The 72,089-nt window shown below is 35.6% G+C and overlaps 7 protein-coding genes across 7 annotated transcripts; 3 read left to right on the top strand and 4 right to left on the bottom strand.

Moving 5' to 3' along the window:
- Positions 1-4,753: 4,753 nt before the first annotated feature.
- Positions 4,754-5,838, bottom strand: LOC143610240 (uncharacterized; the record flags this gene model as incomplete). Its single annotated transcript, XM_077084772.1, has 2 exons — positions 5,203-5,838; positions 4,754-4,885 (listed from the first exon to the last, which is right to left on the bottom strand). Coding segments are annotated over exons 1-2 (768 nt in total), but the record flags the coding sequence as incomplete, so codon positions are not given.
- A 285-nt stretch (positions 5,839-6,123) lies between these two features.
- LOC143610239 (uncharacterized) lies at positions 6,124-7,077 on the bottom strand. The gene is made up of 2 exons (XM_077084771.1): positions 6,492-7,077; positions 6,124-6,440 (listed from the first exon to the last, which is right to left on the bottom strand). The coding sequence occupies exons 1-2, from the start codon at positions 7,075-7,077 to the stop codon at positions 6,124-6,126; spliced, it is 903 nt and encodes a 300-aa protein (XP_076940886.1).
- Positions 7,078-17,476: 10,399 nt separating this feature from the next.
- LOC143610238 (helicase-like transcription factor CHR28) lies at positions 17,477-25,767 on the top strand. Its single transcript, XM_077084770.1, has 10 exons — positions 17,477-17,632; positions 18,400-18,480; positions 18,677-19,294; positions 19,383-19,460; positions 20,447-21,200; positions 21,297-21,427; positions 22,352-22,576; positions 23,559-24,014; positions 24,543-24,752; positions 25,517-25,767. Exons 1-10 carry the CDS (start codon positions 17,477-17,479, stop codon positions 25,619-25,621), a joined length of 2,814 nt encoding a protein of 937 aa, XP_076940885.1. The 3' UTR covers positions 25,622-25,767.
- A 666-nt stretch (positions 25,768-26,433) lies between these two features.
- LOC143610242 (NAC transcription factor 56-like) lies at positions 26,434-27,933 on the bottom strand. The gene is made up of 3 exons (XM_077084773.1): positions 27,431-27,933; positions 27,026-27,330; positions 26,434-26,952 (listed from the first exon to the last, which is right to left on the bottom strand). The coding sequence occupies exons 1-3, from the start codon at positions 27,612-27,614 to the stop codon at positions 26,458-26,460; spliced, it is 984 nt and encodes a 327-aa protein (XP_076940888.1). The 5' UTR covers positions 27,615-27,933; the 3' UTR covers positions 26,434-26,457.
- Positions 27,934-31,378: 3,445 nt separating this feature from the next.
- LOC143610237 (F-box protein At4g00755-like) lies at positions 31,379-33,485 on the bottom strand. The gene is made up of 5 exons (XM_077084769.1): positions 33,350-33,485; positions 32,873-33,253; positions 31,808-31,968; positions 31,614-31,735; positions 31,379-31,544 (listed from the first exon to the last, which is right to left on the bottom strand). The coding sequence occupies exons 1-5, from the start codon at positions 33,483-33,485 to the stop codon at positions 31,379-31,381; spliced, it is 966 nt and encodes a 321-aa protein (XP_076940884.1).
- Positions 33,486-55,470: 21,985 nt separating this feature from the next.
- LOC143610234 (lysine-specific demethylase JMJ25-like) lies at positions 55,471-59,296 on the top strand. The gene is made up of 13 exons (XM_077084767.1): positions 55,471-55,527; positions 55,643-55,764; positions 55,880-55,976; positions 56,066-56,207; positions 56,292-56,355; positions 56,425-57,157; positions 57,252-57,581; positions 57,738-58,382; positions 58,457-58,529; positions 58,606-58,691; positions 58,784-58,903; positions 58,988-59,055; positions 59,150-59,296. The coding sequence occupies exons 1-13, from the start codon at positions 55,510-55,512 to the stop codon at positions 59,229-59,231; spliced, it is 2,580 nt and encodes an 859-aa protein (XP_076940882.1). The 5' UTR covers positions 55,471-55,509; the 3' UTR covers positions 59,232-59,296.
- Positions 59,297-63,925: 4,629 nt separating this feature from the next.
- On the top strand, positions 63,926-71,260 carry LOC143610228 (sugar carrier protein C-like). The gene is made up of 4 exons (XM_077084762.1): positions 63,926-64,097; positions 64,476-64,798; positions 69,439-70,065; positions 70,758-71,260. The coding sequence occupies exons 1-4, from the start codon at positions 63,962-63,964 to the stop codon at positions 71,238-71,240; spliced, it is 1,569 nt and encodes a 522-aa protein (XP_076940877.1). The 5' UTR covers positions 63,926-63,961; the 3' UTR covers positions 71,241-71,260.
- The last annotated feature ends 829 nt before the right edge of the window (positions 71,261-72,089 follow it).

Below are 72,089 nucleotides of genomic sequence, written 5' to 3'. Positions count from 1 at the left end.
GAGCTGTGGCGTAGAGTGATCGCCGGGAGCGCGCATGCGATCCGCTGTGGCGTAGAGTGATCGTCGGGAGCGCGCATGCGACCCGCTGTGGCGTAGAGTGATCGCCGGGAGCGCGCATGCGGCCCGCTGTGGCGTGTAGTGATCGCCGGGAGCGGCATGCTACCCGCTGTGGCGTAGAGTGATCGCCGGGGAGCGCGCATGCGACCCGCTGTGGCGTAGAGTGATCGCCGGGGAGCGCGCATGCGGAATCCGAAGTTGATCCACAGGGAGCGATTTTGATCCGCGGTGGCGCGCACGATCTAGGGATTTTGAATATCCACATCAGGTAGATTTTATGTAAAACCAACAGATCTAATAGGATTTATAGATCTATGAATATGAAGTGTGACTGTTGCTCAAACGAACCCAGATCTGAAAAAATCATAACTAAATTTGGTATATTTCACTTAGAAAAAACACAGATCTAAGGGTTTTCCCCAAAAGTTCGGTGGTATTTCTTCCTGTGTATTTCCAGATCTGGAAGTATTTTTTAGATCTACGGATTTTTGGATTTCCATAGAACATATCTGAAAGAAGAAACCGTAGACCCGAGATATTGATGAACAGATCGGAGGGCCGAGACGAGAAGCGAAGCGTGGTTCATTGCCGTCCCACGGATGGCGCCAAATGTCGAAGCACGAGATGAATCTGACCTGATCCATGACGATGTTTCCACGGATTTCGAGATGAACGAACCACGTCTTGATCTTCTTCTCCGGCTGGTTGGGATCTGCAATGACTTTTTGGGGGTGTGGAGGTGACCGCTAAGAAGTCTCCAGGATCTCTTGTTCACAGACACAAAAATATGGTGGTGGCTCTTATTGAGAATAACCAACCCCTAATAAGGAGGTGGAGACCTCCTTATATAGGGAGCCTCATGGCCACCATCATGGTACCCTAATGGGCCTAGCCCAGTTAGGGTTACCTCCACAAAACCCCATCAGCCCAATAACATTGTATTAGTCCATATAATAAAATAAGCCAAACATAATAAATTTAGGGTCGTAAAACCGGGTTTAGTACCATACCCCTACACCAAATTATTAGCAAATCAGAACATACATGAAAAACCCTAAGCATGAATCCTAAAAACTGATAAAACTTATGCTTTTAATTTTGTTAAACTAAAATCACAATTAATGCTACCTGAGGAAAATGTGACGCTCAAAAGCTGCTACCATCCTTATTGGATTGAGCCTCGCCGGATTTAGTTTCAATTAACCTATATACAGAGCAATTGCAGGCAGCGGCAAATCTATTATAGGCAAAGTCGATGGATTGTACTTTCTGTTACCTACAATTAAATAGGTCGGGAATTGAAGGTCGTCAAAGTTGAACGGATAGTTGTAACATCGCTGACGGTAAAGGAGCAATTAAGGGAGCAACTGAAGGACCAAGCCAAGTAAAGTGAAAATTAAAGTCGCCTGAGGTTGATTGTAACGTTGCCGGATAGTTACCTTAATTTATGCTACCTAAGCCAAAAGTTGCCGGAGCCCTTAATGACCATTGCGTCTGAAGGTGTGAGAAGGTTGAAGATGAAAGGTTGCCTGTATCTTTTATAAAGTAATATAGAGAGTCATATAATACCTCAGGCGAGTACCATATATTTATTCGTGTTGCGTCTTGTTTTGGGTTAACCAATACCTGAGTTGCAGGTACCGAATCAATATCGTAATTAGGGGTGCCAATCGTGCTGGGTTGACGGGTTGACGGGTTGAGATTCTTCAACCTAACCCAGCCCATATATTTATTCGTGTTGCGTCTTGTTTTGGGTTAACCAATTTTACATTCATATACAAATATGATTAATATTACGTGACTTAGTAATAAATTAAGCACTTAATTACTCTTATTCATATAAAACATTTTAATAATTTGTGATAATCTAATTGTTGTTGTGTATTTATTTCTCATTCCTAATTAACAAACTTAAGTTTACATATTTAGCTAAAGATAAGAGATGATAGGGCATCCGTATGGGTAAGGTATGTGGCTTCCAAATTCCAAACCACATGGTGACACCGCCACCACCCCGTGTGGGTATAGTGTATGCTTCACTCTGTGACAAATGCTTGCTACATAAAATTGATCCCATGGTAACGATTGGAGAATTAAAATGAATTAATAATTAATTATTACACGTGCGGGTATGTGCTTCTAGTAATTTTGTAGTTTGTTGGTACTTAAAGGTAGAAATGATGTGATAGTGTAAGATTAGCCGGTGCATGGCCGCATGAGCAGTACCCATGACTCCATGAGTGTCTCCTCCCTCATAAGAATAAATGAATGAAAAGAATGAGATAATAGACAGGTATAGCTAATAAAATAAAAGTGTTAGAAGTAAAAAGTTAATAAAAGTAGTTTAAAAAGAAATTAGTTTTATTTAAATTTAAATGTTAACTGATAAATTAAAATTAAAATTCTAAGTATTTAACTTTGAAGTTTAAACTTCTTAACTCTAAAATCAAAATATTAATTTCTCTAAAATTCTTAAATGGGTTAACAAAGTAACCCATTTTTTAATGGGTCGAGTTTGGATTGACCTGTTTAAGAAAAACAAGTCGTGTCAGCCGACTCAAAACTTATATTTTTTCGTTTCGGGTCGTGTCGGATATTGACACCCCTAACCATAACTAATTGAACCAATGCCTAATGAATTTCTACCGCGTCCCTCGCCTCACTGCAACATGTTGGTTTAAAACCATAACAGCTACTTGTAATTAATCACTTAGTTTTGATTATTTGGCATTATAATATTGTAATAAATGACAGTATAATTATTTTTTATTTATAAACAAACAAAACCAACATTTAATATTATTATTAATTGATTGAAGAAACGTGACTTCCGTGTGGAATCAAAGTAACTGCATACCTGTACTCCAGTTCTTTTTGTAAACATGCGTTCATGTATGGTTTTCAATATGCTAAATACGAAGAGATTCGTATGAGCAAATTATGTTTTATCATATTTTATTTACTATGATAGAGCCCGTGTGATACACGGATTGTTAAAAAGTAAAATAAAAAAAATAATATACGTATTAACATATCTTATGGATTAATTCATAAGATATAAATAATTTACTAAAATACATAGATTATTAGATTAGTAAGAATAATTTGTATTTGCATTTTAAAAGTAATAATTTTTTTTTTGCTAGTAAATTTATCATTAAAATCAAAACGATTACAATAAAGTGGCAGGCAAACAGGCAACAAGCTGCGCCGCAACCCCCTTTTAAATAGCAAAACCAATTCTACTAAAAACAAAGCGTTGGGTCGTAGGAGACGACAAAGTACCATGAACGACACGCTGAACCCTGTTTAGAAAATTCACGGCCTCCGAGGCCAGAAACACATGTTGATTTTCTAAACAGGCTTTCTCGTGTTTGGCAACTTTGCCCGATTCGGCCTTCAACGCTGCCTGACCCACAACAAATCCGCGGTCCCTGAGCCCGACAAGAGGAGACACTCCTGTAAGGTCCACACAAGCGTGTTTCCCCCCTGCCCATCCAAACACAAGAATATCAGCTGGTCGTAACGTGGACCTCCCTTTGAGCGGATCTGGAATAAAGTTAACTGGGGCCTCCTTTTTTGCAGAAATCCCTGTCCGTTTAAGAACATCGCACAGGACATCCCTAACCAAATCATGCCTATATTTAAAATGGAAGGTTGTGAATTTATACCAATTAAGAAAAAGAAAAGACTAACATCAATTAATCCTAGTTGAATTGGTAAGCCATAAATATTTTAAAAGTAAGGTATTGAGTTTAGTTCCCACCAACAACATATTTTTCATTTTATCATTCATGAAGTAAAAATTGTAAAAATGGAGTGGAAAAATTATGTTGCTTTAATATATAGGTTGACTAGGTTAGTGACCCGTGTGGTACACGGGTCGGAGAAAATAAATTTGAATTTGAAGAATATTTAAAAAAATTGATAAAATAATTAAAACATTACATGATTAGCCATTTACCATTACTCATAACGTGTGTTACAGATCACCATGCACACACCGGAACAACATAACAGTCAGAAAAACCAAAACATTCATCCAATTGTTATGTCTCTCTCTCTCTCTATATATATATATGCGAAAGAAAAAGAAAGATCTATGTTTTATAATAATAATAATAATAATAATAATAATAATAATAATAATTAGAGGGTTTAAATGGTAAGTTAAAGAAAAGAAAAGGAAGTTTGTTGTTATTTGAATGGGGATAGAGAGAAAGGATGCGAGAGCGATTGGATGATCATCTGTAACAAAACCAAAATGCATGGTGGCTAAACAATTCTTCTTCCCTTGAATGAAGAATTTGGGGTTTTGAACGTGATGATGTTGATCCTCCGGAAAAGATATAAACACTACTACTTGAAATTGGGTTGACCAAACAAATTAACCTCATTATACACAACGAATTTGAAAATCCCAAATCAGTAAATGTATTGGAATTAACATCAAAATGAAGTATTGTTTTGTCACCTACAATCCAAGGCTGACATTATTTCATTTATACAATTTGACAGATTATGTAATGAATTAAGTGTAAACAAAATATTTAACTATGTAAGTTTAAATAGGATACCAACATATGAACTACAATGTTCCATAAAATAAAATGCAAAAGAAATTCAACATATAAGTCGAATTACAATCAACAAATGCAACTTCAATTTAATATAGATTTCACAACTCTCTAAATACCTCCTTGTATACCACATTTGTAGTTGTATTGGTAACATTACCGTTCTTGTCAAAGATTAGCAGTTTAAGCCCGTCTCTACTTTTTACTCGAGATAATGCTACGTATAGTTGACCATGCGAAAAAACTGGCTCCTTCAGAAACAAACCCACTTTAGATAGCGACTGTCCTTGACTCTTATTTATCGTCATTGCGAAACATACGGCCAGTGGAAATTGTCTTCGTTGAAACTTAAAAAGGATTTTTTTTGTCAGTAGGTGTGAGTGACGTCCTATGTATATAAACCGGCCCCCAATGTTACTTTCAGATATAATTTTAGCTGTTATAACACGATTTCCTAGTGACGTTACTTGAAGATTGGTTCCATTACATAACCCTCCTTTTTGATCAAGATTTCTTAATAGCATAACCGGAACCCCAACCTTTAGCACCAATTTATGATTTGGCAAACCAGATAATTTAGCCCATTTAGAATATCAGACGAGTACAATGATTCATCAAAATTTTCATTAAGATACTCCTCTTGGCATATACTATCTGAACTTAGATATTTCTTTTCATTAGCTGGAAAAATCGATAGCAACCGATCATTGATCTCTTGAACAACTTCATTAGTAGGTGCAAGTAGTACTCTGTCTTCAAAGAAATTTGGTTCCTTGTAATTTGATAGAATAGAAGAGTAGACAAAGTTAATAAGATCAGAAACAAGATCCAACGAAACTTTAATGAGAAGATCATCAGGAATTACAATACTTGCTTCCCCGTCATTGTTTCCACCAACTTTTCCTTCACCTAAATCCAACAGCCATTGAGCAAATAACTTAGTTTGTTCCATATTAGAGGGATCACCTACTACATGCAACCTCATGTTTTTAGTTAGTCTTAGGATTTTGCATTCTGACCATAAGTAAGACGAACTTAAAGAAGAATTAAATATGTCACTTCTGCTACCGTTTTGAACAACTGGTAAAATTTGCTTGAAATCACCTCCAAAAACAATTACTTTGCCACCAAACGGCAATGTATTACATTTTAGCACGTCTTTCAAAGTCCTATCTAGTACTTCAAATACATGTTTATGAACCATTGATACCTCATCTCATATTATCAATTTGGTTTCACTTACAAGTTGGGCATCATCAGTGCCTGGCTTTATAGTACATGAAGAGTCTTCATTTAGGTTTATCGGAATATGAAATCTAGAGTGTGCCGTCCTACCTCCTGTCAATAACAAAGATGCAATTCCACTAGAAGCAACATTTAACACAATCTGACCTTTGGATCTTATGCTTGCAGATAATGTCTTCCATAGAAACGTTTTACCAGTTCCACCATAGCCATAAACAAAAAAAAAAACGCCTCCTTTATTTATTTAAACTGCTTCTGTGATTTCAAGGAAAATGCACCTTTGTTCTTCAGTCAATGAAACAAAAAGATTATCATACTCGTTTTGAAGATCTTGCGGTTCATAATTAAGCTCTTTGTTGATCAAAAGATTGTTAGAGGTAGATACAGCATGATCATCAGGGAAAGGCATGGTTTCAAAGTTTCTTAGTGTCGAACCATTCTGAAGTAATAGCTTTTCAATCTCATACAATGTCAAGTTCTTTATTTTATCTTCGGTAATTGATAAATTTGTAGAAGAAAAACAGAAAAGTACAACTTTAGTGTTACATCTATCTATATATCCTTTTATATAAAATTCTAAAGAAATTAAATTGTTTAATAAACTTAACTAACCTGTAGAATTTAAAGCACGCTGCTGATTGTAAAGAATACCATCTGACAAAATTTCCCCACTTTTTTCCCAAACAAAATCGGGTCTAGATAGACAGTGAGACGTTAACATCGTGGCAAATAAATTTCTTAAATAACCACCGGAACAAGAATTACTTGCTTCTTTAATTGCTTCAATATACTCCATATCATCATCTAATAGACCACGCTCATAGCATGCATCTCTAAACGTAGGGAATACTACACCATTTACAGTGCAGATGTCCTCAAATGATGTTGGACCTTTTACTTTGTTTAGTATAATTCTTAGAAAATACGCTTCACCAAGTGCTGGAGACACTGAATGAATTCTACCAATGGAGAACCCAACTTTTCTTCGTTCCCAACATTTTCCATGTTTTTTCCACACAAATTTAGAGGGAAATTCAATATAATTAAGATCTTTTGCCTCATCATAAATTCGATTACACTCCATCCAAGACTTGAACATTGTTGAAGCCACTGAATGGTTTTTAAGGATATCTTCAACATCATCATCCGGACCATAAAAAACTTGTTGCTTATCAGGAAGATGGAACGGAAGTCTCATAATTGAAGGTTATCTATAATGAATATCAAATGAAAAAATCCTCCGGGCTACTTCATATGCTGAAAGATATCTACAATCATAGTACTCTTTTATTTCATCCACTCCTTCATCTAAATCATCTTCTTTACTATTTTGTACAACAGAAACAGTTGTTCTGTCCGGACCCTTGTTAATATATTTAAATAAATACTTAATTGATCCACTTTGATTGCACCACTCCACGTTAATATGTCCCTGATATTTTCTTAAAAGCTTATGGTTATACAGAACAACACTTCGGTTATCTAAGTGAACATCAGACTTGACAACAAAGTTTCCCGAATCTCTTCTTTTGTATATAGGAAAACCCTTTGTGTCAACACAAGTTTCATCACGGAACTTCTTTGGAAATTTTTTGAGCACTTCTTATTGACCATACAGGAACATTTTATATTTTCAGCACCACATGGACCATGGATCATAAAATCGCTTACAAGTGAATACAGTTCAGGGTCTTGACTCTTGTCTAGAATCTCAATGGAAATAAGCGGGTCAATATGTTCAACTGTTGGAACCTTGTTGTCGGGATGCATAAATAAGCATATATGTGCATGAGGCAACCCTCTTTTTTGGAACTCCACCATGTAAACAACTACATATAATTTAGGAAACGTTAATTATGCTTACTGTTAAATAAACATAATATAACATTATATATATATATATATATATATATATATATTAATGGCAATAAAAATATTTTAATAAAAACCTATATCGTATCTGCTTGAACTTTTCCGAGCAATGCCTTTTCTTTCAAGTCTTTAATCAATGCATCTAACTTGATTTTAAACAATCTGCATAATATATCAGGCTTGTCTTCGCCCTTAAGTGTCGTATCTTTAAGAAACCTTTTAACTTCGGGCCAATTTGGATTACATGTAAAAGTTATGAAAAAATCAGGGTATCCAAACCACTTACATAGAGACATGGCATCTAAATAGCTCTGCGTCATGTATCGAGCCCCACCGGTAAAAGATGACGGTAATATAACACGTTGTCCAACTTTTGAAGCATCTTTATTTCCTTTGTTTTTAATATTGCTTAAATTCTCAAACGTCTCACATCTAAGAGCCTTCTGCTCTCTTCGAATGTAATAGAGCCGTTCACTTTCGATCATCGTATAATCATCAACTAATTGCTGTTGAAACAACCTCCTTGAATTAAGAGTCGTAGAAAACTCATTTACTCTGTCTTGAATTCGGTAAGCAAAAAATTCTCTCATAGTTGTTTTTTTTCTTTTGGCTTCTGAATCTCGAGCAACACCTCGGTGAAGAATGTCGACTGTGTAATTATCTTCACCATATGGATATATCAATGGATATTGAAGGGCGAGGTTTAGAACCTGTTGCTGGTAGAAGACTTCCAATGCTATGATAATTTTAAAGACAGTTTTAAAACAATTGAACAAAAGTGGTTTCTGGTATTTAGGTGAATATTCGCATATATTATTCATCGAAATCGGTTTAAAAAGGTTATATAAAAAATATAACCAAAACCATAATTGGATAAATGTTTATTTATATACCTATTGATTGGAGAGAACTTTTTATCTTTGCATTTATCATTGCTGCATTTTGATCGCTCTTTCAAACCCCTTTGGACATGTGCTGCAAGATAAGTAGTACCACTGTTCGGTTGGCGATACATACTTAATGGTGTCAAGAATGATGACTGATCTAACCTGTAAGAATAGACAAATGATATTGTGATATGTACTATTAGCTTTTTAAATACAACTGAATCTGTTTAATACTAATAACAGCAAATCGTTTTCATATAGACTTCTGCAATGTTATTGAATTCAGTCTTGATAAGGAAATCATCTTCAAGAGAGCAATTGACAGATGCGCCAATAGATTTCTAACTGGAACCCGCTAGTCCACTTGTTTGCTCAATCAGCCTAAATATATAATTACAACAGTTGTAGTATTATAGTAATATAAAGTTATAACATGTATTGAAAACATTAAAGTTAAACATAATATGCATTAACAGCATATAAAGTAATAACAAACCTTTGCTTAAATGATATTATGGCTTGAATGTCTTCATCGATGAAAAGCTTTGAATAAACAAAGTTGTTTGAAGCCCGTGTTTTTTCTACAAAAACGTTTAACATGTTTTTGTTATAAAATAGTAAAAAAATGTTTGAGAAAATTTAAAATAAACGTGCTTAGTAAACAACATTTTAAAACTTACTTCCCCAAAACTTGAATCTACCAAATTGCAAGATAATTACAACGTTTGTTTTGTCCGGATTATTTGAAATATAATCCGTCATCTGATTAGCATAATCCCCAAAGAACGTGACATTAATAGCATTACGGCTGTATAGCAATTCAGATGTATTTTAATATTAAAAAAAATGCTAATTAAAAAAGTAACATAATTATTAAAAAAAACTAACTTCAAATCTTCAAGGTGGACAATAACTTTAGGTGTCGGTTCCCCTCCTTTTCCTAGAAAAGTAGTGGGCTTTTCTGAGCTTGTAATGTATTTAATAATATCTGTAGATTAAAATAAATTTCTAGATAAAAAATGAGGTGATATATGTATAAATAGTATAGATTAAAATATAATTTCTGAAAAAAAAAGTGAAAGTAAAATTAATTCACTCAGTTACTAACCAACTATATGAAATGGTGGAAACAGATTGTTGTTCATATATTAAAAACTTGCAAAAGTAAAGCCATACGGTTCTCCCAAGAAATCACTAACTCCAACAATGTTAGTTTCATGATTAAAAGATACTTTTTTAGGATTCCCCATAAACTTGTTGGCAGCACGATTTTCAGCAAGAGAGGCCTTAGTAATTAAGATAGTAAAGTTGAGTTCAATCAAGCTTTTAAAATTGTGCCAATGTTCGTTAATGATGCTACCCAGCATCTTGTTTCCCTATCATTTAAACATAAAAATACAAGACGTTAATATTTAAGTAGCAAGCATTAAAAATATGTGTCTAACCAATACACATTAAATTACCTCTTCATCCACTAAAACCATCTCAACAGTGTGAACTTGACACTGTAACATATAGCTCATATTTTTCCACAACCGGATAATACGGACCTTGACATTGAAAACCTTTGTTGACACATCAAGTTTGTTGAGCATGGTAATTTGAATATCTTCCAAAGTGTTGCTGTGTATGAAAAACGAAAACAGTTGCATATCAACAGTTAATATTTGAATATAAATAATGAATTAAAATTTATCTGGTATTGCCAATGAGTTGCTTTTCATTGGTAGAAGCTGACATGTTGGTTGATATAAACAATAACCAGAAAGTGTAGAATGATGAGGGAGCCGTCCAGTAGTCTTTGATTTATAGCTGCGTATACATAAACAGTTCCTCAAAAATGGGAAGTGTAATTTCAAAGGAGTAAAGATAGGAGTAAAATGATAAGAAATTCAAATTCAAATAGTCATTATCTTCAAAATGATTAAATTAAAATAACTAATGACATGGAAATATCAAAAGCATAAAATTTGAAAAACAGAGCGATAATAGAGGAATGTTTAAACAAATTTGATTAACGCTGGAGAAAAATGTGTTAAATATGCCAAATATTTATTCTGTAAACCCCATTTAAAGGTATTTTAATTTGTATCTGTTTATTAAAAATATTAATGTGTTCATAATTAGATTTTGACCTAAATTAACAACCAAGTCCCTGTCGTTCTAATCTTGGACCCAAATTTAAATTGTTTTATATGTTTAATACCCATTTGCAAGTTATTAAAAAAATTAAAATAAGTGTTGAAATAATAATAATAATAATAATATAAGATAATGATATAAAATATAAAATTACTAATACCATGTTGTTTTCCTTGTAAACACCAAAGGGTGAACCATGAACAGACAGAAGCATCTCACACTGTTTCGGAAGCCTTAAAGTTGCGTGATACCAACCGACATCCTCCCGCTTCTTACCTGCAATTATAACAACTCCTGATATTAAATTACTGATAATAAAAAATAATATTTTTAATAATGACTCTCATTATTCAATGAAAACAGAAGTATTAAACATATACCCCAGGAGTTTGCATAGATTCATCAATGCCAAGAATATGAGTGTCCGATGGCTCCCCTATAACGTAGAACCTATAGCATGAACCCAAAAAAATACCCTATAATTCTTTGTATTATATAAATGACGGTAAGTAAAGAAACACATTTGAAAGTGAATAAATACATACAAGAATCTTTATTGGAGAAAACCTTAACCTTAAACAACTTATTCAAATAGATTAATTCCCATATTCCAATCCATAATATCACTTTAAAAACATTCATCCACTTTACCCATAACTTAAACAATAAATAAACAAAATTAATCAACAAACATAACAACAATAATAAAAACACAGAATTTAAAACAATTACTAACCTGATATTAACATTAAAACTATTAATATGGTCAGAAACATTCTTAGAGACCCATTTTTCAGCAACTTTCATACTCCCAGCCATAGTAGCCAGCATATCATTAGGAATCACAACCATAACTTCAATTCCAGACTTAACTAAAGCCCTTAAAGTCCCATAATCAGCATCAAACAGCTTCACCTTTTGTATTCCATTGTCAGTCAACAGCGTCACCACTGTTTCTGGTGGCAGAGGGTGTGATGAGTGATTACTGTGTTGTCACACCCCAACCTAAGGCAGAAATGCCGGGGCGTGATCCGATTGCTCACAGCTCGAAGATACTATCATTGACTATAAGTGACAATATCTAATTAACTATTTTATTCAAATATACACACATTACTCAAATACAATAAACAATTTAAAATACACGAATATAAGTTCAAATAAAGTTTAACTTGATAATATCCTATAGTCTTGTCTACATGTCCAACTTCAATCTTCAATACTAACAACCTGCATATGTGTAGAAAATGGAGTTTATCAACAACACATGTCGAGTGAGATGATCACCAATTTTGACACAACAAATAATATATATGATATATGATAGATAAGTGATAAATGCGCAAACCAACCATGTGATAGTAATCAATCAAATCATAACAAAACATGTGTATAATCAAATCACAACCAAAGACTTGATAGTGTGCCAATCAATCGTTGCCAAGCGAATCGGGCATTGATTACAATGACTGTGATTGTTGGTTTACCTTTGCCAAGCGAATTGGGTTCCGGTTACTAAGACGGTCGTATGATCTTACTAATGAGAATCCAAGACTTGTTAGAATACAAACACACTTAAACAAATAGCAATTTGCAAATATAATTTAATTGATACAACACACAATGATCATGTTTGCGCGATTGTTTGAGATATATATATATGATAGAAAATATGAATAAGTAAGCATATGTCCCCAACACGTTTGAAAACAGTATATAAAAAGGGGAATGATCAAACTCACCTGATCGAATAAGCCAAACGGGAATGTTTATGACAAGAAGGTGGAAATCACACTCCTCGAGAATTACCGACAAGAATCCTAATTAAATAATGTTATGAGTGAATTATAAATGATATAATATGTATAACGAATTTAGGATTTCGATGTGGATTGAGTTACAATTATGATTGGTACATTATGGATTAAACGATTGATCTCTACAGATTATTGTAATCATTTAATTATAAAATCATTGTTTATAATATAATTGAATTTACATTTAACTAGTTTAAATAAATGAGTTGAGAAATACAATGATAAACGTTTAATTTATATATTTATCATAAAATTTATATTCTTGTAAATTTTAACGAAGGTCTAATGATATAAATATAGGTAACACGTTTTAATACGTTTGTTATACTCATATATATATATATATATATATATATATATATATATATATATAACGTACAAATGAAATTAACATGCTAAACAGGAGAATCAAGTAGAGTAATTATATATACAAGTAGAGTAATTATGTAATTACAGTATAGAGTAATTACGTAATTACTCTATGATGTAATTACATAATTACTCTACTTGTATATATAATTACTCTACTTGATTCTCACGTTTAGCACGTTAATTTCATTTGTATTTGATCCAAACCCTCTATATATATATATATATTAAAATACATAATAAATAAATAAATTTATGAAAGCGTTCAACGACGAGAAACACCAATATTGGTGTTAAATCTTAATAAAATAATCGTTAGTGTATTATTAATAAGATATATATATATATATACACACATACGCATTACACAAAAACTTACAACAAGACTAATTTACATAAAACAACAACTCAGTGATGTCGGTTTATATAAATAACGTTTATTTGATGTTTAGTATTAATTATAACATGTTAAAAATCATTTAAAACGAGTTAAAAAAACAAAAATCCCAAAACTGTCATAACAGGGACTAGAACCTGGGTGCATCGCTCGCTCAAAGGAGTGGAACACACACCCTAGCCAACTGTGCTAGGGTGTCAATTGTTTAAAGTTCATAAACGCATATATATATACAGAGACTGATTAACCAATTTTGATCATAAACCCTAAACCATCAATCGATCAATCCGTTAAACCTTCGATAAATTAATATTAGGGCTATTGTAAAGCAGATCAAGACGAACTAAACCATATAATTGATTACCTAATACGATGATTAAACACAGGTTAATTACGAGCTACAGGGCCGGCGAAACAAGGATGACGAACGGCTATCCCCAGACTTCTTTAACCCAATTAACCATAGGGTTTGTTTTGCGCTGGTCTTGGGGGTGTGCAGACTGAATGAATTGAATTAAGATCAATCGTAAGTTATATAATCGATTTTTACGTTATGACGGTTAATAGAATAAATCAATTCACATTATAGTTGATCTTGTTTCTTAATTAGTTATGTTGGTTAGGCCGCAAATGGTAAAGATAATCACGAGCATGATTCAATTCCAAGATTACGACGAAAATTGTGGATCAAGCTACAAAACGGGTCACGGTTCATGATTAAACGGATATAGGTTAACGGGTCGGATCCAAGGATTATAGACATAATATGCTGAATTTGCAAATTTGTCCATAGAGATTTGATGTGGGTACACTAAAGGGTTAAAGTATAGTTTTGGGCTATAAATGTATACTTTTCAAAGTTATATATATATTAAATAAATATAAATTGTATAGAAATACCTCGATAAACGTGATTATTTTTCTTTGTTAAAATTTCCCGAATATAAAACGGGTCGAGTAACGGGTATGAACTAATACGTGAAAAACCGAGTTGTTATATGTGTACCCCAGTTAGCTCCTATTCCAGCCAATGACTCAACCAAATACAAGAATGGAATCAAGATTACTGATAACTGAAACAAACCCATGTGGGAATCTTTATGTGCTCAATATTGGTGAATAAAATATTAGTGAATCATAGAAAAAAAAATCAAGCTAGAAAAACAACTGTCTTGACAATTAGGTATAAACAATCACTTTTCAACTAATTCAACTGACATAATAATCAGGCAAGCATAAATCAAGTGCAAGCAAATTCAAGTGACAAACCGGTTAGTTTTAGCATGCCTTTCAACTACCACCTGCATAATAAACATAAGATCAGATTGTAAACAAACTGATATATGCTCATCACAACCTGCAACCCTATTTTTTCAGCAATAAAAGCACAGTTATAATCAACATAAAAGCAAACAAAAAAATTCGTATAGGATTTTAATAAATTATGGTAGACAATTTGAGTGATTATATGGAGACGATCGGGATACCTGGCAACGATGCCTTGTGATTTCTAGGATCGTTCCTCTGTATCAAGCGAAGCGATTAGGAGATCAAAATCGAATAAAGAAAAATAGCATACCTTATCAAAATCGAGCAATCATGAATGGCTAGATGGTGATTCGAATCGTCTATTGAAGATCCTATCTGAAGATTTCACATCAAAATTGACGGCGACGGCTGCTCGATATATCAATATATCGGCTTCTGGTTTCTCATCCCATCTACCCTAATTCAGCCTGATATGATAACCCGTGAAAATAAAAGAAAAAAAAGTAAAAACTCTAAAGTGATGAGCGGGAAAACAAAAATATGGAGGATTGTGAAAGGGATAGTTGTCCCATAATGCTTTCCTTTATTATGTAGGGTAGATATGCTAAATAAGAAAAAAAAAGTGTTAAATAAACCAATTGTACCATGTTGTCTCAACCAATACTAAAGTGACCAACTTCAACCCGAACCCATTTTAAGTATTTGCGACTATGACCCATTAACGGACATGTTTTTTTCCTACCTCTAAAAAGTAGTTATCGGTTTTATAAGAATTATGATAGACGACCCTGATGTTTAATATATTACGACTTGTAGAAACACATGCTCTTTTAACATATTGATGTATATTTCCTAGTAAAAATCGGAAAGCTTGTCATACTAACCATGTTGCGGCTAACCAGGAGTAGTATCTCTTGGTTGAACCATAACTGGTTTGACCTTCCAAACCGGGTGGTCAAAAATACAAAAAAGCTCACATCTTTGTAATCATATATTTAAGATAATTTAATATTTTATTAATAAAAAATATATTTTAAAAGCTATAATTTTATTTTGACATGATAAATATATATCTATTAACTAACAACCCAAATTGTAGACTAATACAGGCCGAGATGTAGACGGTATGGGCTTTAGGTCTATACACAATCTGCTTCTTGATTATAATATTTCATACTTGATAATATTTCATCTATATATACAATGTAAGCCCAAAGTTACACAAAAACACACTCATGCATATTTGTGTTCATTTAATATATAATCAAATTGGGTATTGAATAATAAGAAGCCTAATAAATCGACATGCATGTAGGAGCACATCAACGAAGAAGAATGACTCGAAGTGTCACAAAACTACATACGTGTAAATGACACGTTGATTGACCTATAGCGCACTACTTACCTTTGTCTGAATGATGTGGGTTCATTAAATAACAAAAATGGCTTTGGAATTAACCATAACGAGTACCAAATTTGTTGTATGTTAGACCAAGATTCGAGCCATACAAGACTAGTCCTAATCCAATCTGATTTTAATCTTAAACAATTTGGCCAAGAATTTTCACAACCCTAGTACACAAAATAAGAAGTCACGCTTGGTCTTACAAAAACGGACAAAATGCCCAATGTGGATGGAAGAAGACAGCCTATTTTCACACAAACTAATCAGCAAAACCAAGATATACAAAGAGGATTTTATGTGCACATATAACGTATTATGTCACTTAAAGTTTAGTAAAGGCTTTATTGCTGGTTATTTGAGCATAAACGTGTAGGGGTAAAGTTGTGCACATCAGATCATGAAAATTGGCCTTTCATAGACCTCACGCTAATATGGGAGCCAAGTTAAGCACCATGTACACCCTTTTTATGATCAACATGTACCCCAAAGCTTATAAATTTAATCTAACTACTATATTAAAGCAACACACAGTTTCCACATGGCATATAATTAAGCTATTCACATAAGATTTCTCCTCAACAATTTTCAAAATTATAATTTACACCTAATAAGCTATTTAATTTTTATTTTAATTTACCTATTTATACTATTAAAACAAAATTATTATTCCATAAGGTATGTTATTATAAATCTATAAGATAAAAATATGTTGTATTAAACAAAATTTTAGACATAAATATAATTTAATGTGATTTTAAGACGCCAAGGTACGTTATTACGTATATTATTAAATTTAACTTTTTTATTGTATTTTTTTAATCATCCATATATCACACGGGCTATATCCTAGTATTCAATATGCAAGTGATTAGTTAGGACGTGAAAGCCATGTTTGAAATATCATTCCATCAATCCCATGTTCAATCATCTTGTTTGTCAGCAAACCGTCTTTGTCCGAATAACTCAACATTTATATAAACAACTCAATGGCCAGCTAAAGAGGTAAAATGAACTTCATGAGAAATCGAGGCAAAAAAGAAAAAGAAAACTAAGACACCAACTACTACACCATACGTAAGATACACTACTATTCGTCCCAACCACCTATGTTAAAAAAGGGTATATGTTTTAATAAAATAAATACAAATTCTCATATAAGGTAATGGAATTCAATTAAATCCTAGACATAAAAACATAAATAATATACCATAAAAAATGTGACAAAATACATGAGCATTAATTAATTTAATAATTCACATATATATAATAAAAAGAAAGACAATGAATCATGATGAAGAAAAACATCACACCAAATTCTTGGTTGGATTTCCATATAAACCACCTGTCACAAATCCTCCATTCATTCTCTCATTCGTCACAATAATTAGGGCTTAATTCTACTTCATTTATGACATCAGCATTGTGAGACGACGATGATCATGGCCAACGGCAGTAGTCCTTCGTACGGCTGGCCGTTTGACGATTACGATGACGGCGACCGGTTTGACGTAACCGCCGGCATTGACGACGAGCCGCTCGATTTTGATTTGATCTTCAATTCCATCGGAGAACAACAACACTCACGTCCTGCCGAGGTAAATTAATTAATTACTTTTTGACTATTTAGGGTTTGATCGTCTCATCATCATCATCATCATCATTATTATTATTATTGTTATTGTTATTATTATTTTGTCAAACTGTTTGAATGATGTGAGTGAGTGTATGTTAACCCTAATTAATCCATTTCTGATGTTGAACATTAGCCCTAATTCTGCTCGTGTAGGAGCGAAAAAAGCCCCCTTCGGTACATTTGTTTACAAGTATTTATGTCATTGCTATAGACTTTCATTTTTTTATCGCCAGAGAGTGCCTGCGTCGGGGAATACAAACACTAGTAATCACGTTTTTTTTAGTTAAGAAAAAACCTATAACTATACTATACTCAAATTAAACAGAATAAAATGCTTGTTTTTAGGGTATAATATATGTTTTTAGGAAATGCTAACATATGAAAAAATTATGGCGGTTTAAAATAATGGAGGGAAGTTGGTTTGAAAGAACTGTAAGAAATATATGCGTAAAGATGAGGGGACAAAATGCTTAAATAACCTAACGTACTTTGGGTAAAGATGACAGATGAGGGGGCAAAATTGTAAATTTTCTTTTTATATAACTACAAAAGCTCGTGCAGATGATTGTGTCTAAAAGACAAGTTTGCCCCTTAAACTATTCACCACATAGTACAGTTAGCATTAAGAGTTGTATTACTTAAAATGTAAAATGCTCTTGTGTTATGCATTATAATAATATATAGTATAGGTAAGTTTAGTGCTATTTTTTAGTACTTTGTGTTATCTAGATACTATACATTAATTTGTTCATGTACCCTATGAAGATTGAGTCAGAGGATTGTGATTCTAGGGTGTTACTCCTACAACTGGTATTCTGGGATGTTACCCCCTACACATGCCTGTAGACATGTACTTGTACCACAAATTAAGAGATACTGATATGATAGATGTTATTAAATTGTGATGATAATATTTTAAACATGTCTCAATGATAAGTAGTGCGATTACAAGAATTACAATCTAACAACCAGTAAACCAATTCAATATGTAATTAACATTGTGTAGAATCTGCTGGCTGATTCACAATCAAGTACTGCACCCTGTAACAGGCCGGCTCATGGAGCTAATGAGCATTTTGAACCTCACAACAATAATCTTTTCGCCTCTCAAACAAACTTACCTGTCGCTTATGATATTTTCGATCGGCCAATGCCAGTTCCTGAACACGTTACCCTTTCGGCAGCAAATCATGAAGGTGCTCAGGATTTTTCATTATTCAATAATTATGAAACTAACTTTGAGATCAATGATACTTTTGGGGTACCTGATGGAATGCATTCAGTTACAAACAGCCACCAAACATTGGAGATCCCAGACTCAATGATGAATTTTATTGGTGATGAGTTCTCCATGCTGTTTGATGAACCGTTGTATGTTGGTTCATCAAGTTCAAATCATAATGGTAATATTGAATCAGAGGAACATTTAATGCAAAATCTATCAAGAAACATTGCCATAGATTATGAGACTTTGCCTGAAGTGGATAAAGAGTCTACCAGTGGGCCTCGTGTGTGTGATATGCCAAATAAGAAACAATTGGGGTGTGTAAAGAGTGTTCCAACACTTGTTGCTGAAAATAAAAAGTCAGATAATGGCTTGGCGGTTCCACTTCTGAGACACCAGGTTTGCGCAAGAATTTTGATTTTCACTTAATATTGAGTTGTTAAGCTTAGTTTTCATTTGTGTTAACTTTTAAGGTTTACTGTAACAGCGAATTGCTTTATCATGGATGTCAAAAAGGGAGACAAAAAGCACGCGTTGCTGTGGAGGGATTCTTGCAGATGATCAAGTTTCTATCCCTTTCAATTTACTATATACAATTCAGTCTCGTTAATAACGTAGTGTAGGACTGTTCAAAAAGCTCATAGCTTGCTTGAGAAAAAGTTGCTTGAAATTTGCTTGTTTGTAAACGAGCCAAGTCGATCCCAAGCCAAGGTAAGCTTGGCTTGTTGGCTCGCTTGCTGTTTCGTTTAAATTAAAGCCCAAATTTTTATATATAGACATTATAACCCAAAAGTATAATCCAAATTTTAATATATAAATTATAATTTTGTAGTTTGTTATTTATGCATTAAGTTTATGTTAAAAATATTACTTTTTTTATATGTCAATACGTGTAAAAATACAAAATTATTTTTTATTTTAAAAATAAATGAGCTGACTCGACGAGCCATGAGCCGGCTCAAACTTTTTACAAGTGGAGCCCGAGCCAAGGTTTACTTGGCTTGTTGGCTTGTTCGTTGGCTGCTTGGCTCGTTTAAATTAAAGCCCAAATGTTAATATATTATATTATAACTCAAAATCAATCAAACACAGTAATATATATTATAACTCAAAAGTATAACCAAATTTTAATATATATAAATTATTAATTTTGTACTTATTAATTATGCTTTACGTGTATGCCAAAATAATATTTTTTTTATATATGTGCAAAAATATAAATTATTCTAAAACAATAAATGCTTGACGCCGAGCCGAATCAAACGGCCCTGCTGCAGAGTATGTGATTAAAAATATGAAATTAATTAATTTTAAAATTATTAAGTAGTAAACATCATAAAATTGTTTTAAATAAAAAAACGATCTGGCTTGATGAGCCACAGGCCGAGCTCTAGCTCAACATTTCAGCTCTTTAAGGTAAATGAGCCGAGCCTGAGCCCAACCTGGCTCATCTCGGCTCGTTTACAGCCCTACTATATAGTGTATAGTGTATATGAATCTTTAATTTTTCATCAATCATCCTGCTTAACCACTGTGGTTACTATCTTGCAGGGGCTTGGTAAAACCGTATCGGCAATTGCCCTTATATTAAAGGAAAGATCACCTCCATCCTCTAGTGTCTCCAGCATTCAAACAAAAGATAAAAAAATAGAAACTTTATATTTAGACGAAGACGAACACACAAACCGTTCGGCTCATCCAACAACCAGTCTATCTGCAGGCACACTCATTGTATGCCCTACAAATGTCCTTCGTCAATGGTGCGAAGAATTACAAAACAAAGTAACTAATGAAGCGAATCTTTCCGTTTTGGTATATTACGGAGTAAACCGCACCAAAGATCCTGTTGAATTAACCAAATACGACGTCATCATCACGACATATGCAATTGTAAGCATGGAGGTAACAAAACCATTTGATGAAGATGATGATGAAACCAAGATTAAAATCTCACCAACCAAAAAAAGAAAATACCCGCCAACCGAATCAACTGTTTGTCCTCTAGCTAAGTTGAGGTGGTTTAGAGTGATATTAGACGAGGCGCAAAGTATTAAAAATTATAAAACGCAAGTGGCCCGTGCATGTTGGGGGCTTAGAGCTAAACGAAGATGGTGCTTATCGGGAACTCCTATACAAAACTCCATTGATGATTTGTATAGTTACTTTCGGTTTTTAAAATATGACCCGTATTCTGTATATAAAAAGTTTTGTACCCAAATAAAGGCCCCGATTCAAAGGAATCCGAACCTTGGGTATAAAAAGTTGCAGGTTATTTTAAAGACTATCATGCTTCGTCGCACAAAAGGTTCACATTATAAAAATTGTGCCTTTTTGTATTTCTTTTAAGTGTTTAATGAAACAAATTTGATTTATTTGTAGCATTTTTGTTGTGTTGTTGTAGGTACTCTTCTTAAGGGAGAACCAATTATCTCATTGCCACCAAAAACTATTATTTTGAAAAGAGTTGACTTCAGCGCTGAGGAGCGCAGTTTCTACCATAGTCTTGAGGCTGAAGCGCGTGCTCTGTTTGAAGTATGTTTTTTTAGCTTCTTTATTCATGGATAATTTAGTGTTTTACAAATACTATTTTAACTTTTTATAAGGTATTTATTTAAAGTTTACTTCTTTTGGGCTAAAAACTGCTTAATCATTTATATATAATCGGATCTTTACTTTGTGATCATGCAAAACCAAATTTTGTGCCATTTTCTTTTTTACTTTGTGATGTTATTTTTTCATAGCGTTTATTACTTGGGCTGTAAACGAGCCGAGCCAGGGCTTGTCTTAGCTCGAGGTTGGCTTGTTAAGATCGAGTTCAGCTAGTTTCGAGCTTTAGTTCTAAAGTTTGAGCTGGGCTCGTTTGTTATATATTAGTTAGTTTATATACATTTTTAATAACTATTTATATCATAATTTTATTTTTAACAATAATTATTATTAAATTAAATTAATCAATATAATAGGCTTGTTTTGAGCTTTATTTTTAAAGTTCGAGCTCAACTCATTTTTAATTTATAAATCATTATATTTAAAGTTTTCTTATATATATTTATAACTAAAAATGTTATATAACATAAAATATATATTTAGTTATTCATATCATAATTAGACAATAAGTATATTAAAATATAAATTATAGCCTCGTCTTGACTCGCGAGGCAGCTCGAGGTTGATGAGTAAAGCACTGGCTCAGGCTCGTTTATTAAACAAGCTAATTTTTAGGCTTGAGCTTGTTTAAGCGTGGCTGGATTCAAGCTTTTTGCGAGCCAATCTCGAGTAGCTCATGAGCTGTCTTGCTCGTTTAAACCTCTTGTGATATTTTGTTAGTTGTTATGTAAATGCAAATAGGTTAAGCTAATTGTCGAATATCTGTAAACATACTAGACTATTCTTTCTATCTTTTTTTAATGTATAATTTTAATTATAGAGTTATAACATTTAACTTCTTAATTTCAGAAATATGCTGCAGCTGGAACGGTCAAAGAAAACTATGTAAACATATTATTAATGCTTTTACGCCTTCGTCAAGCATGCGATCACCCTTTACTTGTTAAACGATGTGGCTCGAGTAGTTACCGGAGGAGGCTATCTGTTGAAAAGGCAAAACAACTTCCTCAACAAAAACTAAACCGCCTTTTAAACTGTTTAGAAGCTTCATTAGCAATTTGCAGCATATGTAATGTATGTGCATCATTTCTCTTCACCCATCATATTTAATAAATAATATCATAAGTAGGGGTGTAAACGAGCCGAGCCCGTTATCAGGCTCTTTTTCTAAAGCTCAAGCCAGCTCATTTATTAATTAATTAATATACAATTTTAGTTATTTTTTTTTATATTTTGAGAAAACCCTTGTACGAGCCTAAGCAAGGCTCGAGCTCGTGCATAGTACCTTAAATGAGTCAAAGCTTGGCTCGAGCTCGACTACGCAGTGTGAAATTAATACATAGAAGTCCATAAAATTCAAAAATCAAAAATACACAAGGCTCGAGCTCGGACTCAATTATTTAATGAGCTTTATTTGAGACTCAGGTTCGGCGATAAGGCTTGTCTCGTTTCTAGTTTTTTATCAATCTGATCTCAAGTAGCTCGCGAGCGACTTGGCTTGTTTCAACCCTTAAGTTTATAACAAGCCACATGCTTTCTCTCTTTTTTTTTTTCTAAAAGGTTCCTCGACATAATTTTAGCGCATATCCCTGCACGTGTTAAAAAACACGAAAAAGTTCCTCAATTCAATTTTGCTATCTTAAAGTCCCTACACTTGTCTAAAGACTAAAATGCATGTACTTGTGAAAAATATTTAAAATAATGACCTGTTATTTTAAAACTTGTCAAGATTTGATAAATAAAAACATTTTTTTTACCTTTTTGTATTTAAATATATATATATATATATATATATATCTTATTCAATTCTTTGTTTTCACAAGTACATGCATTCTGGACGGATATAAGGACTTGAATATATAGCAAAATTGTGTTGAATGATTTTTGCGTGTTTTTTGACATGTGCAGGAACTTTTATATGCCAAAATTATGTTGAGTGACTTTTTCATGAAAAATGAAAGTATATTGATTTTTTACAATATCAACCCTTTTAAACAAGCAAAGTTTTCATTTATATATTTCACTCTTTCTCTTATTTGAATAAACAATTATCCAGGACCCGCCACAAGACGCGGTTGTAACAACTTGTGAACACGTTTTCTGCAATCAGTGCATCCTTGAATATCTTTCAAGTGACGAAAACGAGTGTCCGTATTCAGAATGCAAAACGACTCTTAACAAATCCTCAGTCCTCTGTAAATCAACACTTACGTCATCGATCAGTGACCATGATTCGGTGGAATCCAGTCAACCAGTTGACTCGTTGAAAATTGAGGCTGCAAAGGCACTTGATTCCTCAAAAATGAAAGCTGCCATTGAAGTCCTTAAATCTATAACCGTGAATGATCATAATATTAAGGAGAAAGCGATTGTGTTTTCACAGTGGACCGGGATGTTAGATTTGCTTGAAGTTTGTCTTAAACATTCGTCAATCGGTTATAGGAGACTTGATGGGACAATGTCAGTTGCTGCCCGAGATAAAGCAGTGAAGGATTTCAACAGGCTTCCTGAGGTATGTGTGCGGGATTTGGTGACAGGTCAATTGGGTTCGGGTCAAAATGGGTATTTTGTGCAGGTCAACTTGATAGTTTGGGATTTTTACCCGGTTTCACATGTTTTTAGCTATTTTTAAATTTTGCCTGTTTGGCATTTTAGAGATGAAACACAATCTGAATTATGGTTTTGTACGAGGCTACGAGCCATACCAAGGAGGCTCGGGCTTGGCTCTCTCTCTCTCTCTCTCTCTCTCTCTCTCTCTCACACGCGCGCAAGCGCACACACACATATATATATTTAAACTAAATATAATATTTGTAACATACATATAATGCAGAATTTGTAAATTACAGAATTTATAATTTATATATCTATTTAGTGGATGTATTAAATCACAAGTTTATATGCGTGTAAAAAAACAAATCAGATATATATGTAATAACCAATTTACATGTGTAAAGACTAATTTCCGTAATTGTAATCATAAAATTAACCGTACTTGTTATGATATATGACTTATTATTATAAGATTCTGTTTTTGTAGGTGAGTGTTATAATTATGTCATTGAAAGCGGCTAGTCTAGGGTTAAACATGGTTGCTGCTTGTCATGTGATTCTGCTGGATATCTGGTGGAACCCAACGATAGAGGATCAAGTAATTGATAGGGCCCACCGAATAGGCCAAACCCGTCCAGTTACAGTTTTGCGCTTCACTGTTAAAGATACTGTCGAAGATCGTATTTTAGCTCTTCAGGTATTACAAAACATCGAAAGTTTTATACAAAAATATGGTAGCCAGTTAACCACGTTTATACTATTTTTGGAAATCCTTTACGACACTCTAATTGCTGTACGGGTGCAAATGAGCCGAGCCGTTTAAGAGAGCCAAGCTCATTAATAGTTATTCCAGCTTGAGCTCGGCTCGTTTTCTCTTCATTATATATAATTATCTTATTTTTATGCATGTATTATTAGTTTTTATAATTATAAATTTATATCTATACACAAATAAATATATTATCTGGTTATTTTTCATTATATTTTATAATAGTATTTATTATTTGTTATATAAAATTACTTGAATAAAGACTCGTAGCACTAGTTAAGCTTGATATGTGAAACCCGACCTGGCTCGTTTAAGTTAAGAGAGCTTGCGATAGAGCTCATTATTAGTTTTTTCAAGCTCAAGCTTTATGCGTTGATCACTTATTAAATATATTAGTATCTTATATTTATGGATATGTATTTAATTTTTATAATTATAATTTTCTTTGGTGTGTGTGTGTGTGTCTACATATATTATTTAGTTATTTTGTTCATAATATTTTATACAATGGTACATGTTATGTAATTGTGTATTTGTCAAGCTTGACATTTGAAGCTCAGCTCAAGCTCATTTATAAATGAGTTTCAATTTAGACTCGAGCTTTTAGCAAGCCGATCATGAGTAGCTCATGAATGGCTCGGCTTGTTTACACCCCTACCGAATTACTAATTGAGTTTAATCATCTTTTGCAGAAAAAGAAAAGAAAAATGGTGGCATTGGCATTTGGAGACGACAATAATGGTGGCTCGCAAACTCGCCTTACTTTTGCTGACATGAAATATTTATTTCAAGCATAGTACCGGGTACCTACATCATTAACCGTGTTGATATGTTAGATGGTTCTTTTGGATGCTAATTGATTGTCGTTGTCAATCAACGACATTATTGACATAGTTATTATCAAATTATATTAGAGTTTTAAGAAGGAAAAGAGTTTTTGGTTTTGCATGATGGAGATGATCAATAGTAGTCTTAGAATGATCTCAACTTTCTTTCTCCCATGATTTTAATTATAGCTTATTGGATGAAAACTTAAATTTTCTTTTAATCTTAAGTATCTCAATGTTTCCTTTTATTTAAGGATGAAGTTGTTAGTTAATATGTATGGAAATACTTTGCATTTAGCAACTATATATATACATACCTGTCCGTTCAATATTTGAAGTAGAGAACTGTGGCAATATCACAAATACTTTTACGTATTATTCGAAATGTGATACATAACACAGACGATTATATAATCACATAATCCACAAAATTATATCTAGCTAGCACGTAATACAGGTTCCGGTATACATGGTCTGAGCAAAGTGTTATATATTTAAGATTTCCAGTGGTAGAACCATGACCTTGACGTCATAATAGAAATTCTTATATGTTTAGTGAGAGCGGAAGAAAATGCCGGCGCTATATACACCAGTAAATATAATTTAGTCGTTCATGTGGTTTAATCACGGTTTTAAGATATATTTAGGGAAAATTAACAATTTCAGGAAAAAAAATTACATGTCAACAAGAAAGTATAGTTTCATATAAGCAATTATGATTATAATAACTAGTATAGTTATGTTTTCATTACAAGGAGTAATACCATCAATGATCCCTTTCACTTACCAAACACTAAAGTAAAATTTTAGGTATGCCAATTTAGTGAAGAAAGATGATAAGGGAAAGTAGGATCACCAAGAGCGCCCAAGACTGTATTGGGATGGAATCCACCAATCCCTTGTTGAGTTGGGTTCAACAAAGAGATGAATGAACCATTCCGGTCCATCATTCCGCTGATGTCATCATCCGAATTAAACCGTTTCTCGGCGGAATCAAGATTCCAATAGTGAGTAGTCGGGTATGGGCATTTTCCGGGGTTCAAAAGCATCGAAGAAACACCGGATTTCAATGAGGAACTTGAAGAACCAAGTTTGGATATAGAGTTGCTTTGTCGCATTCTTGATCCGTCTTCGTTGTTCAAAAGTTCAAAGTAAGTTTCTTGATTGTTTTCTATCAGTCCGTTGGTGTTTGTAGCCTTGGAAGCAATCATGTTTTCCATGTAGTCATGGTCCATATCTCTGTCTGTCGGTCTACTCGTGTTGTTCTTCTTATAAATACGACACAAAACCCATTCGTCGAGCTACATATATATACAAAGTTATACAAGAATGCATCTTGAATCTGCGTTAGCGTAATATAGATTAATAATGTACCCGTAAAGAGTTCTTTTTGTTTGATAGATTGGCGGCGGGTGACTTAAAAGAAGCATTTTCGACAAGTCGATATTCATGCATGATCCAATTGGTTTTAATCCCTTTTGGCGGCTTTCCTCCATAGAAAACGAGTGCCTTCTTAACTCCAACCTTTTGATCTCCGGTCGACGATAAAATTGGTCTATCGGTTCCAGTAGCTTTCCAATACCCCGATGTGGCAGCGCGATTAGGTCTCATTCCGTTAGGGTATTTCCTATCGCGTGGGCTAAAAAAGTACCATTCTTGATCACCAAAAATAGCTTTACCTATTCAAAGAAAATGAAAAAGAAAAACAAAACACAATTACGAGTGTAAAATATATGATTGATCTCTCAAACGAGTCAAAACGGGTGTAGAGATGGTTACTTGGTAGCTCCCATGGATCAAACTTGTAAAGATCAACCTCGGCTATGATGGCAACGGGCAAAGGGATAGAAGAAGCTTTCTTCTTTAGGTAATGAACGACTAGCTCTTCATCTGTTGGATGAAACCGAAACCCTGGTGGGAGATTCGGGTATTGTGAGCATGTCGATGAATCGGTGCTTTCCATCTAAACTTGAAGGTCTTTCTTGTTGGTTTTGATGTTGTGAAATGTTTTTGTAATGTTGATGAAGAAATGATCAAATGATATAATGTTTAAAATCCTAGATATGTAACAATATTTATTGTGTGTGAGGAAGGTGGCCCACTTGAAGCCATTGGTGATTTGACACGTGTAAAGAGTAGGGTTGGTGTGGGTCCCGTTTCATGAATTTAAGGTGTTAAGTTTTCGTTGTCATGCTTTTGTTGTGTTAACACTTAACAAACAAAATTCCTTTAAAACACCATTAATCGTACATCAATATATGTTATGCATGTAGCTTTAAACCGTCAAACAAAAATATAAAATTAAATAAGCTTAAATTCGTTATCTGGCTTCGATTTTTAACTGGTTTGTTATCAAATATTAAATATCTGATATATCTAACCATTTATCGTGTTTATAAAACACTTATCTTCATCATAACCGTCACCATCACCATCAATGCCTTCAACGAAAGTGATCATCTCAATAAGTTTTAGTCATCCATAAGACCTAAAATTAAAAACAAAAACAAAATTTGTGGATTCTTATCCTTGTCTTTTTTCGCAATTTACACGATGTGGAAGTCTTCGAGAATGGAAAGATGATACTATCCGCTCGTTTGAGATGTCATTTTTCATCATGTGTTTATTGTATTTATTGTTTCAAGTCTACATCAAACGATATGGGAAATATTGATATTGATTTGTGATCTTGATTTAGCATACACTGTCATTTCTTGAATAGTCAAGTTAATCTCACCAAAAATCTTGATGTTACACCTCAACTACCTAGCTTGTTCAAGCTCATAAATCATAAACTACATCATTAATATAATTGATAATTGAAATTCATACCCTATAGACTAAGGAGAGAATATGCAATTAAAACTAGTGTAGAAAGAATTTATATTGTAAACGTGAGAAACACTTATCATGCACTCTATTAGTAAAAATGTATGTTTGAAAACTAATCGATAGATCACACGAGGCATTAATCTAAATGCAACATGTTTCTAAAAGTGTAAATCACTCTCAACATGTTTGTTATGCTTACATAATAATAAAAAGAAACAAAGTTGGCACCAAAGGGATGATAGTGTAACTCTAGGAGCATATATAATTGTCTCGAATTCAACCGTTTAGAAACAATAGGTACCTATGGATTTTCGGCTTTTTACCCCTGAAAAAACCAAATCTATTACCGTTGGTATTATGTTAAACCAAAAGAGGAGAAGAAGAAGAAGCTGCCGCCGGATGCATAAAATGACAATTATGTATTTTTTTTAATTAAGCAACTTACACATTTAAAAATGGAAAAATCATATATTTTCACATTTGACCAACCCAAGTTATAAGAATGACATTGAATTTTTAGATTTTTCAATTTCTTGAACCAATTGAGTAATTTACATGTGTCTTGATTTTTGCTTAGTCAGCGATATTTTTTGGGTATATCCGCTGAGAGAAAGCGAGAAATTACGATAAAATCTCGTCACTTTTTAGTTAATTATTATTATTAGTATTATAAGAGTAAAGTGTCATTTTCGTCATTGTGGTTTGGCAAATAATGCAAATTTAGTACAAAAAGTTTACTTTTTGCATATGAACCATCCACGTTTTCCAATTCTTATCAATTACATCCAAATCACTAACCCCGCTAAATTTAATCGTTAAGTCAGGGGTAGACATGAATTTTCACTCTTTATTTATTATGAGTAAAGTGTCAAAATCGTCCCTGAGGTTTGGTCACATTTGCGAATTTCGAGCAAAAATATTTTTTTCGCTATCAGACCCTCGATTGTTCCCTACCGTTGCCAATTTCGTCCAAATTGTTAACTCAATAAAAGGGTCTAATTCAACGTTAACTCAGGGGTGTTACTGTCTTCTTACATGTTTGTTTACATTATTATTATTATTATTCAACTATAACACCCCTGAGTTAACGGTGGATTTAGACTGTGTTAACAAATTGGACGAAATTGACAACAATTGGGAAACATCGACGGTCTAATTGCGAAAAAAAATATTTTTGGACGAAATTCGCAAACGTGACCAAACTTCAGGATGATTTTGGCACTGCACTTATATAATAAAGAAAGAGTGAAAAGACATGTCTACCCCTGACTTAACGATTCAATTTAACGAAGTTAGTGATTTGGATGTAACTGGCAAGAATTGGGAAGCGTGGATGGTCCATATGCAAAAAATAAATTTTTTGGACTAAATGCGCATTATTTGCTAAACCATAAGAACGAAAATGACACTTTACCCTATCTAAAAAGCTACACCAACCAGCTATCGGCTACAGCTACCAGCTAGTTTTGCCAAACATACTCATAGTTTTTTTTTATGTAGGCGAGATTTTCCAAATGATTGGCATTCCTTTTGTTTTTCACATCCAGAATAATATACACAAAAGGTGTAGAAAAGTTAACTTTACTTATCAACTCCAACGGTTAATTATTTAAAAAAAACTAAATAATGCGACATATTAGTTGAAAAACTTGTAAATAAATGCGAAAATATATGAATTATATTAATACATTTGTTTTTTTAAATATGTATATAATTTCAATAAGAGTTACAAAAGATGTAGTTATTTATATGGGAAAGTGAATACGGTGCTGTTACACATCTAAGCTTATATAACAAACCTTTAAAACTATGTAGTTTTGATAAAAATAAAATATAAAAATCAATCAAATTTTGCTATCGGTTGTTCATCTTTTTCCAACCCCAAACCAAATTTTGCTACAGTAATTGTGAAAACAAAAAAATTACTTGCAATAATTTGTCAATGACGTATAATAAACAATTTAATTACTAGTGTTCTATCATTCTTCCTTCAGTTTAACCAAAACTCCATCTTTCTGCGTTTCACCGTTGTAATGATTTTATATGTTCGATCAACACTTCCATGATGTTATAGCTCTAATTCAGTTTTGCATTCACTATTTTGAATATGATGTTATAGATGGGTCATTACAAATTAAACCCTCACGCAGGCTGTAATTTGTTTCAGTTAGTAATTTGTTAATGAGTAAATTTTTTATGTAAGAAAGAAAGAGGTGCCTTCATATTAATTTCGAGGAATATAAGCAACAGCTAAATTCATGGAAAAAGGGATGAGTAAAGAAGTGTTTTTGTTTAGATTTTTATTAGAAACGACGTAGTTTTGATCGTTTGGCATCTAAGCTTAGGTGTGTGACAACACCGTATTCACTTTCCCCTATTTATATATATACATATATACTTAAGGGAAGGGAAGAAGAGTTATAAAAGAGAGATGCTTTCTTGTTTTCACCATAACAATTGCAAGATTGGAAAAACCTTTTAAATTGGTAATTTTTTCATCTTTTCGCACACTATCATAAAGACAAATTTGCATAAACAAATAGGTGAAAAAATGCCAATAATATACAATTGATTGGAATAAACTTTTTTTTCTAGGTCAGCCACTCTTCAGAACCAACACGTACACCTTCATTCATATTCATTTCAACATGCATATCTCCTAACAAAGCAACCATGCAGCGCACTAGTTACTAATTAGATTCATACAATCACCCCAGGTACGTTTATTTGACCCAACACCTAAACAAAACAAAATAATTAAACTGAAATTATTCTGACCCGTTATTTCAAACAAAACATGGGTTTACTTAAAAATCTATTCCATCTCCGTGACCCGGGTTTGGACCAGTCAATACTGCCACTTACCCGGTGAATTTCCCAAGCTCGTACACCCTGCTACGCTATTTTGTATATAGGGTGTACGAAACTATCATCACTTTGGGAATACATTTTTTTAAATTCCTTAGCGTCATACATTAGATATTTATTGTTTGAGCCTTCTTCAAACTTGAAACTAAATGCAGGTGTTAACTTTCTCCCCGTCGCTTGAAAATGCAGGTAAACACGCACGTCACCAACACGCTAGTTTCATTTGAATGACCAGGAAAACGAATATATATGCTTTACTTACCATAAATAATATTTCCCATCCGATATATTCTTAACCCGGCCCCATAACTCAATTTGCATATACCCACCAATACAGACCGCGGGTTTAGGCAACCTGATCAATTGATACTCGTTTTCCTGCATGTTTACAGCAAGTAAGTATATTCTTTTAAACCCATCAATAATACTCCAGTAAATGAAAAATGAAGTCACCATAATAGGGAAAATTGGTGATGTGTATGTCCAAATAAACTTGTCATCTGCGCATTCTTGTGCCTCAATGAAATCATAATTCAACTCTTTCAAAGATTTCGGATGACCCATTCGGAATCGCACAAATTGAGATGGGTGGCTCCGGAAATCCGTTTCAAATAAACCTGCGGATATGAATGAATGCCGGTTAGATCTAGGTATGCATGTACCGTTCGGCGGGAAGTTCGTTTATTTACTAAACGAACAAACACGAACACATGTTCTGTTCGTGAACACTCGTATATGCTCATTTATTCATGTTCATTTATATTTGTTCATTTAAGTTCGTTTGAATTGTTTGTGTTTCTTCATGTTCATTTAAGTGTGTTCGGTTATGTTTGTTTATTTTTGTTCAATTATGCTCGATTATGTTCGTGAACTGTTCGTTTAGATTATAAATAAACAAACACGAACATGCTCATTTTTTAAACAAACGAACATGAACACCAAATGTTTGTTCGAGTGTTCGTGTTCGTTTTAAGTTAAATGAATGAACATGAGCATACCCTTGTTTGTGTTCGTTCGGTTCATTTACAGGCCTAGTATCGGGTGCTAATTAAGCTATGACGGATGTAAGATTTTTTTATGGCCATGTCCATCATGAAACTTAACCAAAATTTTATAAACTTTTTTTTATGGAGGGCCCATTCTTATAATGTATGTCCGGATTGGTGGGTTCAACCCGAACTTCAAACTTTTTTTTATTTTTATTTTTTTCATTTTCGTGTATTGGTAGTTTAGTACTTCAAATTTACATTTTACAACATAAAATACAAAAGTGTATATGAAACAGTTACATTATACATCAATTTCTCTTTTTAAGTTCCAAACTTTGGTGTATATGCCCAATCAAGTTAATTTATGACGTAAAAAACATTTTAAAGAACATAAAACAATTAATAAATTATTTAAATGGGTCAACCTGCAAACCTGTCTAATTGGCATGAGCATGACCTGTCTAGCAAAACAGGTTCAAGGTTCAACCCAAAACTGTTTATATTAAAGAATATGACGAGGGAAAAAGCAAACCTTGGAACGGATGCAACATAATCTCGGTTACAACACAAAAACTAGACATCAATATGTATATCAACGTCTCGGGTGTTTCGGGGTCATAACTTCCGTTGCTTGACCAGTAATTACCCTGACGTATGATTCTGTTCTGTAAGATCATAGTATACTTGATGGTTTCTTCTGGGTAGTTGTTTGTGCTGGAGGCACTCATGGGGGCCTCAATGCAATAACTCAAGTTAAATGAGTTAATGGCCCGGAGAATAGAAGCATAGGCCCAATGATCTCTCAGAGTGTCAACCGAGTTGTCTTGATAACTCAGTTGGACTAGATGAGTAATGCAAGCGAGCTCTGGAAATTTTGTCGTACATAGCTTCTTGCTAAGTCCATTAGAGACCACTATATTTTTCATACATGAAAGTTAATAAATATCATGATACATTATTAATAAACTATTAATAAATGTATAAATATAGAAAGTGTAATAATACATACCAATATTTTGCCAGTGTCGAGAGACAGCAAATGCACGCAGCAGGTCGGTTGACCTATCAAGGCATGTAAGTATTTTGAGTGCCATGTCGGGTTCAAGGCATTTCAAGAAATCGATGGCAGCCGGAGTCTCCTCCATGTTTTATAAGGATTTCAATTCTGGTTGATGGTTTAAAACCAGATTAGGTTGATTTCAAAAAGAACAGATAATGAATTAATGATATGCAAGTAAATAAATTTAAGTATTAATTAATCGTGTACATAATAATAATGCTTGATCAAAGAGTTGTCGTACTCTCGCAACCCTAAAACTAGGGTTGGCAGTTCGTGTATTAATGTGTTTAACAGGTTAGAGCATTCTCATTCATTCCCTACCATATATCCATATATATATATCATATAAGGGGGGGGGGGGGGGGTTCCATTAAGAACCATAATATAAATGAAAAACCATGAAAACCAACATCTAACCATTGATCATATTTAATCAATAGCCTATATTAATTGTGGCATAATTGTAATTATGATTAAATGTATGACATATTTTTAATAAAAAGGGCAATTTAGAAAAAAAAAACCCACCACTTCCCTTGATTCTCGTTTCTCTCTCCTCTTTTATACTAATTTCTCTTTCCTTTTTGGTTTTTTTTTTTGCACCCTGTAATTCACTCTTTGTCTTCTAATTAGAATTTTAAATAAGTGTGTTATCATGTATGAACTTTCTAGTTTCTATGTTAATGTACAAAATAGCTGAAAAAACATCAAATCTTAAGAATTGAAATAAGTAGTAAGTTTTATGAAGCTCATTCATCAACAAATTATACATGAAATAATTATGTAAAATAAAAGAACTGCGTGACATGAAATCGGGTTTAATCAATGCAAATACAAGTGAAATGTTACTACGTGAGGGTGTTACATATGTGAACCGGTAGTGCTACGTGTGTGTAGCGGTATTACTTGTGTGTACTAGCAGTGTTACTACCTGACGTATATGTACCAGCGGTGTTACATATGTCTATCGGTAGTGCTACGTATATGTACCGGCAGTGTTACGTATGTGTAGCGGTATTACATATGTGTACCAACAGTGTTACGCATATGTACCGGCGAATGCTACGTATAAGTACCGACGGTGTTCTTCTTATTCATTATATTTTTCGTATTCGTCGGTGTTCAAAACCACATGCGATGATAATTGTTTGACTCATCATCGTCTTTGACCCATCCTCAATAGTCAAGATCTACTCCATCTCTAAAAAAAATAAAAAAATCCATCAAGATGCTATGAAACCGTAAATGAATGAAAGCATATGGGGATTTCAATTCAATATTTATGACCTCTGCATTTTGCATAGCCATCATTTGCTTGAAGGTTTTCAAACCATACTAATTTTGATTTAAGGTTACACAAATCGTCACAAGCATCTATTTGAAGGATAAAACACAGATAAATAAAAAAATACTAATTAAAATTTAAAACTAACACCATAAAATCTTGACGATCACCGCATATAAACTTTTAAACAAGAATCAACAATGTTAAGAATATTAGTTCAAAGATATTAAATACTATTACCTGGATTGAAAATGAAGGAATCGTTAATGGTGAAACCATCCAAACCAACGCCTGAATAAAGCGTTTATGGACCTTGAATCATGATTTAGTTCTGGGTCGGATCCACATTCTAAACCCTTACTCTTATAGAACGAATTTGAGTTTTAACTTCTTCGTATCAGTGTATTTGAAAGAGGCTCACGCCGATAGCCGAACGAGTAATGATGGTGATTTGACGTTTTGAAATTAATTCCGGTGAGATCACTGTCTCTGGAGCAACGAGATTGGTGCCGACGGTTGACCATATATTCTAGTGATCTCGAGAAGCAACTATTATATAAACCAAAAACTTATAAGAGATTGAAGAGGTAGGTCCCAGCAGAGCCCAGTTGGACCCGCAAGACTCACCTTAAACAGGGACGTCTGCGCAGAAACCAACTGGATCCGCAGGACCAACCATGCTCAGAGACGTGACGCCCTTACGCGCAGTACGCAAGCTGGTCCCGCAGGAAATGCCTCCCAATGGTGAAGGACTCCGCCTGTCCCCGCAGCCTCGGATACAAGCCATTAGGGAAGGCCACTCGCGCAGCAAGGCTACACGCACAAGGCACTTAGCTCTCAATCGTTCAGTGTCACCTGAAGGAATGAGCGAAGCCGGGAACAATCCCGCACAAGGGCGGGAGGGGGAATACTCCCGCCCAAATAAGCCAGTCCGTACGATACAGGAAGATCTTCTGTACTGTACCTGACGAGGTATGGGAAAAAGATCTGACTAAAGATACGACAGCTTATAGACAACAGTATGGCGAGCAGCATGCTCCTACACTGTATGTCACTATTAGCCGCTGCCTACTCACCAACTCTTGTCATACCACGTGCGTAGCTGACAGTTGGTGGAAAAGGAATAGTATACAGCAGGTCTGGTCGCTGTCAGCCGCTACCTACCCACCCACTACCAGCAGGGCACGTGCGTAGGCTACTGTTGGTGGAACAGGAACACTGTTGCAGCCGGCCATACCTCCTTGGAAACCTACCTTCGGCTATAAATACCACAAATGGTATGACCATCTCATCTTATCTTGTATTATCATATCTTATCGGATTATCATCATATTATACCTGATATCTGCTCTAGCAATCTCTTAATATACTTTTATATTTAAAGAGCAATCTAGTCTGATTCTCACGCCGGAGGGTGGTCACAAGGAGGAACCCCCCCTTCTCAGTGACGAGCTCACGGTGTCTGTTTTGCAGGTTATTAGAAGAACCATCTTCTCAGGGTCTAACCCCTCGTGGGAAACATCTATCTAACCCACAGATTACCAGTAATCTGTCCGGGGTTCGGTTAGTGTTTCTTCATTGGCGCCATCCGTGGGAAAAGCTAGAACTACATTTTTCTCCAGTTTTTCAAACTTCTACGAAGATGGTTAGAGAAATTCCGGTAACCACAACCCCAGCTACTGGGGGGAATACCGGTAACACAGTTTTTACAAACACTACCCCGGTTACCCAAGCCGGGGCAAGTGAAGTAAATTTTACGAACACTACCCCAGTTACTCATGCTGGGGCAAGTGCAGTAAATGATCGCCTACTGGGATCCACGGATACCCAGGTTGAGAAACGAAGACTCCCCCGCCAAACTCTCGATGAAGTCAAGGCATGGGCGGAGGCACGACAGAAGGAATTCCAGGCCGAGTTGAACGAACGCTTGCGTTCCGTACAACAGGCCGAAGAATTCGAATACTGGGAGGATGACTCGGAGGAATCCGACTCCGATGCGAACCCTCGCCATAGGGCAAAAGGGAAGCGTAAGGAAATGGAATCCCAACCGAAAAGGCATTTTGGACAAGCCTTCAAACCAAAAAGCACAGGTGGAAGTCCACGAGACTTCTCCAAAACGTTCAGACCAAACGTTGCAAATGCAGGAACGTCCAAGTTTGCAAGGGACATTGCAGAAGCAATCGCCCCAAAGAGTGCCAAACAAATGCCTAACATAGGCACATATGACGGTATATCTGATCCAGACGATCATTTGAACAGGTTCATAGCGGGGGCAACCGTCAGCAATTGGACGGAACCCACGTGGTGCTACATGTTCCAAATGACGCTTGTTGGGGCTGCTAGAGCTTGGTTTGATCGTCTACCGGTCAACCACATCTATGACTGGGCAGACTTCCAGCAGAAGTTTAGCCAACACTTCAGCCAGCAACGGAAGTATACCGAGGAGCAATGGACAATCCTCAAATGCATACGAGAAGAAGATGAATCTCTGCCAAACTTCATCACTCGCTTCAACTCAAAGAAGCTAAGTTTGGGCAATATCAGCGAAGATCTTGTTCGCGCAGCCTTCATCCAGGGCGCGCATGACCCAGAGCTCATCCGCACCCTAACGGGTAAAGATGGTATGCCATCCACATGGGATGCCATCATGACAGCAGCAAAACGCTATGCGGAAACGGAGAAGCAACTGGGTAGAGATCTCCCACAGAGCACAAACATCTACACTCAGAAGACGAGAGAAGACAATGTCCTCACCGCCCGATTAAACAAAAAGCGGAAGCTAGGCATTTGGCAGTCAAGGGTAAACTTTGACACCTCATCCGGCTTGCAACATCGATTGGGCGGAAGGGATAATGTACAGCCGCACCGAAACTCCAGATGGACGCCACTCACCAAAAGCGTCACTGAGATATTCGCCACTGAAGAGCTCCCGTGGCCAAAGCCTCCAATAATCCGACATCGTCACGATGCTGATCGGAGCAAATACTGTGACTTTCACAAGACAAAAGGCCACAACACTGAAGAATGCATAGACGTAAAAGACATGGTAGAAGCATTTGTCAGAGATGGGACGCTCGCGCACCTCGTGGCGCAATAAAGGCTAAGCAGGCGGGTGCGTGTAGAACCCCAGCGGGGGAAAACACGAATAAAAATTCCAGCTTCAATATCGAGACTACATGCTGCGTAAAGAACGAGATCCCGAACCAGGTGCGTATCGGCTCGATGGCACTCCCATCCCAACATGGAAGGGAGCTCATTTACACAGTTTACATGTAAATCAATTCCAATTTGTAAAGAAGGCCAAGAGCCACTTCTAATGGAAATGATTCTCTTTAGAACATCGAAGCTGATGATTTTACTTTTCTGCACTAATATGACGATACTCACTAAACGTGAAGACGTTGCGTGGGAAGGCGGTCCTACCCGCACAAACCCAATAATAGGAAAAAACCTTCACACAGGTCAGTTGAAGGGGAAAGGTTCAGCACCCAAAAATGAAAGTGCCGGTCTATCCGCACGAATCATAATGAGGAAGCTGAACAATAACCTATCAACAACCGCGCGTCGAACGGTTAACTATGCAACACTGGTGACGGCATTCACATTACGTGAAGTCGTTGCGTGGGAAGGCGGTCCTACCCGCACAAACCCAATAACAGGAAAAAACCTTCACGCAGGTCAGTGAAAGGGGAAGAGTTCAATTATCCCATTAAATGAAAGTGCCGGTCTATCGGCATGAATCATGAAAGGAAACCGAACACTAACCTATTGACAACCGCGCGTCGAACGGTTCAAAACAAAATTCTTAAAAGGATGAGGAAAACCTACACGCAGGTCAGATATGGGTAAAGTTTTGCCATCCTACTAAGTGCAAGTGACGGTTCTACCCGCACAATCACGAAAGAGGAAGCAAAACTTCACACCTATTATCAACCACGTTCAAAGGTTAACTTATCCTCAAAAGATGAGGAAAACCTACACGCAGGTCAGATATGGGTAAAGTTTTGCCATCCTACTAAGTGCAAGTGACGGTTCTACCCGCACAATCACGAAAGAGGAAGCAAAACTTCACACCTATTATCAACCACGTTCAAAGGTTAACTTATCCTCAAAAGAAAACCTACACGCAGGTCAGATAAAGGTAAAGTTTCGCCATCCTACTAAGTGCAAGTGACGGTTCTACCCGCACAATCACGAAAGAGGAAGCAAAACTTCACACCTATTATCAACCACGTTCAAAGGTTAACTTATTCTACACTTGGAAAATTGCTAATTTAAACTAAGTATGCAAGTCATAAGTTTATAAAGCAAGAAACCCAAAGAAGGAAATAACAATCTTATACGCAAAAAGATTAATATTTCACAAATGAATTATTATTACAAGAATGGCCGGGTAACTACCCGCCTACGAAAAAAAAAAAATCAATACAAGCTAAAACTATCCTAGCAGTGGGAAGGGATCTTCAGGATCAGGCTTCAGGACCACTTCCACTTGGACCAGCCCCATCGGTAGAGCGTGGCAGTTCAAGGTAAGCTTTGAGGATAGCCAGCCCATCATCAGCAGCAGCTACTTGGTTCACCTTCTCCACCACTGGATGCGGGAAGGCGGCGTATTGATTTACTGCTTGGTCGTATATGGCTTCAGTATCAACATTGTACAAAGGGAAGTTGGAAGGCGGGAAGCCTTTCTCAACGAACCCTAGACCAAGCAGGAAGCCGGCCCGTTCCCCATCCTCGTGAGAAGCGTTGAGGGCTGCGCTCATGGCATCATCATAAGTAGTCTCTGAGAAGACCCGATGCACAACCTACAAAGAAAATATACAAGTGTCAAACACCTTTTCTATGTACAAAGGAAAGCGTGAAGACGTAAAGCTAAAATACCTGAGGCAACGCTTCTCGAAGAAGCCATTCCTTGGCAACCAGAGCTTGGGTGCAGGCGCGTTCGGCTTCGCTCTTAGCAAGATTGGCAAGAAGCACTTCCTTTGCAGCAGCCTCTTCAACGCCCTTAAGCTTCCGCTCGGTGTGGTCAAGCACACCCCTCTGGTCCAGGATCTCTTGGAGCTTCTTGGCATCTTCCATGGCCAAGGCATCATGAGCACGTTGGAGAGCCTCTAATTGGGCCTTGAGCTCCTCGTTCTCCATGCGTAAAGGCTCAGCAACGGCTTCAGCCTTGGTAGCCCTCTCAGTCGCGTTCCTCGCAGTCTCCTTAGCCAGCCGAAGCTGTTCGTTAACAGCTTGGGCAGCCTTGGAGCGGGCCTCGAGTCGCGCTTGAACGTCAACCTCGAGGGCCTTGAAGGCCTTCTCCTTCTCCGCAGCAGCTGCGGTCAATCGTTGGTTCTCCTCCCGAAGAGCACGCGCCTGAGATATGTCCTTGGCGCGAGCTGCTTTCAACTTGTCGTTTTCACGACAAAGCAGCTCGACGCGCGGCTGCATCCGGGCATGGAGAACCCGAAGCTCATTGGTTAGCCTACCCTCCTGGTAGCTAGCCATGGCTTCCCCCAACGCACCATGAGGAGCAGCGTGGCGAGCCCAGTCCACGCACTCCACAGGGGTACGAAGGATTGTTCCTCGGCGTATGTTCCATCGCGGAACATACACTTCATTGGAATCCGACACTGCAAAAAACAAAAGCAGTTAGGAAAAGATGATAAAAAATAAAAGTGAAAAAGGGGCCAAAGGAACCCTACGCACCTGTAGGGTCTATAACAGGCCGATAACCGCCGAACCCATCACCTGAACCCAAAGGAAACCCATCCAAAAGGTCAGGCAGATGGGAAGGTGGCAAAGACTGGCGAGTACTCCCATGCGTACCTGATGGGCCGGCCATCGGTGCCGGTGGCGGGGGCATGGTGGCAGCCGCCGCAGTCGCTGCCGCAGAATCCGCAGCAATCGTAACCGCCGGCTCGGTGAAGGACGCCGTAAAAATCGCACTCACGGCCGGCGGTGGCATAAACTCAGCTGGAACAGTCGGCTCAGAGTGAGCAACTGAACCAGCGGGACCAGGCGCAGGCGCCTGGGTCGACGCCTCAGGTAGGCTGACCAAGCCTACCGTCATCGGCGGACAAGTACTACTAGGCACTCCACCCGGGAATGCGTCAACATCCACGCCTGCACAAGAAGATAAGTGTTAAAACAATAAATTTATGAAGTATGTTAAGTCTACAAAAACAATGATGTTTGTACTTACGGGTTTTCTTGAGCCTGAACGTACGGACAGGCGGGGACAAACCCGATGGAGCCGGTCTCTTGATGCCGGTCACCGTCGTCGTCGTTGGTTCTCCGGAGGTAACAGTCGTAGCCTCCGGAGCAGTGGTCTTCTCACCACCGGGGTGCCCCGCCACCTCTTCATTATCTGACTCACTGTCAGATAGGAGCACTGGATCAGCTGTGGAAGCCGCCTCCTTCCCTTTCCCACCGGCAGCCTTCCTCTTCCGCACCAGCGGAGGACCATCTGCGGATTCCTCAGAAGAAGACAGGATGTCAGGAATTCCAGCAGCGGGTACAGCATTGAGGGGTTGAGGATAGAGTATCGCCTTACCTGGCCGCCGTTGGCTCAGGATCTCGTGGCCCAGCGGATAGACTTCCACAAACCGATCCGCCGTTTGCTCCAGGATGGGCAACTCGTTCTCGTCAAGAGCACGAGTACCCACCCGCACGGGACCGTCAGCTTCCCGCGGGTACAGGAGCGACTCCAAATTGTTCCCCTCTGAAAGAAAAGAAACAGTTAGAAGACAGACTCATATCAGCAAAAAAGACAAGACATACCATAAGGAATAGAGTTCAAACCATATTCGAGAAGGATGGGAAATCGGGACGCATCCTTCCATACCCGGCTCATCCCCAGCATCACCATCCCGGACTCCGCAAACCGGTAAACCGGAGATTGGACCCGGGATATCTTCGCGAACCATTCCGCCTCCTGGTAGCTGGAAGCGTGAAGGCTCGGAAGCGCTTGACCCTTCTTGAACTTCATGGCAATGGGGATGGCGCGGGTAGAGATGTAGAAGAACTCCCGCTTCCACGATCGGAGAATGCGCTCGGTCACGCAGATCTTCAAACCCTTAATACGGGTTGTCAGGGTGTACCACCCCTGGACGCACCTCCAAGTATAGAAGGTCATCAGGCGGTCCACGTAGGGCTCAATACCCAGAATCCGGCACACCCACTCGAAGTGCCGGACCTTGGCAATCGCCATCGGATGCACCTCGGTCAGGTGCACACCGTGCCTCTCCAGGACACGGTACACAAACTTTGTCAATGGGAACCTAAGGTTCCCATAAACAAAGAATGCAGCATATACCCCGATCTTGCCACTGGGGGCATTGTACACAGTCTGGTGGGATTCAGGAAACTCAGGCTCAAGAGACTCAAGCATGAACTTCCTGACGATGTACTGGTACTGATCGATAGGTAGAGCACACTGGCACTCGCCAGCAGTACTCCTATCGTCGGCTACAGCTTCAGCATCATGAGAAGACATTTTGCAGAAAGAAGAAAGTGATTTCGGGAAAATGCTTGCCTGAAAAGGGGAGTATTTGCCGGAAATCACTAAGAAGAAGAAGAGAGGTGAAAGTGTGGATTACAAAGAGGCCTCTCCCCCTTTATATACTAATCGCAATTAATGCGGTGAATTTAATGCGGAGGAGAGAGAAATCGAAGGTGCAATGAAACTATGACACGTGGCAAAAAGCAGGCTGGCAACAGCTGTTGACAGGACGTGTGCCAGTAATTTCGCGGCCACGCGCCCGAAAAATCGCGCCCACGTGCCGTAAAAAGCGTCTGGAATGACCATATAACGTCACGTCACCATAACTTCCTGCACGTCCTGACACAGTCAGAAGAAACCGTCGCACGACGTTTCAGAGGTTTGGACTGTTCCTATCTTTCCACCAACCCTTCGAATTTCAAAATTCAAATTTTGAAAATATTAAAAAGTAAGCGGGAAAATCCCCCTTACCTTGGCAAACAAGTAACCGTAAGACGGATGCGGGTACAGTGTAAAGGCAAAACCCTTCACATACCTAGCACCCGCAGGGAATTGAAGCCAAGTAAAACCTTGGCAAACAAGTAACTGTAAGACGGATGCGGGTACAGTGTAAAGGCAAAACCCTTCACATACCTAGCACCCGCAGGGAATTGAAGCCAAGTAAATTTTGGCGAACAAGTAACCGTAAGACGGATGCGGGTACAGTGTAAAGGCAAAACCCTTCACATACCTAGCACCCGCAGGGAATTGAAGCCAAATATTCCTCGGCAACCAAGTAACTATAAGACGGCTGCAGGTACAGCGTAAAGGCAAAACCCTTCACATACCTAGCACCCGCAGGGAATTGAAGCCAGGAATACCTTGGAAGTAAAGTAACCGTAAGACGAGCGCTGGTACAGTGTTAAGGCAAAACCCTTCACATACCTAGCGCTCCGCTGGGAATTGAAACCAAGAAGGATCTTCTGGGCAATGCTTGCGGAAGCAGAAATAACATCCCCGCATAGCGGGAACGTCGAGAACTACGTTGTTTGAAGCTCCAGGATGGAATTGGTGGTTTTAACATAATTGATCACTATGTTCAAAACTACCAAAACCTCATGGAGAATCCACACAAGTGGGACTCAACGCTCCTGACTTGCGAGGAGGTTACAGACCTACCCGCATCATACCCAAAGACCAAGCAGGAAACTCGGGAATTTCTGCAAGTGACAAGGACTTCCGCGGGAAGAATCCCCATGGAAAACCTTAAAAAACCCTTTTCAAAACCCTTTGCTTAAAGTCCAAAAGTTCACCTCACTTTATTAAACATGCATGAGAAGAACATTGGACTGGGGGGACTTGAAGAGGTAGGTCCCAGCAGAGCCCAGTTGGACCCGCAAGACTCACCTTAAACAGGGACGTCTGCGCAGAAACCAACTGGATCCGCAGGACCAACCATGCTCAGAGACGTGACGCCCTTACGCGCAGTACGCAAGCTGGTCCCGCAGGAAATGCCTCCCAATGGTGAAGGACTCCGCCTGTCCCCGCAGCCTCGGATACAAGCCATTAGGGAAGGCCACCCGCGCAGCAAGGCTACACGCACAAGGCACTTAGCTCTCAATCGTTCAGTGTCACCTGAAGGAATGAGCGAAGCCGGGAACAATCCCGCACAAGGGCGGGAGGGGGAATACTCCCGCCCAAATAAGCCAGTCCGTACGATACAGGAAGATCTTCTGTACTGTACCTGACGAGGTATGGGAAAAAGATCTGACTAAAGATACGACAGCTTATAGACAACAGTATGGCGAGCAGCATGCTCCTACACTGTATGTCACTATTAGCCGCTGCCTACTCACCAACTCTTGTCATACCACGTGCGTAGCTGACAGTTGGTGGAAAAGGAATAGTATACAGCAGGTCTGGTCGCTGTCAGCCGCTACCTACCCACCCACTACCAGCAGGGCACGTGCGTAGGCTACTGTTGGTGGAACAGGAACACTGTTGCAGCCGGCCATACCTCCTTGGAAACCTACCTTCGGCTATAAATACCACAAATGGTATGACCATCTCATCTTATCTTGTATTATCATATCTTATCGGATTATCATCATATTATACCTGATATCTGCTCTAGCAATCTCTTAATATACTTTTATATTTAAAGAGCAATCTAGTCTGATTCTCACGCCGGAGGGTGGTCACAAGGAGGAACCCCCCCTTCTCAGTGACGAGCTCTCGGTGTCTGTTTTGCAGGTTATTAGAAGAACCATCTTCTCAGGGTCTAACCCCTCGTGGGAAACATCTATCTAACCCACAGATTACCAGTAATCTGTCCGGGGTTCGGTTAGTGTTTCTTCAGAGATATTATAAGTTAATAAGGGATGTCATATTTCCAGACTTCCTAAAATACTGTTATTTGAAAAAATAAAAACAATTACATAGAAAATTATGTGATTGGTCAAGTAGAGTTTTCATAGTTTTTAGGTTAATAGGTATTTGAACCCTTCCTTATCATATAATTATATTAAAATCAATGTATTTTTTCTTTCATGTTCAATTAATAACACTTTTTTATATCTATATCATTATATTTTCTATCTCTTCCAATCACAACTACTTTTATAAAATAATAAGAAACTATACGATATGAATAATGAAACTCCAAATTTAACTTTCACATATAACATTTTCTCTTTTCTCTACTCACAACCACTCATACCTATGCCATATAATTTGCAAATCTCTCACATATTTTTAGGGAACGGGTTGAGAATACTCTTAGAGACGACACAATTAACACACATATAAGTATCAAACATGAAAACGATTCGTTTAACACTTGACTTTGGTGATTTGAACATGACAGCTATACGTTTTAAGTACAAAAAGAAGAGATTATGTACACTAGCCTCCTAATTTAATTGTTTTAAAAAAAGTACAAAATTGCATACCACGTTTTTTTACTAAACAGTTCTTATCATATCATGTCTAAACGGATGACTATTATGCCAGCCCTACCTAAAACACTTCGAAACAAGAACTAGCTAGCTACTGCATGTTTAATTTCAACTTGAATCGTTAAACGAAACAAATTTATTAAAAATGGTCACATAGATTGAAGAAATAAACCAAATTACATGAAAAAAGATATATACCTTCTGGTCTGTTGGATGTAAGATTTATGAAGAAAACAAAGGAATTGATTTATGAAGTTTTGGAACACTAAGTTGATTTATGAAGAAAATAAAGGATCCGGTACGTGTCATTTGGGGATTGGAGGATCTGTCCAACCCAAAGTACTTTACTTTGGACCTGTTTCACTCTAGTCCCTTGTGTTTATTATTATTTATTTTTTTAAAATTACTTTTCTAACGCATTCAACTCAAACGATTACAATACACAGTCAGGTAAACGAGCAACAACATGTGCCATAATTCCCTTTTGAATTGCAAAGTTGTTACTTTTTGAGACTTGGAAGCTGAAAAGATAACTTGCACGACTAGTGGCGGACCCAGGATTTTTTGCTAATGGGGTCCCAGTTTGTTCGGTTTACAAAATTTTCGGGTCAGTCGTTATTTGGGTCGGGTCGATGCGAGGAACATAATAAAACACGGAAATATGGTATCATTGGAAACAAGTAAGTAGAAAGAATCTATATTAGAAACTAGATAGAACATAGACTTTTAATTCATTTTTATTCATATCCGGAAAACATAAACATAAGCTATACACACACACACATATAATCTTACATAAAGGACCAAAACATGAAAAACTAACTCTAACACAAATAAATGATTAATTATAGTATACATAAACAAGATAAATAATAAAAGAATATGAAAAATCCACGTTTATATATGTTGCATGGTGATAATGGCTACAGAGGAGAAACTAATGAAAGACACAAATACCCTATAACTAAATAACTAATATTGACTATGACATAAAAAAAATTTTTAAAGCAATAAGAATAAAGCATGATGAGGCTTGAACTTGCAACCTCTCATAGGCAAAATAAGGGATTTTCCACTAGACCAATTCAACCTTTATTTTATGGGTTCCAAGTATTAATTTTTATGGGGTCCTTACAAAATTTAATATACTGTCTCTAAATAATTTTTAAAAAACATTGGTGTCCCCGAACCCCGATAGGATCTATGTGGGTCCGCCCCTGTGCACGACCCGTTGAACCATGCTCAGAAAATTCACAATCTTCAGGGCAGGAAACCAAATGTAACAAAGGCAAATGGGAGAAATACATACTGATTCTCTAAACAGGTTTTCTCGTGCTCTTTAATTTTGCCTGATTCAGTCTTCAACATAGCCTAACCCGCAACCATGAACAAACCATGGTCCGTGAGCCCAACAAAAGAAAACACTCTACTTTTTTACTTTTAAAATTTCAAAATATCAATAAGCATTTTAAAATTAATAACTTAGTATCCTAAAATTAAGGCATTTCATAATATGCATTAATCATAACTCTAGATAAGCAATGTATTTTGCTACTGGATTAACCAAGTGAACAATAAGGTGCTGTTTGTTTTTGCAGACATAAACTGTCTGCAAGCTGATTTCATCTGTTTTCATGTCTGCAACTGAAGATGTGGTCTGAAGATCTGCAAGCTGAAAATATAAGACTGTTTGTTTTTATAAGCTGATACTGTCTGCATAACTGTCAAACTTATCTCACAAGATAGAAGTCATTTATTCAAGTTACATCTAGTTTTTAGTCTTTGCTTGCCATGCCGATTTGGTTTTGGTGGGTGGTGGAAGGTGGTGGTGGTGGATGGTGGTAGTGGCGGCGGACGGTGGGTAGTGGCGGTGGATGGTGGTGGTGGACAATGGGTGGTGGTGATGGATGGTTTTGGTTGGTGGTGGACGGTGGTGGTGATGGATGGTGGTGGTGGTGGGTGATGGATGGTGGTGGTGGCGGTGATGGATGGTGGTGGTGGTGATGGATGGTGGTGGTGATGGATGGTGGGTGGTGGACGGTGGTGGTGATGGATGGTGGTGGTGGTGGCGGACGGTGGTGGTGATGGATGGTGGGTGGTGGACGGTGGTGGTGATGGATGGTGGGTGGTGGACGGTGGTGGTGGCGGTGATGGATGGTGGTGGTGGTGGCGGTGATGGATGGTGGTGGTGGTGGGTGATGGATGGTGGTGGTGGCGGTGATGGATGGTGGTGGTGGTGGCGGACGGTGGTGGTGATGGATGGTGGGTGGTGGACGGTGGTGGTGATGGATGGTGGGTGGTGGACGGTGGTGGTGGTGGTGGCGGTGGATGGTGGTGGACGGTGGCGGCGGGGTACGGGGGTGGTGGTGGCGGCGTACGGTGGGTGGTGGTGTTGGCGGACGGTGGTAGGAGCAGTGGATGAGAGGGTGGCTGCAAAGGTTTTTTTGTGAAGATGTTTTAAGCAAGATTTCCTTGCTTTTCTTTTAAGATGAAAGAAGATAACTTCAGATCTGTTTTAAGAAAAAAAACAAACAGTCTTCAAGGGTAATGTCTGCGCGCCTGCAGACATTAGCTCCTTGAAGATGTTTGAAGAAAAAACAAACACCCCCTAAATGTTTTCTTGTTTTTGGTTTACGAATTTTTTTTTTAACTTATTGTTTATTGTTATGTTTGAAAAATAATTTCTTGTTTAGTGGAAAACTGCATAAGTTAAATCACCATGCGGGTTTGCTCTTTAAGTAAATAAATATTTTGATCGCCTCGTTTAACCGACCTATCTTGATCACTTTTTTTACCCTACTTGATTTGTGCCACCCTCACCCCCCCCCCTCTTTCTGCCGTCATAGAAGTTTCTGGATCCGCCTATGTTTCTGTCTGCACTCGAGATACTTGGTCATAGAAAATGTCATGTCTTAAATATCATCAACGTGTTTTGAAGCTAAGTCCACAGTTAGTCGTGTTCATGTGAAAATATTAAACAGATAGGTACCTCTCGCTAAGTCTCCACACTATCAACTAAAAACAAAACGTGTGATAGCAAAATGACCAATACTAGGGTTATTCATTGGCTATAAACACTAGAGGGGGTTTTTTTTTCCTTATCTTGCTATAAGCATTTTATTTCTTTTTTGGGTTTTCTTTCCTGTCTTAAAAGGTTTTGGAGAGTTTGGTATGATAGATATTAAAAGTGTAACTACTGCAATCGACGATGGTTACTATCCACTTAAATCAACTTGTTAATATAAAATCCAACTCGATACTTTCCTTGCTAGTGGAATGAATCAAGATTTACTACGTGTTAGATTTTTTCTGAAATAAGACACAGGGAAATGTATTTCGCTTTAAATTCTTTCCATATAAACACTATGTCACCATTTAAAAAAGTAAACAACGGATGAGAGTCCAAAACCATTACTTTGAATAATCTACCTATACTATTAAATCTAGGGGTGTGTATGGGTCAGTTTGGACGGTTTTGAGTCAAACCTATAACCATAATCGACAGTGGCGGAGTCGGGAATTTTTTTTTGGGTTCGGGATTTAACGGTGTTCGATTTTTTTTCCAGTGTCAAACTTTTCGGGCCCGGATGAGTCGGGTCGGTCATTCAGCCAAACAACTAAAATGCAATATCATTAGCATAACAAAAGTGCATCGTCAGCATTAAAATAAAATACAAAGTTATATAAAGTAAACAAAGTTTACATATTATAATTGTTACATGCGCGTTTTCATGTATTGAAAACGAATCATAACATCTTCGATTCCGACTATCAGAAAGAACTCATTTTCTATATGACAAATGCAAGCATTATTTATATAATTGCTACCCATCCGAGTAGTTCAAATATGTTTTTAAAATGATGATAGAGGAAATCAAAAGGAGTACATTCTTATGGGTAAAAAATATGGGCGACGAGAAGAACTTGACTGGTCAAGTTTGTGTAATTTTACAATTAAAAATTTTGAAATTTGGTATTGTATGTTCCTCTGTTTCAAGTTTCTTGCTAGGAATTGGAGTTTTTTTAATAATATTTTAGCCTTCAAAAAAATAAAAATAAAAAATTGGATAAATGATGGCGACCATTAACAAAATACGGTTCTACAAATATTTTTATAATAAAAATAATAATTGTCTAGACATATATTTTGTGAATTAGAGAAATTGACAAAACTCATCATACCATCTACTTCTCCATGGGTGTTCTAAAATTAAGTGGCATGTACTCAAAACATCACAAAAACAACGACAAAGTAGCTGAAGAAAACGATATTGTTGTCTCTATGTAAAATTCAAGTTTTTGTTTTTTCACTGACGGACGGTGAAATGTTTGCAGAGATTTCATGACACTGGGTTCGCTCGCTGAAAAAATAATGTGTTCGCTCGTTAAATCATACCTATAAGTTATATATAAAACCAAAAATGAACCGGGTTTGGCTGAACCCGGTGGATTGAACATGGCTCCGGCATTGATAACCGATATGTCGGTTAATGGATAACCATAACCATAACCGATCCGTTATGGCGGTTTTGGTTAGTCAGTTTTGTAGGTTATAGTGAGTCGGTTATGGGTCGGTTAACCGTAACCAAAACAATGTAATTGGCCTAAAAGTTTGGTACCAATTATTACAAAAAACGACATGACATAATCTTACAAAGTATATAATCCATAATATTAATACCAAATATTAAAAAAAAGAATGATATTATATGATCAAACAATGAAATTCAACTTAATTTGATAATAAACGTTGAACCAAAAACTTTAAAATGATATAATCCAACAATATGTTTGGTGGAAGTTAATCCCAAACATATTGTTGGTTAAATAAATGGGTCGGTTCGGTTATGACGGTTTTGAAATTATCTTTAACCAAAACCGATCCGTATTTGGCGGTTTTTAAAAATTCATTAACCGACCCACTGGTTATGTCGGTTAGCGGTTAAAATCGGTTACCTTGCTTTTAAATGTTTATGTCTTACCAATTCAATTAGGATGAATTGATGTTAGTTTTCTTTTTTTCTTAATTGGTATAGATTCACAACCTTTTATTTTATTACTTTTAAAATGCAAATACAAATGATTCTTACTAATCTATGTATTTTAGGAAATTATTCATATCTTATGAATCCGTAAGATATGTTAATATGTATATTATTAAATTTAACTTTTTATTTTACTTTTTTGCCACCCATGTATCACACGGGCTCTATCCTAGTTTATTAAAAAATTGCTAGGTTATTGACCCGTGTATGACACATGTGGAAATATCGAAATTAACTATGTATTATCAAAGTAGTGTCAATCTCTTACATTTTATGGTTTGGAATCGACAGAGAGTATGTATATGAATGGAGCAGTAGGGTTTGAGAATATGAATGTGAAAAATACGAACGATGGGTTTAGAATAGCATCCAGGTTGATGGGTGGAGGTTGAAGTTTCATAGTGGAAAAAATGATGTTTGACGTTATGAAAAGGTTACTAGTTGCTATTTTATATATAAAACTCTTGCCAATAAAAAAACTTAGTAGACCATCGCTAGGCTTCAAATGATATGCCCTATAACATTACTATTTACTAGTTACTTCCATTAGAGTTATCATAGCGGCACACACCAAACCTAATAATTTGTCATTGAATTACCATATTTTAACTCAAGTTGTTGAAAGGTAACACGCTTCTTCAATTCATTCCTTTAATAAATTTGTATTTTCTCTCTAAAACAGTCTTCAAATTAGAGTTTGATTCAGTTGTTTAATCCTGTTTGTTTAGAGAGATTTTCCTTTATCAAATCACCTGCTGAGGATTTGAATATGGTCTTGTAATAGAGCTTTGTTCTATGGTGTCTCGTTCTTGATTTCAAGTTGGCATCAAGCTGTTTGTATTTGTATTGAACATTTGAAGCATAATGAAGACCTTGATATATTATTGTGACACTTATCATCCGTACACGATTGCACTCACGAGCTCCCGTTATGAAGAACAAACGATACATTGAAAGAACCAATGCCAGTAATATTAATCAAATACATACGACTACCATCCATACAAATAATAAAAAAATATTATTAATTAGGGCTGACATTGTGTAAGCAAATGCAAGGAAATTAAGTTTAACCTCTTTTTATGTATTTTCTCCATATCCATTAATTTCTATTCTTGATCCTCAAATGCAAATATGAACCAAATTAGCGTCAAACAATAGCAATTTGCATCATAAATCATGCTAAAATGTGTGGGTGTTACAAAAATAGGTTTATCATTCTCTTACGTTACTTGTTATCTAACATTTAGAAGATATCAAGTACATTGGTGTCAAGAGTTGAGTATGGCAAGAAAGGCGAATAAGATGGACATGACCTTACGTTCTTGTTCAGAGTTTTCGTTAATTACGTCACCTTGCACTTGACACTTTGGGCCCCATAGGTTTTTTTCTTTTTTCTATTGGAATACGACAGAAAAGTAATGACACAACACAATTTGTAGATAATATATGTATATATATGTATGTATGTATGTATGTATGTATGCATGTATTTGAGGGCTGTTGTAGTTAACTGTCTTGCTAATTTGGTTCTCTAGTATCGATTATGTTTTAAAGAAAATTTGTTTTGTTGTAAAAGAAAGGTATACTCATTGTGACTAGTTCCATACACTACCATCTTTAAACATGCCAGATAGTTCTAACAACCTCGGGTTACAATAAAGCTTCGACTGTTCGTTAACTTCAAACACTTTTCTTTTCATTAAACACACTATATATATATATATATCAAGAGTATAAAGACCTTTAACAATCTACAGGATTTTAATAAGTTCACTATAATAATTATTGTAAGTGTAATTACCAAATCTAATTCAATACTTTCCTTCTGAGTGGAATGTATCTCTAAAATTTTAAACAAACATGTTGCCTGTTTAAAAAATTAAGAAAGTAAAGGCATTCACATTATACCCTTCAAATTCTGTAAGTGAGGGATGCATAATTTAGGTGTTGTGAGAGGAGAAAAGATAAAACTTAATAATAAAAGGATAAAAAGTATTACTTGATTAATAATGAGAGAAAAAAATAGTAATTTTAATTTAATTTTAGATTTTAAAACGAGTTTTGAACACCATAATATAATATTACCAGGTTAGAAACCCGTGTGACACACGGGTTGGTCAAAAATATAATAAAACAAAATAAAAAACATATATATACATAATAAGATAAATAATGGGTTCATATTATATAAACAATTATACTACTTTAAGTAAGCATATAAGTTACAATTTTCTAAATATTTACTTGATTTTGGGTTGCAGTCATCGCAACATATGTATCAGAAAATTTTAATGCATATCAATTAAATTTCAATAAAACTATTTACAATTATTTTGAACTAAATATGAACCCAAGCCGGTCATTTAAAACTACTTATAATTAACTGTATGATAAGGGTGATATAAAGTTACATTATGATGTGCAAACTGGTAAGATATTTAGGAAAGGTTCTTTTTGTTATCACAAACAATTTTTCTTAATTTTCGGTTTTCCTTTAAGATAGCTAAACTTTAAAAAATATATATAATATAATATAGTAGTGATAGTAACATAGTCAGTTAAAAAAATTAAACTTACAATTTGTGGTCAATCTTTATTGTGTAGAGACTAAATTCTCATTGGTGATACATATATAAAAAAATTAAAAAATTAAAGATGATAATTTTACTAAATAAATAAATAACTATTATGTAATCAATAATAAGAATAAGAGTTTAGAGAAATATACCATCAGTAATGTAATATTAGATAGAGATAATCGCAAGGTAGTATTGCTAAATGTATAACACATCATCTCCTTAAAAACAATAAAAAACCCATAGTTCTTCAAAAACAATCAACTAAAGTAATTCAAATATTGCATATTCAAAAATATTTACTCGTTAATCTATTAAACATCGAATCTTGTACTATATCAACTTGCTTTTTGGATATTTTAAAGTATGTTTTTAAAGATAATATGTCTTTATTAAAATAATACTTATCGATAACTGATGACATACTTTATTTTGTTTGTAATATATCTCTAAGTAAAAAATTGGTGTTACGTAATGATCATAGAACTATGGTTTCAATTGAAAGACAACGGATTACATATAAATCAATTGTGTGAATTAGCTTACATGATTCAGATTAAATGAATCGCATTAAAAAGATTGATTGATTGAATCTGTGAATCGATTGGCTCAGATTGAGGATGTTAACCCGATTGAATATGTGAAGGTGAAACAATTGAATATGTGAATCTGATTACAAAGGTTTGATAGTTACCTTGAATACTGATGAATTTCAATATAATAGGTAGATAGTGATTGCTAGGGTTAAAACATGTGAACTGGGATGAAAAAAATTCTGAATATGATAGGCATCGTAAGTTTGATTTTGAAATTGAATTAAAGTAATTATAAATAATTAAGAAATGTCATGTGGTACTTTAAAGAAATTTGGTGAAAAATAAAAGGAGATTTTGGTGGAAAATCACTTGCCATTTGCCATTTTGAAGACTCATAGTTAATTTTAAATAGAGAGAACTTCAGTTTTGGTTCTTATGGTTTCTTAAATTTATCAATTTTGGTCTAATAGTTTATTTTAGGCTTTTATGATACAATAGTTTCAATTAACCATTAGTTTTAGTCCAATCCATTAACGTAATTCACCAACCGTTATTTAATACAACTTTGAGCGGCTTTTTTTGTATTTTTCACAAACTTTTAAATCCTATGAATATTTCTTTTTTCTACTAAATATAACTTTTATACTTTTTGTTATTTTCTAACTATTATGGTTTATTATATCTGTTTATATATTAATATATATTTTTTTATTATTAAAAATATTTTTTTTCGAAACCAAAGCTTTTATGTAACTGTATATTTTTTTATAATTGAATACTTTAATTTTTACTTTTTATAGCGGTAATAGTATACGGGCTTTAAAAAACAGAATATTATTTTTTTAAGTTTAATTGTAAGTTGTACACTTCTACTAACTACAAATCAATTAGAAAACTTAACTTTTGCTGCTTTTATTTCTCAGTGGTAAAAAGAGCATATATTTCTTATATTGTTTTTTTTTACATTTCAATTGACGGATGATTTTTGAAAATATTGTTTATTAATTTTAATTATTGGTTGGTATTGCTTTTCCCGAACAATGAAATTTTTGTACCCTACTCTATTTTCCAATCAAAGTTTACAAAAACTAAATTAAATTAAATTAACTATATACCATTAGTAAATGCAAAACAAGAACTAAGATTAAAAAATTGTTTTTCAAAAGCAAGAAAAACAATATAAATTATATGCTCTTTTTACCATCAAGAAATAAAAGCGGGAACATTGGTTTTTCTAAGTCATTTGTAGTTAGTAAAGTCTATAATTAAAATTATACTTCAAAATAAAACTAAATACGTTGTTTTTAAAATCAACATAGCTATAAAAAGTAAAAAAAAAATAAATAAATATAAGTATTTAAATATTAATAAATAAACATGCACTTGCATAAAAGCATTTGTTTTGAAAAAAAATATTTAAAAAAAAATAAAAAAGTGCATAGATATTTATATATAAACAAATATAAGAAACCATAAAAATAAGACATAACAAAAGGTATAAAACTTATATTTAGTAGAGAACCTAAAAATTCTTAGGATTAAAAGTTTTTGAAAAGTACAAAGAAGCCCTTTAAAGTTGTATTAACTAATGGTTGGTAGATAACGTTAATGGGGTGGAATAAATTTGATAGTTAATTGAAACTTTTGTACCATAAAAACCTAAAATAAACTATTAGACCATAATTGATAATTTTAATAAACCATATGGACCAAAATTGAAGTTATTAAAAAATAATAGGTTTGACATGTGGCACTTCGAAGACCGTTTGTTAATTATAAAAATGGGAATATTTTTGAAAATTCGATTCTCGTGTGTCGTAGGAAACTAAAGCGGGAATAATCCCTCTTAATATTTTGAATGCCTCGAAACCCTAACTTCTTCTTATTCAAAACCCCTTTGGTTTTGCTCTAATAATAATCTACCGATTATCATATTATGCCGAATTACGAAGACCAACGGTCCGATGACGCTGTCAAAAATAAACCCAACAACACTGGTACGGTTGACGACGATGATCAAGCTCAAAACAACAACGGTGAAACCACCGTATGTAGGAGGTCCAGTAGAAGCAGCAGGAATACAAAGCCTGTGTACAATTTGGTTGGGTTTGACATCCCTAGGAGGATTAACAACCACCCTAGGAAGAACAACAAGAAGAAGACAGAGCCTGAAGAAGATGACAACAAAAGCAAGATCACAGAGGCTGCAACTCTAAAGAGGCCCAAATGTGCTGCTAGACATATGGTTCAAGATCAAAATGTAACATTCTATTATAATAATAATAATAATAATAATTATTATTATTATTATTGTTGTTGTTGTTGTTATCATCATCATCATCATCATCATTATTATTGTTGTTGTGAAATTGCAGGGAGTTTTGAAGTATGTCGAATCAGTGATGTGCCATCAGTGTCAAAGGAACGACAAGGGCCGAGTTGTTCGCTGCCAGAAGTGCCACACAAAGCGTTACTGTGTGCCTTGTATGACTACATGGTAATCTATTTCTTTCTTACATACTTTTATGTATTATCTCAATACCTTACCTTATTATTATTATTATTATTATTATTATTATTATTATTATTATTATTGCTTTAATGTAATGTAGGTATCCTAACATGACAGAACGGATGTTTGCTGAGTGTTGCCCTGTTTGCCTTGACAACTGTAACTGCAAATCGTGCTTGCGTGACGTGCTCCCTAAAGTTTGTTCTTCAAACATATCTTTTGTTATGTAACGTGTTACTGTTGTTAGATAAGAATTGCAATCTTGAATCTGTTGTTGATTATTTAGGTGAAAAACAAGATTGATTTCAAACCTAGTGCTGATCAGAAAGTTCAGTACTCTATTTATATCCTGCACGTTCTTCTTCCGTTCTTGAAGCGTCTCAATGAGGAACAGGAAAACGAGAAGAGGATAGAGTCTGAAATCCAAGGTTTATGCGTTTAACTTTATTTCATCACATAATTGTAATAATTAAGTATACTTTATGTAATTTTTCCAAATGTATTATGTGTAGGGTGTGCTTTATCTGATGTACAGTTGACGATGGTAGACTGTAGCTTGGATGAGCGCATGTACTGGTATGTTAGTGTTAGGGTTCTGTTTTGTGATGGCACTTTTTTAAACTTTTTGTTACATGGTGTATGTAGTGACTGTTGCAAAACATCGATTTTTGACTTGCATAGAAGCTGCCCTAAATGTAACTATGATCTTTGCCTTCAATGTTGTCGGGAATTGCGTGAGGGAAATCTTCAAGGGAACAAAGAAGTAGTTATCAATAGCGTTCAGTTTGAAAATCCAGGTGCTGGTTACTTACATGGGTTGAAAGTAGATAAATACCACCGAAAGTTTATTAATTTTCACAAGAGTAAATCACCAAAAGAGAATACATGTCCCGACTGGAAGTTTTTAACAGATGGTAGAATTCCTTGTCCTCCAGAAAGTATGGGCGGTTGTGGGTGTGGGATCTTACTGTTAATGCACATAAAGCCACTTGACAAGATTCCAACTTTGTTGAAGGACACAGAGAATCTTTTAAAGGTTCATAAGTTGGAGGATGATATGAGAAAGATGCCCAAAGAATGGTGCACTTGTTCCGATTTGGTTAATGAAAGTCAGCTACGCAAAGCTGCTTCTCGTCAACATTCTAATGACAATTACTTGTATTGTCCACGCGCTGTGGATATTAAATCGGGAGATCTAAAACATTTTCAGTGGCATTGGTCAAAAGGTCAACCTGTCATAGTCAGTAATGTTCTAGAAACTACTCTCGGGTTGAGCTGGGAACCAATGGTTATGTGGCGCGCGTTTCGCCAGATTGCAAATGTTAACCATGACCAGCTTTTGGATGTTGCAGCTCTTAGCTGTTTAGATTGGTGTGAGGTTTGTTAACAGTTAAACTATTTCTTTGTTCTTTACATTATGCTCAGAATATATTATATAACAATGCCTGATTTACTTTTTTCATGAAACACAGATTGATGTTAATGTTCATCAGTTTTTTAAGTGGTATACGGAGGGCAAGTATGATAACGAAGGGTGGCCTGAAATCCTTAAGTTGAAAGACTGGCCTCCATCAAGTTTATTTGAAGAGCGTTTGCCACGTCATGGGGTTGAGTTTATTACTTCTTTACCTTTTAAAGAATACACACATCCTCGTGACGGTTACCTGAATCTTGCTGTTAAGTTTCCCGAAACGTCTTTGAAGCCAGACATGGGTCCCAAAACGTATATTGCATACGGGGTTTCTCAGGAATTAGGTCGTGGTGATTCTGTAACTAAACTTCACTGTGACATGTCTGATGCGGTATGTTATTAAATCCTTTTACAATATAAAGTTGTAAACTTTATTTTTAGAAGTGACAATCTTCTGTTATATTGAAAGAAAATCATCTTTGTTGAAATGTAGCTTTGCCATGTCATTGCTTTAATAATTTCTTTATATATATCTGTTTCCATGAAGGTGAATGTGTTGACTCACACTGCAACCGTTACCCCTGATTCTGATCACACTGAAAAGATAAATGATTTGAAAGCGAAGCACAAGGCTCAAGATCTGAAGGAACTTTTTGGAATTGATGTTAATAACCAATCAAAAGGTGAGAATGACACACTTTCAACTACTAGTAACGAATCAAATGAAAGCCCGTTAAACAATGAAGGATGTGATGAAATCGAGTGTATAACTGACAAAGTTCAAGAAATTGATGTGGAAGGAAAACGTTCCAGGAAAAGTGACCATCAAAAACAAAATATAAACGCAGAAAAGATATTGAAGTGTGCTAAAGTAGAATCCGAGTGTATAACTGACGAGGTTCAAGAAATTGATGTGGAAGGAAAACGTTCCAGAAAAAGAAGCTGTCGAAAACAAAATATAAATATCAAAAAGAAATTGAAGTGCGCTAAGGTAGAAAAAACTGATAGCCCACATGGTGAAGAAACCAAGAATCATGATCGTATTAATGGTAGTTATGTGGATAGATTTGATCTGGAGGGCGGAGGTGCGCTTTGGGATATTTTTAGGCGGGAAGATACTTCTAAATTAGAGGAATATGTTAAAAAACATTTCACTGAGTTCAGACATATCTACTGTCGTCCACTTCAGCAGGTAATAATTAGAATTTAATTTAAGTTATTAAATTCCTAGATTCTTAATTAACTTTAATGTGTTTCTTAATTCAGGTTATTCATCCGATTCATGACCAGACATTTTACTTAACCACGGAGCATAAACGGAAGCTGAAAGAAGAATTCGGTTAGTTTACATTTCCGACAGCTTTTACTCTTATTTATTATTTCTTTATTTTGTTTATTTTTTTGGTTTTTATCAGGAATCGAACCGTGGATTTTTGTTCAAAAGCTTGGAGATGCTGTTTTCATACCTGCTGGCTGTGCACATCAAGTTAGAAATTTGAAGGTTAGTAACTTTCTACTAGTTTTCAGATTAGTTTCATTACATTGATTTTTGACTTTTTTCTGTATATAAACATGTTCTGTGTTGACTTGCAGTCGTGTATTAAAGTGGCGCTGGACTTTGTTTCTCCTGAAAATGTTGGTGAATGTATTCGGTTAACTGAAGATTTTCGTGTCCTACCCAATAATCACAGGGCAAAAGAAGATAAACTGGAGGTAAACAATACAATTTTCATGTTTTGATGTTACTACTAATATCGAGTTTGATTGATTTTATACAAAATAATTGGTTTATGACAGGTGAAAAAAATGGCGCTTTATGCAGTGGATGCGGCTGTACATGACTTGAAGTACCCGACAGAAACCAGGTGAGTTTGAAGTATTTACTTGTTGATAGATAGAGTTATTTTTAATGTGGTTTGCATCAAGATAACATATGGGTTTGTTGATATTTGATTTCAGTGAAGAGCCTAAACCTGCGAAGGCAAAACCGTTGAAGAAACAACCGCCGAAGAAGAAAAGGAGGAAGACTAAGAACACTTGACAGTAATATATGCTTCGATCTTCCGATTGATATTATTATATTTTGTAGTAAACCAACCCTCCTAAGTCTTGCGAATTGCACCTACCACACTACCGTTAAGGGTTTTTTTTGGCTCATTTTTGAATATGGTGAGGGTTTTGTTATGAGGGTATCATTTAATTTATGTTAAGGTGATGTGGTTTTAAAACCTAATTTATATTCTGCTTTGATACATTTACATTTTGATCATTTTTTATCTTGATGGTGAAGTCTGATATTGTCTTCCTTTGTGGTAATGTCAAATCGACCTGCCTGACCTACCGCTAAACCCGCCTCTTTGTTTGTCATTCCTTGAAACCTTTTAACAACTTGTAAAAAACAGTTTGAACCGAACCATCAACATGTATTTCTCAAATAATATTATATAATTGAATCATTGATAGCAGGTGTAGAGAATTGGATCAAAGTTGTACTAACAAATGAATGTATGATTATTAATTCATTGCCATCTTCCCAGCTTGTAATAAAAACATTTCAAGTATAGTAACGTTTCTTGAATTACCATAAAAAACGTTAGTGAAAACTCAATCCTGACATATCAACAAAGCCGGCTACTTCCAGGTTCAAGAAGCTTCGTCTTTCTGACTTCTTTATACCTTGTTGTCCATCGACACTTGCTCTTAACACAAACTGTGTTCTTCTACCACTTCTCGTAGCAATGGCATTTAGATTCTTTATTCGAGCATTCGTGGAATAACTAGAGAGGAATGAAGAATGATAGCCGGTAGTTTTGCAACATTTGAGTGCATCCATGGTGGCGTATGGGTCCTAATTATGAACACCCTTCAATGGACGAAGATGTAACATATAACAACCAACCATCTTTAATGTTTCATTTTTTTCTCTTAAGAATTTGATTTTGTGTATTGTGTATGTGGTGCATGTTGAGATGGATATGGAAAAGGTGTTTTAAAACAAGATTATGGAGCATTTGGATTGGATCATGTATCACAGATACCTGATCCGAGATTCGACAGATTTAGCATGCTTAGTTAGGTTATCGATTTTAGTTTTGATGTGAATTCAGTTTTTGGTTTAGGTTAAAACTAAAACGAAACTATTGAGCATTTTGATTGGATGACGTATCTCGGATACATGATCTGAGATTAGACTGATTTAGCATGTTTAGTTAGTTTGTTGGTTTTAATTTCGAGGTGAATTAAGTTTTGATTCAGACAAAAACTAAAATATTAGTATCGGCTAGTAGATAAAAATAAGCAAGTTTCAACACTATACTCAAAATTTTGTAAAGTCTTATATTTTAAAAGTTATAAAATAAAACTAAATATAATTGAAATTAATTAATTATAATAATTAAATATTAAGAAAAAAGAATAACTAAGTTTGGTGGTTCAAGACGGACTTCGATCAAAACTTGCCGGTGAAGACGAATTTGGAACACTTTTGATAGGCTCAAACAAAACTCGTCTACAAAGACGGATTTGGTTCAATACTTGTCTCCGCCGACGGGTTTGAATGGATCTTTGAAATATTCGTAAAATGAAAGAAATTTTGAGACTTTCTTTATAAAATACATTATGAGAATTTTTTCTAAAATTATTATATAAAATCCATTTATTATATTATAATCAATCACTTTCTCATGAGATTATGAGCATTTTTGTGATTGAGTTTAAAAAATTCTTTTTGGTTTTTTGGCTTTTTCAAAAAGCTATTTTAAAAAGTTAGGATTTGGGGCTTTTGAAGAACTGCTTTTTAACACTTTTTAAAAAGCTAAAATAAAAAAGAAATTTGTGATTGTGAAACACTTTTTAACTTATTGGCGTTTTGAAAACACTAATAAGTCAATAATCATTTTTCAAACTCAATCTCAAACATACTTTATAGCTTGAAAAAGGCTCGATTGGAACTTGTATCAAAATGGTACTCAAAAGAATAGGAGTGAGAGATCAAGAAGAAGAACACGAGAGAAGGAGATAACTCTCAAATAATTGGCTATCATTCTTATTCACTTAACAAGTTTAACAGCTAGATAGTATGAATTCAAAGCCGATATTATAGTTCACTACTAGAAAACTTTCTTGATTTGGTCCATTAATAAAAAACCTCCTAAAATACACTCAACATCCTAACAAGAGAACCCAATTTCTCACTTTTTCATCAATCATTATTACTCGATCTCTCACTACTCTCTCCGGTCTCACTCTTTGCAAAATGATTTCAACCTGGAAAATTAATTTTACTTTTGAAAACTAATTGTTAGAGAAAAAATTATATATTAAAAAATTCTAACCTTAAAATTTAATAACTTTTATATAGCCCCGTTTGGAATCTAAATGAACTTTATAAAAACTCTTGGAACACATAGTGTTAACCCATTTATAAAATTTGGGTTGACTTGTTATGTGTTAGTCGCTCAAAAATCTATTTTTTTTATTGTGTTCAGGTTGTGTCAAGAATTGCCACACAAACATATATTATAAGGCTGTTATTTTTATATTTTAATCACAACCTGACCCGCATAATTATTAACCCGAAATGGAAAGTACTCATACTCATACAACCAGAACCCGAGTACAACCCGAACTAATATGAGTTGAGTACTGAGCACTTTTTAATGGGTTTCGAGTAAACTCAAAAAACCTGAATATCCGTTTGACTAAGTATTCTATTCAATTATTATATCTCTTGCGTTAGCCTATCAATGAATATCGTTGTTATCAAATTTCTTTTTTAAGTCGCATATTCTGTTCTAATTCCAACCCCATATATCGATTACTATTCCAACATTCATTAATTCCAGAGATTAGATATGACTATTTATTCAATCAATCGATCGATTTTTCGGGCTTAGTTCAAACGATTATTCATTCCATTAATCGGACTCTTTCAATTGGATTATGTGCTTTGCTATTTGCTTATGTAAGTTAAAATTTGAAGGTTATATACTTGCTTGAATTTGAGTGTGTGTGTGTGTGTATGTGTCTATAGTTTTTAGGTCAAATACTCGAAACCCGCTTAACACGTACTCATAAAACCCGAACCCGAATAACCTAAACCCGAACAACCCGGGAGAGATTAGGGTCGGGTATGAGTACTCTAAATAAATTTCTCGAACCTAATGAACCCGACCCGAAAAACCCGGAACCCGAGGTTCTTCACGGTTCCAATCCTATATGATATTAAATGAAAAAAAGTAGCTATCAATGCAAATTTAATTTAATATTTAGTATATGTGAAAATTTAGTTGGAAATTGAACCCTGAAAAGTTTGTGTGAACCAAAATCAACATGGGCGACTTGTAGAGTTGACTTTTTGACTTTTAAGTCACACCACAATTTAGGGGTCTTATGTTATCCGGGTTACGTGGGAATTAAGCCTCTGGTTCTCGGGGGTTTTTTTTTGGTTGCTGACTTGCTGTAGATAAAAATCGGTTAATTGGTCTTCGGGTTTATAGGGACTGGTTTTAATTGGTAATCGGATTTAGTGCTTGGAGTTGGGCCTTAGATGAGCACCAAAACTTGGCATAGCAACATTAATGAAGTCAATTCAAAAAGAAAATGATATCGCTTATTCATTCTCGATCATAGATTAAACCCATAATCTGTTTTAGACTAGCTTTGGACCCCTTCACAATTTCCCAAAGCCCCCCTTGTTTTGGAAATTCGTTAAGGCCCTGTTCATTTATATGCTAACCACTTTAATCAGTTGGAATTATTACTAATAATGTAACTATGTTAGAATACTAAGTTAAAAATAACGGCTGCTAAGCAAGTTATCATTTATGTATTATTGTTGTTTGTTTCATTAAGGAACCTTGTCCCTTTACAGCTTTATGCACCTATCTTCGTAACCGAAGCAATCCATACCCATGGAAAACCGATCATTCATGATGATTGTTATCCATCAACGGTTTTAGGGGGTGTTTGGGATTCCTTATTTTACCTCCTTATAACTTATTTAAGGTATAAGTTTTAAGTTACAAAGTTTTAACTTATATTTTATACCCTTATAAAATCTAACTTTCGCAAACTACTTATAACTTAATAACCTATAACCCATAAGTTATAAGCTATATGGAGCTAAAATAAGGAATCCCAAACACCCCCTTAAATTTGTTTTTATCTTTATTTTTGTCAAAGCACAGCTTCCTTTGACTCCAAAAACTTATTATATATGGTTAAAATATTTATGTTTGTAGTATGGTTTTGTATATTTTTAGTTAAGCTCGTGTCATAATTCATGGAGTATGTGACAAATAAATATAATTTTTTAACATCACTCGGATATTATGTCTGCCAATTATAACAATTTCAATACAAGCATCCTAAAATCGTGTAACCAAAGCGAAACAGTTTGTAGATTGTAAGTTGGTTTAATCAAGTTGTAAACCGATCTATATTATAATTACCGGAAATCTCACTTGACCTAACCAACAAGGTGGTATTCAAGTTATTGATTTTCTTGATGACAACGACAACGATGATATCATATGAGATTTCCCTACATTAAATTTGCTCCAATTTCTTTAAAATCCAATAGGTTTTCCAAATAAAACAAAATTCATAATGCCTAAACAAATTAGTCATACTTGTGTCTAAATATAAAAACGAAAAATTGCTTGATATCTATTCCCATTGATTGGCTTACAAATAATCCTCCTTTTCAAACCCTTTTATACGTCATCTTCATCACTTCACTTGTCATAGTTTTAAAGAGACAACACAAATATGCCGGGAAGTGCAATTCCGACCTCTCCCAATGGTGATAAAGCTTACCCTAGAAACCTAACTATTTTTGTCACCTTTACTTGCGTTGTTGCAGCCATGGGTGGTCTCATTTTCGGCTATGATATCGGAATCTCCGGTAACGATTGTCTTCTTTATTTTCCGATTATGAATGTAAGTTTAAAAAGACTTACTTTTGCTATATAAAAAAGGGCTAGTCTGTCTGTTTTTTTTAATGTAAATGTTTATGTGATTATAGTTAAAAAGAATCACAATAGATTCCGTTTAGTTTTTTGATATATGCAAAACCAAAACTAATTCGGAGATCGATTTTTGAAAAAGTAAATAAATAAATAAAGTCAAACCATCAATTTTGGGTTTGTTTTAGTTATTAAGTTACGAATTATTTATTTTTTGGTTTTATGCACACTTGTAGCCATCCACCCTACTCATAACTTCATTTCATTAAGAGTAAAAAACCATGAATAGTTGCTTTTTCGTCATAACTCATAACCAGGTGGAGTGAGTTCGATGGATCCGTTTTTGAAGAAGTTCTTCCCGTCGATTCACCGGAAACAAATGCATGATGAACTAACGAACCAGTATTGCAAGTTCAACAGTCAAGTGTTGACCATGTTCTCATCTGCCTTGTATCTGGCGGCGTCCGTGTCGTCTTTGGTGGCATCAACGGTCACCCGGAAACTTGGCCGGAAGTATTCCATGCTGGTCGGCGGCGTCTTGGTTTGTGTCGGCGCTATTATTAACGGTTTTGCTCAGGATGTCTGGATGCTCATCATTGGTCGGATCCTTCTCGGGTTCGGTATCGGGTTTGCTAATCAGGTAATTCTTTTAATTTACTAATTTTTTCTATACTTTTCAACTAAATAATTTTTTTATACTTTTATTATTATATTTTCTTTTTTTTTTCACTCACCACAATTTTCTACAAATATTAAAAACTTAGAGTATGAACGAAATTTACTCATCAACGTTTATTTTTTCTCTCTTATCCACTCACAACCACACTTTAAAAATTAGAGGTTACATTTACGTAATATGAAGAACCTGTTGTGAATGCTCTAATTCTTTAACAAAAATTTATCGTTATTCATTAGTTTTTTCTTAATAGTAAAATTAGAATTGAACAAATGCAAATTTCTAGTAGTTTTGAGTTGTCAATATAATATTTTAGGTCAAATTGAATCAATCACACATTCACACTTAAATAAAGAAAAATAAAGTATAATAAGGATCAAGACTATTGGAAGATTGAAAGATTGCATCGGAATCATCATCAGGATAGGACCAGTTATGGATCCAGAAATTTGTTTTGTGATTGTTGCTAATTCTCGGACTAGGATATCTATCTACTTGATTATATACTTTTCTGGTTGGGTTGGTCGGTTTAAACTATTTTGAAAACTGAAAACCTGACATTATTCAAATTAAGATCCTAACCAGTTGTCCCATGACTCGTTTAGCGTTTTATAACAATGTTTGGACAACGTCTTTATTTGGTTTTGTATTTATTATTTTTATTACTATTAAACAAAATATGCCATTTTAAAAGTGATGAGAATTGAAAAGCAGGGCGTTTTTTTAACATTAATCGGTAGAATATATGTAAGTAATATTAAGATACGTAAGAAATCTTAGAAATTTGAATCAAACATTGTTTTTCCTCTTTCAAAAGGGATGACTTTACCAACCATCAATTGTCATCGTTTGCAGTTCGACAATCTATACTCACTCTGTTTCGTTGTGATGCAAATCAATGTGTTTATATTTTTTAGGAAAATTGGTTTTTATTGGTCCAAAATATTTCATTTTTGTCGGCGCTGGTCCCAACTTTCATTTTGGCTAGCAACGGTCCCAACTTTAACATTTGTTTCTTCCACCAGTCCGCGACTAACGGGGTACTAACTCCGTTATGTTTTTACTGATGTGTCCATCTGAGTTGTCAAAAAAATGTTACGTGGCAGTCACCTCCCCACACCACCGCCACACCCGGCACCCCCACCACCACCGCCTAACGCCGCATTGGCATCACCGTCGACCTATTTGACGAGTCCGCCTTCGCCGTCAAATGGGCCGTCAACCAGTACCTCCGTCCCCGCGACGCCGTCCGCCTTCACCGTCAAATGGGTCGTCAACCAGTACCTCCGTCCTGGCGACGCCGTCATCTTAACCCACGTCAGGCCCACCTCCGTCCTCTACGGCGCTGACTGGGGCTCCGTTGACTTATCAATTGTAGACATTGACACCGACAACGAAGAGTCAACCTTATATTTGACAGTTCTAATGTCAAATTTCCTAACGGAAGCTACAAATAATGCAATTAATTGCTAATTCGAGAAAAAACACAACAAAACAAATTGATTTACGAACACATCTAACTTTCCTGAAGAACTTTGGGGCCTTGGAAATGTGTGGATTTGCGAAGTGTGGATGAATTAGGCAATGATTTACCTCCGATTGATCGTAAGTCGGTGTTGCATAGCTCATATTCGATTGAGGGAATGGTTGTTGAAGCTCCGAAGAGTTTGGTTTTAATTTGGTGGATGTGTTGGGATGATATAAGAATGTAATAAGTGATGACCGTCGTTTGAGTCATGCAAAAACCTAATTAATCTAAGCAGCTAGGGTAAGTCAGGTATCGTATCCACCAGGAGTATGTGGTCAGTGTGAAGTGAAATCAATTTCTAAACTTATGAAGGAATTCAATTGAAGTGCTGATCACACTAGCAAATAGTTTATATGTTGTAACAAGCAAGCAAGTAATCACGTGTTCAATCAATTAACAAAGACAAATCATACCCGGGAATCCAAGTAATTAACCTAACAGTAAACTCATGCAACTTAGCAGATTAACAATCACTGAGTAACACCGATTGACTAACTAGACAAACCTTAGGCATCAATGCTTACTAACACACGGCACTGGTTATCAACCAGTCCCTGCCAGTGTGACTCAACTAAGGGAAAGCGTATGCTTCATCACATTCAACTAGTCAAAACAATCCTATAAGCAATTATCATAACATCTGGCACAATAATCGTTCTGATCGAAATAAACCTAAACCGACTGAGTGCACAATAATACTAGACATCAATACTCATAGATTAATCAAAGATCATTACAATCAATTCATTCTAAATACATGAGAAAAACTGAAAGATACAATACTCTACATCCCGGGAATGACTCGAAGAAACTTGCCGCGCATCGGCATCTTTCGGGCCTCGGTTATGATCTGGTAGGCCATGTAGGACACTTAGAGATGATTGGGGATGATCGGGACTTGCTCTTCTGCTCTGGAAATCGCCTGGAAGGTGATGAATGACGTCTAGGGTCGTCAAAACAAATATAACATAAAACCCTAAATTTCCCGTCTGTGTGGACCATCGCGCTACGCGATGGTAGGTAACCTCATTTTTGGATTCCTCTCGTTGAGAAACCCGAAATTCATATATTATGGATTCCGTAACTCATTTTCTAGCCCATGATATGCTCGTTTTACTTCCTGGTCGCTTTTTGTGAACCCATCTTGTTCAGTTTAGCATCGGCTTTAGGTTTCTCATCCAAACTCCTCCCGAATCCTTCTAACACTTCCTAAGACTTCAATTTATGCTCCGGTCTTCCCGAGATATCATTCCGTGCTCGTAAAAGTCTCCAATTTAGCATCTTTAACGATCAATGACCTGAAACACACAAGCACGTATGAAGTACCAACGTTCTAACAATATACTAAACAATACTACATAATTAACACACTAATATATGTACAAAATACCCGAACATCAATAAGTTAAGTATAAACACATTCTCATGTTCGAACTTGTCGGCGGACTCGTCGAAGAGGTCGACTGCCCATTTGACGGCGAAGGCGGACTCGTCGGAGAGGTCGACGGCGATGCCGATGCAGCGTTGGGCGGTAGTGGTGGGGGTGGCGGTTGGACGGGGTGTGGGGAGGTGGCTGCCACGTAACATTTTTTTGACAACTCAGATGGACACATCAGTAAAAACATAACGGAGTTAGTACTCAGTTAGTCGCGGACTGGTGGAAGAAACGATTGTTAAAGTTGGGACCGTTGCTAGCCAAAATGAAAGTTGGGACCAGCGTCGACAAAAATGAAATAGTTGTGATCAATAAAAACCAATTTTCCTATTTTTTAAAGTCATAATGTGACATAATTATTTTGTAAGTGGATATTTTGTGTAACTAGACTAGTTTTAAATAACATCTACATATGCAATTATGCATTTCAATAAAGTAGCGGATCTAGACATAAATCTTAAGGGTAACGTTTAACATTTTTTTTCGTATTTCATACAATATAAACGAAACAAAAATAGAAGCATGATACACGAGAAGCAAATTTCTCATATACGGTTTTTTTAAAGCTTGAAATTGAGCCATTACACCCTGTTCTTTTACTTTATCGAGCGTTTCTCTTTCGTTGCACAAAATAAAGCATTGTTCAAATACTTATCACCCATTCGCTTACGCAAACCCGTATTAATAAGTTTCGTTTTAGGAAAACATATTTCAACAGTTGCGGTTGCAACCGATAAAACCAACGCTAGCTTCAATATTTGATAAACAAAAGAAAACGTGACGTGCTTTCCGGTTTCCACCATTACACGAGCAAGGTCATACATTCACCCAAATTTGAAAATGTATCAACTTCCTTTAAAGTGTGATAAAAGGTCAAGCGATCACCCGAAATACACCATATTTTTCATTACTAAAACCATTCGGATACATTTCTGAAAATGCCACTATCTTAGATATGTCAAACTTAAAAAACAAATCTCAAGATTTAAGCCAGACATATTCTTTAACAAACTAGTTAAGACCTCACTAAATCTATTTCCAAGTTTTGAATTTGCATATCCAAAAATATTATAAAATTTTCAACCTCAAAATGATGATTATGTTTGTTTCTGTTTGATGTTTCTCATTCAAGCAAAAGAAAAAAAAAGATAATGACTTCTATTTGCTGTGGGCTATAAACTTTGTTTGGGCTTTGCTTGATTTGAACTTTTAAAATATGATATTATGTTAAGTTTGTTTATGCTTGAGTCTGCTTCTGTTTAATGTTTCTCGTTCAAACAAAAGAAAAAAAACTTTGCTGTTTTCATTTGCTTTGGGCTACAAATTTGTTTGGACTTTATTTAATTTGAACTTATAAATTGGTTGGTCTTTAAACAAATAGGGGTAACATAAAAAAAAATTCAGGGGTAGCGAAACACGAAAACCGACCCAAAAAGAAAAAAAATTACAGTGCCGACGAAAAGTTGAGGGGTAGTGGATGCTACCCCTGCTTATGAAGTGCATCCGCCACTGTTTCAATATGTTAAGATGTTTGTATAAGATGGCGAATATGTAGCTTTTTTTTTCTTTATGCACACATGTATATTATAAGCATAACGGTTCTATATTTGCTTTTAATTATGTTTTGATTTGTAATTTAAGTCTGTGCCTCTATACCTTTCCGAAATGGCACCATACAAGTATCGAGGGTCATTAAACACCGGCTTTCAGTTGTCAATCACAATCGGTATCTTAGCAGCTAATGTATTCAACTACTATAACAATATCGATGGGAATATGGGATGGAGGCTTAGTTTAGGGGGCGCAACAGTCCCTGCCTTAGCCGTTACTGTGGGCTCAATGATCCTTCCTGAAACCCCCAACTCGATGATCGAGCGTGGTAAATTCGAAGAGGCCAGAGCAAAGCTTCATAGAATCCGAGGTGTCGATGACATTGATGAAGAATTTAATGATTTGACATATGCAAGTGAAGAATCGAGAAAACATGAACGTCAATGGAGGAATTTGTGGCAAAAGAAATACATACCTCATCTCACTATGGCTATATTGATTCCGTTTTTCCAACAGTTGACTGGGATTAATGTAATCATCCTTTACGCACCTGTTTTGTTCAAAACGATAGGTTTTAGTGGTAATGCTTCACTTATGTCAGCTGTGATTCTTGGTACCATAAATGTTTTAGCAACATGTGTTTCGATCTATGGTGTTGACAAATGGGGACGGAGATTTCTTTTCCTTGAAGGTGGAGCTCAAATGTTCATTTGTCAGGTTTGCACTACAAATAACTTGTACCAGTAGGGATGTGCATGGGTTGATTTTGATCTAAAATCGTAAACATAACCAAACTTTCGGTTAATCAGAGAACGATAATCAAGTGGTTACTAATAAATTGGTTTTACACTTTGATTTGGTTTGGTTATGAGTCGATTAACCGTAAACTAGAGTTAGTCATAAAAATAAAATGTTCGGCCTGACTAAAATAGCCCAAAACAATTTAATTGGGCTTCAAATTTTTTAACCACTTAGTAAATCTTCATTTGACATTTGGTCTTAAATAATTTGAGCTTTGTCATTTGACATTTGTATATATTATATAGCATTTAAAAGTTATACAATCCATAATACTAATACGTTGGGTCGGTTTGGTTAGCCTATTTTTTTGTATACTCGGTTCTGGTCGGTTTTGTTGGTGATAAAATATCGATAACCATAACTGACTCATTGCTTTTGGTTTTCAAATATACTTTTAAAGTTTAAACCAGCCCATTGATTTTTAGTTAGGTTTGGTTTTATCGGTTAATTATGTATTTATTGGTTAATTTAGTTTTATGCACACCCTTACACCATATACACATCAAAACACATTATGATGTTTTTACTATATTATACAACTCCATAATGTGACTCGACATCCTAATGTGACATTAATTTTTATTATCGTTAGATTCTTTTTGGAATAGGTTGCGGTTGCAATTTTCATAGGTATCAAATTTGGAGTAAATGGAAATCCTGACGATTTGCCCAAATGGTATGCCATAATAGTTGTGTTTTTCATATGCATACACGTTGTAGGATTTGCGTGGTCATGGGGCCCACTAGGTTGGCTCGTGCCTAGTGAAATATTTCCTCTTGAGATCCGCTCAGCCGCTCAAAGTATTAATGTTTCATTTAACATGTTCTTCACTTTCTTAATTGCTCAATCCTTCTTAACCATGCTATGTCACCTTAAATTCGGGATTTTCTTATTCTTTGCCTTGTGGGTTGTTGTCATGACCATGTTCGTGTACATGTTCTTGCCCGAAACAAAGAATATCCCAATTGAAGAAATGGCGATTGTGTGGAAGAACCATTGGTTCTGGTCAAGATTTGTGGTGAATGTCGACTACCTAAATGGAGCCGAAATAAGTACAGGAGTCGATATTATTATGAACCATGCTTCATAAACCAAACTAACTATCGAACGACCTCTCATGACTAGTACTGGTTGAAATGGCTTGACCAGACATATTTCGGAATCGAATGGAGCCTAAAGAAATAAAAAAAGGATGTTGAACGTTATCTTTTTTCACAGGAAATCCAATGCAACTTTTCTCATATATATTAATAATGTAACAAGTACACTACATGTATTTATTCAGCAGCATACATGTGTATCGTTATCTTCTTTCATCTATAGATGTCTAGTTGTATTTCAAGGGGTTTGTGTGTGTGTGTGGCACAAACACCAAATATTCAAACTATTTATTCCAAATTATTAAACAAGAAAATACAAGTTCAGAAAGTTGAAAGAGATAAACTCGTATGAACAGAACTAGGGTTTTCAAGATGCCAGCCGTTAAGAAGATGTTTGATAATCATCCATTCTCGCTTAGAGCTTTTGGTATAAGAAGATAAAGCCATATAAACTCCGACAATGTTCCAGATAACACCTCTAACTTTAGGCCCAACAGCTACCAAGCCCATAAGCTATAAGTTCATTAGATCAGCTTCAAGCCCATTAACCTCTAACTTTAAGCCCAATAACCTAGCCTCGTTAACAAAACAAGCACAAAATATTAGAACTAAAACATACAATATTTAACACAATATTTTGATTATACGAATTGAACTTGAACATATTTCAACAATGTGTGTGTGTGTTGGTTCAGCACTTGTAATAATATGATTGAATCATTGATTGTAAGTGTAGAGAAAATGGATCAAAATTGTTAAGTCTTTCTACAGATTCATCTCATTGAAGAACATGAACTAAATTATTATTATCTAATTTATATTAACAAATAAAAATATGA

The sequence above is a fragment of the Bidens hawaiensis genome, unplaced genomic scaffold (genome assembly GCF_021521415.1).
Source record: "Bidens hawaiensis isolate Kalapana, Puna unplaced genomic scaffold, B.hawaiensis_p1.1 tig00025168_1, whole genome shotgun sequence".
Classification (NCBI taxonomy): Eukaryota; Viridiplantae; Streptophyta; class Magnoliopsida; order Asterales; family Asteraceae; genus Bidens; species Bidens hawaiensis.
The sequence above is the reverse complement of the archived record's forward strand: the minus strand, read 5'-3'. Positions and strand labels throughout refer to the sequence as shown.

What these genes read in the sequence shown, in the direction of transcription:
- LOC143610238 (XM_077084770.1), top strand. Translation starts at nt 17,477, where the DNA reads ATGGCCAACGGCAGTAGTCCTTCGTACGGCTGGCCGTTTGACGATTAC. An exon ending in GGGTGTTACTCCTACAACTG is followed by an intron (nt 18,481 to 18,676) that starts GTATTCTGGGAT and finishes AACATTGTGTAG; the next exon opens with AATCTGCTGGCTGATTCACA. An exon ending in AAGCGCGTGCTCTGTTTGAA is followed by an intron (nt 21,428 to 22,351) that starts GTATGTTTTTTT and finishes TCTTAATTTCAG; the next exon opens with AAATATGCTGCAGCTGGAAC.
- LOC143610228 (XM_077084762.1), top strand. Translation starts at nt 63,962, where the DNA reads ATGCCGGGAAGTGCAATTCCGACCTCTCCCAATGGTGATAAAGCTTAC. An exon ending in CTATGATATCGGAATCTCCG is followed by an intron (nt 64,098 to 64,475) that starts GTAACGATTGTC and finishes ACTCATAACCAG; the next exon opens with GTGGAGTGAGTTCGATGGAT. An exon ending in CTCAAATGTTCATTTGTCAG is followed by an intron (nt 70,066 to 70,757) that starts GTTTGCACTACA and finishes TTTTTGGAATAG; the next exon opens with GTTGCGGTTGCAATTTTCAT.
- LOC143610234 (XM_077084767.1), top strand. An exon ending in GCTGTTTAGATTGGTGTGAG is followed by an intron (nt 57,158 to 57,251) that starts GTTTGTTAACAG and finishes CATGAAACACAG; the next exon opens with ATTGATGTTAATGTTCATCA. An exon ending in CAAAAGAAGATAAACTGGAG is followed by an intron (nt 58,904 to 58,987) that starts GTAAACAATACA and finishes GGTTTATGACAG; the next exon opens with GTGAAAAAAATGGCGCTTTA.
- LOC143610237 (XM_077084769.1), bottom strand. Translation starts at nt 33,485, where the DNA reads ATGGAGGAGACTCCGGCTGCCATCGATTTCTTGAAATGCCTTGAACCC. An exon ending in CATCACCAATTTTCCCTATT is followed by an intron (nt 31,736 to 31,807) that starts ATGGTGACTTCA and finishes CTTGCTGTAAAC; the next exon opens with ATGCAGGAAAACGAGTATCA. An exon ending in GATGGGAAATATTATTTATG is followed by an intron (nt 31,545 to 31,613) that starts GTAAGTAAAGCA and finishes TGACGTGCGTGT; the next exon opens with TTACCTGCATTTTCAAGCGA.
- LOC143610242 (XM_077084773.1), bottom strand. Translation starts at nt 27,614, where the DNA reads ATGGAAAGCACCGATTCATCGACATGCTCACAATACCCGAATCTCCCA. An exon ending in TGATCCATGGGAGCTACCAA is followed by an intron (nt 27,331 to 27,430) that starts GTAACCATCTCT and finishes TTCTTTGAATAG; the next exon opens with GTAAAGCTATTTTTGGTGAT. An exon ending in ACAAAAAGAACTCTTTACGG is followed by an intron (nt 26,953 to 27,025) that starts GTACATTATTAA and finishes ATATATATGTAG; the next exon opens with CTCGACGAATGGGTTTTGTG.
- LOC143610239 (XM_077084771.1), bottom strand. Translation starts at nt 7,077, where the DNA reads ATGAGACTTCCGTTCCATCTTCCTGATAAGCAACAAGTTTTTTATGGT. An exon ending in GCGTGCTTTAAATTCTACAG is followed by an intron (nt 6,441 to 6,491) that starts GTTAGTTAAGTT and finishes TTTATATAAAAG; the next exon opens with GATATATAGATAGATGTAAC.